The sequence below is a fragment of the Nicotiana attenuata genome, chromosome 2, assembly GCF_001879085.1.
Source record: "Nicotiana attenuata strain UT chromosome 2, NIATTr2, whole genome shotgun sequence".
Lineage (NCBI taxonomy): Eukaryota > Viridiplantae > Streptophyta > Magnoliopsida > Solanales > Solanaceae > Nicotiana > Nicotiana attenuata.
This window is the reverse complement of record NC_031990.1, coordinates 1,301,737-1,373,825: the sequence shown is the minus strand read 5'-3', so window position 1 is coordinate 1,373,825 and position 72,089 is coordinate 1,301,737. Positions and strand designations below refer to the sequence as shown.

Below are 72,089 nucleotides of genomic sequence, written 5' to 3'. Positions count from 1 at the left end.
CACATTTATCTCAACCACATCTTCAACAATCAAAGGATCCACATCTTCTTGGAGCTCAACATCATCATTCACCACTCGATTTTCATTTGAGGCTTGCACATCACCGCCTCTTCCGCTTCTCGTTGTGACTGCCATCACATGATTATTACCTCCCTTTGGGTTCACTACCGTATCACTTGGTAGTGCTCCCTTAGGTCGGGTATTCAACGCTTGAGAAATTTGCCCTATTTGCACTTCTAGGTTCCGGATAGATGTGTTGTGTGAAGCCAATTGTGCATCCGAGTCTTGGTTCTTTTTCATCATCTGCTCGAACATTATTTCTATCCGTCCCATATCACTTCCGGAAGAACTAGACCCTTGACATTGAAAGGGGGGTGGATTGTTTGGTTGTTGGAACATGGGAGGCCTTTGAAAGCCTTGCCCCCTACCACCATTATTCCACCCTCCTTGATTGTTATTGTTGTTGCTCCAATTATTGTTGTTCCCGTTCCAATTGCCTTGATTGTTACCTTGATTACCCCAATTGTTGTTCTGATTGTTGTTGTTCCAATTGTTACCGCCTTGTTGTTGGTTATTGTTATTCCAATTACCGCCGCCTTGTTGATTGCCCCAATTACTTTGGGGACGCCATTGTTGATTCCCTTGATTTCCTCTATTTCCTTAGTAGTTATTGACATATTGGCATTCCTCACTTTGATCATCATAGCACTCATTCGAATAACCACCACCATCATTGTTGTTGTCAAATTACTCACCATTACCTTGAGGTTGTTGTTGCCTTCTTTGCCTCCTTTTCAACATAAAGACACTCTCCATTGCATTGACTTGGCGCGGGTTTTGGACTTGTTGCAATTGCGNAAGTAGGGTAATTACTCTCTCGAGGTTTAACCCGTTAATTGGGACTACCATTTCTCATGTGTCCATCCCAATTCCTTGTTGGGTCAATTTTAGGGTCATAGACTCTCTTTCTCAAGAAGAGTTAAACCCACCAAGTTAGAATTAGTGTTTGCAACCACCAATCCTTAATTAAAACCTAAAATTAACCCAAATAGCAAACACTCAATATCAATCTATCCTTAGATGGCAACACCCACACTAGGGTTGAGCCACAACCCTAGCTAGTGAGTTTAGCTACTCATGCTAGATGCAGAAATTAAAGAAATAGATGAAGAAGCAAACATATTAATTGATTACTAAGGAAGAAATACAATATTGAAGGTCAAAAATGCCAAAAATGGCTAATCCCATTGTTCTCACGAGGCACGAGCTCAGCAGCTTCAGAAAAACAAAACTTAACCTAAAAATGGGAAAAGGATCTATTTACAGTGGCTAAAAAAACTGGACAAAAATACCCCTGCGGGGTCAGCGCGGGCCGCGCAAAAAGGTAGCGCGGCCGCGTTGGCTCTTGAACTCTTGAAATTTAACTCTCTGAAGTTGAGGGACGCGGACCGCACGAAAGTGTAGCGCGGCCGCGGCAGCTCTGGCGCGGACCGCGTAAGTGTGACCGCGACCGCGTGGCTTGCTCTAGTCCCAACTGGCATCTCTCTGAATCTCTTCAGGTGGGTCGCATGAAAAAGTGGCGTGGCCGCGTGAGCTGAACACGGGCCGCATAAATCCAACCGCGGACGCGTTGTGAGAGCCCTGAATATGCACTTCTCTGAATCTCCTAGTGCAGCCGCGTGCACTTTTGTGCGGTCCGCACTAGGCTCTTTTTTTCCATCACTTTACTTGGCCTTTGATACTTGAGCAGGTTTCACTCCATTTGAGCCGATCTTTGACATTTCAGTCACTTTGTCGCTCAAACCTGCAATCAAGCACAACCTGTGAGCATTTTGGGATTATTTCGTATCAAATTATACTCAAAGCATAGGCAAGTAGGGGAATAAAACACGTTAAAATCCTACTTATCAACTCCCCCAAACTTAAACCTTTGCTTGTCCTCAAGCAAACAAAATAGACTCACCTCTTAAAGGAACATCCAAGTAATTCCAGCTATCCTAAAGTAACCTCAACAAGCATCAATTGGGACTAACAATTGCCCTCAATACGAATGCATCATTAACACATTTTAAACTTCAAAAACTATGGTTCAAGTGTGACACAAGAGCATTAAGCGTTGACACATTTCATCAAAGAACTTTTCTCAAATACCTTGGTCATTGTGGAACCCAAACTCACGCATCCTCAACTCTCCCTAAGCGAACCTCACCTTTTAGAGTATTGACACACAAACTGAGGTTGATGGACTTTCACTCATCTCTCTCAAGAAGAAGGCCACAAGTCCGGCTCTAGGTACCATATGCTTCCCCTTATGTAAGTATCCACTAATGTAGGCTCCCTTCAACTCGAAATCAATAGGGCTTTTGCGGAGTCATTGTGAAGGCTTTTGGATAAGGGTAGGACATGTTTTTATTCAAATGGGTTCAATCTTTCCTTAAGCACTTCCTTTGATTCATTTTGGCACACTTTCTTGACTCATTTGAGTATTTCACTTCTTTTCAAGGGGTTAGAGGGACACATTGTCGCTCTTTCTTATGCAATTCAAATCATTTCTCCTTTTTCTACTTTTTCCACGCCTTTTTCACTTTTGTTTCCTTTGAATCCCCTTTTTATTCTTTTTCACATTGGTCTTTCTTTTTGTCTTTTTCTTTTCTTTCTTTTTCATTGCTTTCCTTTTCCTTTTGCTTTTGTACCTTTTACCACTTTGTTTCCTTTCTTGTCTCTCCTCCCCCAAACTTAGACATTTGCCATTACTTCAAGGGAAGATTTTGGGTGCCAAGATAGGGTATCTTTTAGAATGGGTATAGGCTTGTAACATCGGTTCTTGAAAGAAAAAGGTTCAAGGCTCGAAAGGGTTAACTAGGGATCATTTCATTGGTAGGCCATTGAATTGTTCAACTTAACATTGGGATCAAGGAGAACCTATAATCACTTCTCAAGTCAAATTTCACCTAGGATTTCGCCTCAACAAACATTCAGGGCAAGTTTTAGACCATTGGCTCTGGACTTGGACTCACAATTCGATTCCTCACCACACATGCTAGGGGATTGCTAAAGACATTTTGTCGAGGGCCCACAACGACCTCAGTTATGATTCCAGCGCACAATGGTCCAAAAAGACCACATGATGATTGTTTGGTCAACACAAGAGTCTGAAGGCCACCACTTTCACCATCCAAAACACAACATTATGTCTTTGGTCATGGGATCGAAGGCAAATGTGTTAGGCCCAAGTGAATCTTTGCCTGAGGTGCCCTTAACTACGAAATATCAAAAACGGACTCAAACCCATAAGAAGGTTGTCACGCCATCTATCATTGGGAAGAGCCACCCGGTTTGCACTATACTCCACCCTTGGAAAGAACCGTGGCATTAAGAAAACTAAGGGCTTATTGAAAATGCCAAAAACAAAATAAAAGGCTACGAGCCTATCTATGAAGCTAAAAAAACGAAAAATTTTGCGAAAATAGAAGAACAGAATAAATATGTACAATCGGGGAGTAGAATATACAATAAGGGATGCAAATATACCGAATGTAACTTTATATACAGACCAAAAGAGAATAAAAGTACAAGAAAAGTAGCAAAAAGTACGGGAAAAGTAGCTAAAATGTAAAGTTATATACAGACCAACTAGAAAATCAAATCAACAGAACATAAATGAGAATCTAATATGTACAATCATCCAGATAATCCAAAAAAATGTAGGGCGCACCCCCACGAATAAGAGCTGGCATTGTCCCCAATGCCAACTACACACATAAGCACAAAAGATCAATGAAAGGATATAGAAGAGCTCCCTAGGCCTTGTCCGTCTGCATGGGATCCTCAGTGGTCCCCTGATCCTCTGTATGAGCGGGAACCTCAGACTAGTTCCCGGCCTGCTGCTGCTCTGCTGCTGGAACAGTGGCCTGCTCCTGGACCGGCTGAATATCGGGTGCATCACTGGAGGGAATCGCCTGAGTCTCTGCAAGCTCAATCATTACACCCTCTGTACCGGGAAGCTTCCTCTTCTTCCTTGGAGGCCTGGGTGCCTGCTCCTGTTGTGGCTCTGGTGTTGCTGCTGGGGGAGCTGAATCCTCAAATAACAAGTCTAAAGGCATCTGATCTGCCAATAACTTGTCCACGTCCGCTCTAAGCACCTTCACCGACTCCTTAGACGCCCTTGACTTTCTCATCTTTTTGTGCTCCTTGGCAAGCTCCTTCAGAGCTTTGCCATGTGAATCTACCGCCTTAGTCAAGGCAGCCTGAGTCTCCATAATCTTCTCCTGGTTGGCNCCAATTAGACCAAGTAACTAGGGTTCAAGTAGGGTAATTACTCTCTCGAGGTTTAACCCGTTAATTGGGACTACCATTTCTCATGGGTCCATCCCAATTCCTTGTTGGGTCAATTTTGGGGTCATAGACTCTCTTTCTCAAGAAGAGTTAAACCCACCAAGTTAGAATTAGTGTTTGCAACCACCAATCCTTAATTAAAACCTAAAATTAACCCAAATAGCAAACACTCAATATCAATCTATCCTTAGATGGCAACACCCACACTAGGGTTGAGCCACAACCCTAGCTAGTGAGTTTAGCTACTCATGCTAGATGCAGAAATTAAAGAAATAGATGAAGAAGCAAACATATTAATTGATTACTAAGGAAGAAATACAATATTGAAGGTCAAAAATGCCAAAAATGGCTAATCCCATTGTTCTCACGAGGCACGAGCTCAGCAGCTTCAGAAAAACAAAACTTAACCTAAAAATGGGAAAAGGATCTATTTACAGTGGCTAAAAAAACTGGACAAAAATACCCCTGCGGGGTCAGCGCGGGCCGCGCAAAAAGGTAGCGCGGCCGCGTTGGCTCTTGAACTCTTGAAACTTAACTCTCTGAAGTTGAGGGACGCGGACCGCACGAAAGTGTATCCCTTAAATACTTCTTTTTAAAACAAAATTCTTCGTATACTCAGTTCTTCAACTGCTTATTATTAATTTCACCACTTTTATCCAAACACGTAACTGCTTATTTTTTAAATCAGCTTCAGCACTTTAAAGTGCTTTTCAGCACCTAGTGCTTATCAACTACTCTAAATCAGCTAATCCAAGCGCCCTCTAATAAAAGCGACCCCATACTAAGGGCTCGAACCTGAGATTTCTGGTTAAGACTGAAGTAGTACTTACCATTCCACTACAATCCTGATTAATATCATACTTTATACTTTGTCTTTCATGGATATTGGATACTTATCCAAGTTCATGGTATTTACTGTTGAGAGCTAGTAGATTTCTTTTTCACATGATTATGTGTTTTCTTATGTATTTCAGAGGTAGTTGATAAAACTTTTTAAGCGTTCAATTCATTCTACATATTTATATTCTTGTCTATATAAGTTTAGTTTCATCGGAGTGCAATTATGATGAGATCTGTCTTTTGTAAATAACTTGTCAAATATTGGCACTAAAGGTCCGTAAATAAATTTTATAAAGTATTATGTCATGTATAAAATATGAATGCCAAAAAAAGATTATTGAATTGTACAGAATCAGTACGTCAGCTCAATATATACGAGTGTTATTATGTGTATGAATGAACATTAGGTTTTCTTATGAGAGTTGTCTTGACCTAAAAAACAGGAATTTTCCAAGATTGGTGATAAAAGCAAAGCAAAACTTACATTTCTGCGCCATTAAACTTATTGGCATGCTAATGTAATCAATTGGTAACAGTAAACACAAAGAAAGTTTGGAATCATTTCTAGGATGAACCTCGAGCGAATTCGCTTGTACTAGAGAAAAATACAAAAAAATGGATGCTCAGATTTTCCATACAAACAATTAACATCTGAGCAATGATTAAATAACATAAGTTACTCTCAAATATTAGAATAAATCACTATAAAATTTGCAGCAAGAATTTATGAATAGGAAAACAAGTAAGGAGACACGAAGAAATGAACGTTAAAACCTACTAACTTCTAAGGGTCATTTGGTAGGGAAATAAGTTATCCCGAAATTATAATACAGGAATTAAATTGTGATCAGATTATTCAGTGAATATATTTTTATAGGAAGATGTTTAGTTCATTGGATTAAAATTGAGATATATGGGGTGTAACATAAATATATGTTTGTTATATAGTAGATAAGTTTGCATAAATTTTTATTTTTAATTTTAACCTTGAATTGTTTAAACGACTTTGGAGGAAGAGCCTTGGAGAAGGACGTTTTTATTATTTTAGTACTTATTTCGAAATTAATTAATCCCAAAATTATTATCCCACTCTCAATATGGGATAGAATCCAATTGTGTGGGATATAATAATACTACCAATTATAGGATTAACTGATCTCAGAATTGCTAATTTCAAATTAAAAAATTTAACCAAACACGAGATAAAATAACCTTGCATCTAATCTCGGGATTATTATCTCTTATCCTACGTACCAAACGAATCGTTAAAAAATTTACTTTGCAAATGTCTAATGTTAGTTTTTATGTAAAAAAAAATGACACCCTTGTGTTTGGTTTTAGGTTCAAAGTAGTCCTTTAAAAATAATTTTGAGCAATTTTAGTTGTTTAAATTTGCAAAAAAATGAATACTTTTGATCTCCGTTAGACCGTCACTATTTAAGAAACTATATATTTTTATTCCGAAAATTGAACCGAAAATTTGTAATTCAGGACCAACGGACTAATTCATACATAGCAGTCCTTAGAGTGGCTAACTGGTGTCATTAGCAGTAGAAATGGAGTGAGATAACTACTTTTTAACATGGTATTTAGTTTTTATCCATTTTTTTTAATGCTGAGCAAAAATAACCACTACACTATTAAAATTAATATGAAAAGACATTTTTACCCTTTTACATGAGTGCCGTGTAAATATTAAGGACATGATGTCCTTAACATTTACACTGCACACATGAAGTTAATGATGTCATGTCCTTAACATTTTCACTGCACATATAAAGTTAAGGACATGATGTCCTAAAGTTTAACAACGGAAGGTACAAATACATGACACTTTGTCCTTAATATTTGCACAGCATTCATGAAGTTACTATGTCCTTAATATTTACACAACACTCATAAAGTTAAGGATACTATGTCCTTAATATTTACACTGCACACATGAAGTTAAAGACACCATGTCCTTAACATTTACACTGCACATATGAAGTTAAAGACACGAGGTCCTAAAGTTTAACAACAGAAGGCGCAAATACAAGTTAAAGACATTATGTCCTTAACATTTACACTACACATATGAAGTTAATGATATGTTGTCCTAAAGTTTAACAACGGAAGGTGCAAATACAAGACACTTTGTCCTTAATATTTATTCAGTATTCACGAAGTTAAGAACACCATGTCCTTAATATTTACACAACACCCATGTCTAGCACAGGGGTATTTTCGTCCAGGTGGGTAAAAATTTATTATGCACCGACTAAAGAGTAAATACATTTTAAACACTGGTTAAAAAGTAAAGACATCTCTAATTAGTGGCTAAGTGTGCACTTAGCCCTCATTAGCAGCAATATGGGCCGGATCTATTAAACATAATCAAGCCGAAAAATTAGTCCTCCAGTTAGAGAAATGAACGGCTGCCATTTCAGTCACTAACCCTATTTTACTACTCTATATAACAATCTGCTCTTGCTACAGCTAACTTTCTCTTCCTTTCAAACCTTCTCCAATGGCGCCCAAGAAAACAATCCGCAACCCAGACCTAATCCTCGGCCTGGGAAAATTCTCACGTTCCAAAATGTACCACAAAAAAGGCATATGGGCAATCAAGAAAAAAAACAACGGAAAATTCCTTTAACACCCAAAAAAACCCACCCCTACACCACCCACCTCAAATCCCCCAAAATTTTACCCAGCAGATGATGTGGTAAAACCACTTGTAAACAAACAAAAGCCAAAACCCACAAAATTAAGATCAAGTATTACACCTGGAACTGTTCTCATTATCTTAGCCGGAAGATTTAAGGGTAAAAGAGCTGTGTTTTTGAAACAACTTAAATCTGGGCTTTTGCTCGTTACTGGTCCTTTTAAACTTAATGGGGTTCCGTTAAGACGTGTTAATCAAGCTTATGTTATTGCCACGTCAACTAAAGTTGATGTTAGTGAGGTAAATGTTGAGAAGATTGACGATAAGTATTTTGATAAGGTAGCTGAGAAGAAACAGAAGAAGGGTGAAGACGAGTTCTTTGAAGAGAAAAAAGAGGTTTGTTTCATTTGTTCATTTTCTGCTATAATTTTTTTTTAAGTTTAATTCATATTTTTGCATTTTTAGATATAAATGTGAAATGTAGTGAGTTTCTAATTCTAAAAGAGATTTTTTCCTTCCTATACCATATATGAAACTTTATTATCAAATATGTGCATAGTATCTAAATTACCCGCCTAGTCCACATTTTTCCTACAATTTCTGTAGCATTCGTTTATTAGGAATTAATAGGGCAGAATCTTCCCTTAATAACGCGCGAAAAATCAGGAAAGAATCTTGGGATTGATTTTGTTCTACATTAAATTCAAGTTTTGAAACGGAAAGGAGATTTCGCATCTGCGTAATTTACTCTTATACTACAATTCAAAAATTTTAAAAAAAAGTACGAACAGCTTCAACAAACTGAATTCAAGTTGTAGAATTCAAATCATCGAGATTCAACAACTCAAAATTACTATATTCTGTTCTTCGTCGTTTTCAGAAATCAAACTGGCGATCATATATCTGTTCTTCATCTTTTTTTCTCTCAATCTAGAAATCCAAAAAAACGAAAAAATTTAGATTAATACATCAGCACCAACACGCAATCATGTCCAAAATCGCAATCATGCTACAATTGAATGGGAATTGGGATAACTATGACAGATTTAGAGATTTTGAAGTTGATGCCATTGTGGTAGATGAGAATGCAAGCTACAGTATTCTGATTTCTACAATTGCAGAACAACTATCGATTGATACTTCAGAAAAAATTGTAGAAATCAAAGACATGGTGAACGACAATTGTCCCCCAATGGAGATTAGGAATGATATGGGGTTCGTGTGTATATGGAGACCAAAAAGGATAATAAAAACTTAGGTTCATATCCGTTATGTATAAGTGTACGAGATTTCAATATGGAATTGGCAATCACCAACGATAACACAAGTGTAGGTTTGTATAGTTCGAAATTGCATAGAATTATGGTATTATCTATGCAATTTCGAACTATACAAACCTGCACTTGTGTTATCGTTGGTGATTGCCAATTCCATATTGAAATCTCGTACACTTATACATAACGGATATGTGAACCTAAGTTTTTATTCTCCTTTTTGGTCTCAATATACACACGAACCCCCATATCATTCCTAATCTCCATTGGGGGACAATTGTTGTTCACCATGTATTTGATTTCTACAATTTTTTCTGAAGTATCAATCGATGGTTGTTTTACAATTGTAGAAATCAGAATAATGTAACTTGCATTCTCATATACCACAATGGCATCAACTTCAAAATCTCTAAATCTGCCATAGTTATTCCAATTCCCATTCAATTGTAGCATGATTGCGATTTTGGACATGATTGCGTGTTGTTGCTGATGTATTAATCTAAATTTTTTCGTTTTTTTGGATTTCTAGATTGAGAGAAAAAAAGATGAAGAACAGATATATGATCGCCAATTTGATTTCTGAAAACGACGAAGAACAAAATATAGCAATTTTGAGTTGTTAAATCTCGAAGATTTGAATTCTACAATTTGAATTCAGTTTGTTGAAGCTGTTCGTACTTTTTTTTTTTAAAATTTTTGAATTTTAGTTTGAGTAAATTACGCAGATGCGAAATCTACTTTCCGTTTCAAAACTTGAATTTAATGTAGAATAAATCAATCCCAAGATTCTTTCCTGATTTTTCGCGCATTATTAAGGGAAGATTCTATCTTATTAATTCCTAATAAACGAATGGTACAGAAATGTGGACTAGGCGGGTAATTTAGATACTATGCACATATTTGGTAATAAAGTTTCATATATGGCATAGGAAGGAAAAAATTCAGTTAAAAGTATAAGATGTCGGAAGGAGTGCCATTGCTTGTGTACGTTTAAACTGTAATGATTGATTGAACGCTACATGTACCAAGAGAAGGGTGAAATTGAGTATCTTTGATCTTGATGGCCAATGTGGCTGTAGCTACATGAATTCAATTTGAGAGGTTAACTGGGCGGTTGTCGTTCTGTTGTCTACATATATCTGCTTACCGAACTTCTTACATTTCAGATACTATTTGTATTTATGTTAACTGTAATGGAATGAAATGGACTCGGATAAAGTGGAATGGATATGGAGAATTCTATTAAAATTGATATGGAGCATTGTGTTCACATTATTTTCCTTGCAAGGAGAAAAATGTGCTTCCACAGGAAAAGAAAGATGACCGGAAAGCTGTTGATGCAGCATTGATCAAGGTTATTGAGGGTGTTCCTGATTTGAAGGATTATTTGTCAGCGCGGTTCTCACTCAAGTCAGGCATGAAACCACATGAGTTAGTCTTTTAGGCAAAGAAATTCTATAGTACTTTTACTTGAATTGGTTCTCGTTATCTCTATTTTTGTGTCCTGTTAACTAGCTTTTAGGGGTTCTTACTAAGGATTTTGTTGATGGGAATCATCTTAAGTTAGAACATGCAATTTGATATTTCCCCCGTTGGAACTGTATATTCTTTATTACTAGCTACGTTGACTGTAACGATCTAAGATGTTTCTTGCTCTACATTTTGTGCATGGATGATGGATTTGCCTCTGATATTAGAAATGATCAAATTGTAATGCTTGATCGAAAGCTATATGTACCTAGAGAAGGTGTGAAATTGAGTTCCAACTTGAGAGGTTTACTGGCCGGTTGTTGTTTTGCTATCGACATATCTGCTTACTGAAGTTCTTTCATTTCGAATACTATTTGTAAACTCGTAATTCATTAAAGATAATACTTATTATCATGTGACACAGGGCTGTAAGACATAATAGAAATGGTCAAGTTCTAATGCTTGATTGAGAGCTACATGTACCAAGAGAAGGGTGAACTTGAGTACCCTTGATCTTGATTGCCAATGTGGCTGTAGCTACATTAATTCATTGAGAAGTTTACTGGCCGGTTGTTGTTTTGCTGTCGACATATCTGCTTGCTGAACTTTTTACATTTTCAATACTAGTAATAATCATTTTAGAAAGGTCATACTTATGTGGTAATTTATGTCAAATTCTAATGCTTGTTGAAGCTACATGTACCAAGAGAAGGGTGGAATCGAGTACCCTTGATTTTGATTGCCAATGTGGCTGTAGCTACATGAATTCATATTGAGAAGTTTACTGGCCGGTTGTTGTTCTGCTGTCGACATATCTGCTTACCGAACTTCCTACATTTCCTATGCTAGTTGTGGTAGTTCACTTGTTCTATGTTCATGTTTATGTGATGAGAAGGGCAGAAGGAGAAATGGCATAGAATTTAGCCTTTTCAAGATGCCTTTCTCTAAAACCAATCATATCTGCACTTTCCAGGCTCACTGTTTTGACTTCCAGCAGTTTGCGTCTATAGGTGCATGCAGAAAAACACTATAGGATTCTCTTATTCAGTTGTTTTTTGCGCACTTTAGCAGACAGTTGAGTTGCTATTGTGATATCAGTATTACAAAACCAATTTGTTCAAGATCCAGTAAAGTGAGAAGCAAATAGTTCTCCAAGGAAGAAAAATGATGTTCCCCAAATTTGGTGTACTTATATTTTGTTACAATGCGTAATTCATCGGTAGCTCAATCCTGTTAATAGTCTCTTGTTATTTCCTTTAAAGTAACAAGTGCTCAAAACTTGTATTCTGATTCTTGATTGCCTTTTCTGATTAGTAAATAAAGATAATTGTTTTTAAGGATAAAAGAGTAAGGGGTTGTTTGGTTGGTATGAGAATAGTGCTGAATAAGGTGTATTAGTAATGCAAGCATTTGTTATGCAAAGATTATTTCTTTTCCATTGTTTGGTGTGGTGTATTAAAAATTAAGATGCATTGCATAATTTTTAAGGAAATTAGTTGCTTACAAAAATGCTCTCTATATCCTTTAGCTTTAATAGCTTGTTTGGATGGTTGTTACATATCGTTTCATAATGTATTGTATTGTATTGTACTGTATTGTATGTTTGACGAATACAATGTTTGGATAGATTATATCGTTTGACATCGTTTCATGATATCATGCACCAGCAATATCAAGAATTAACGTGCAATCTTATAAACAAAAATTATGATACGTGGTAAAATTACTATTTGAAAATATAAGATAAATGATAAAATAATTTTTTTTAATTATAATGAAAGGTGAGATTGAGAGAAAAAAGTAAGGTAACTGTGAGCACGTGATTTTTGTCTCGCTTGAATTTCTCCTATAAAATTCTTAGAATTAGGATTTTTCTTTTATTATTTGATTTTTAGGATTTAATTGCATAATTTTGTGTGTGTTTTTCATTTGTGTGTGCATGATAATTCATAAAAATATAAAAATATTGCATGGGCATTTAGGATTTAATTTGACATATTTTTGGACTAATTGGTAATTATGTTTGTACAAGAAATACAAAAAATCACAAAGAAAACTTTGATTTGTTTTGTTTGGTTTTAATTTTAGTTTTTAGGTTTATTAGTTTCCTTTAAATTGGTATTAGTTTAATTGTAGCTTAATTAGGTAGTTTGAATTAATTTTAGTTTAGTTTTAAAATTAAAAAAAAGAGAAAAACAAATAAAAGGAAAAGAATTAAATGAATTAAAAATATAAAACAAAGAAAACAAAACAGGCCAGCCTGTTAATAATTAAGCATTGGGCTAGTATTAAATTCCAGCCCAAATCATTAAATCCCTTCCAACTCGGTCCAAGCCCAAAAACCGCCCCTGGTCCGCTCCAGCTTCCCTTACCACCAAAACGACGTCGTTTTGTTTATGATTAATCCTAGTCGTCTATGTTTCTTGATCCAACGGACGGGAAGCTGGGATCAAATAATACATATATGTCCGAACGCACCCCACCCCCTTCGCACCATCTCTCAAACCCTAGAGACACCCCTCCCTGAGCCGCCGTCTGCCGCCGCCGGAAATCGCCCACGGCGGCGGCGAGTCTCCGATCTCGACCAATTTAACACCACAAACCCATCTTGGCTTTCTCATCTCAAATCCACCATTGTTTTCCCTCAAAATCCTCCCAAACCAGTCGAATAATCGAAACCCTAGTAGCCGCCTCCGCCGCCCACGGCGGCGCCACCACCTTTTCACCACCAAATCAACACCCTAAACCCGTCTCATCCCCCTCTTCCTAAACCCATAACTAGTTCCCTCCAAATCTCACTGAACCGCCTCAAATTTTAGATCGCAATTGGGGGTAGGAACCCTGATTCTTACAAATTGGGGATAAAGGGTTTCTGGGCTATAATAGCCCTTAATTAGGTATTTTCTCATGGAAATACCTAATTAGGGACGATTATAGTCCGAATTTTTCCAAGAAAGGGCCACCAGGTTCAAGTTTGGGTCAAATTATGAGGTATTTCATTTTTGTTTTGTTTTTTTTATTTTTATTTACTTTCTTTCCTGTTTTCTTTGGTTCATGATTTCTTTTCTTTTAGTTTTATTTTTTGTGATTAGGGTTCTGATTGTATGGTTTGCCCCATTTTTATTTTTGTTTGTGCGTTTAATTTCAATTGTATTTGCCACTGATTTTCTTTAGGTTTTTAGGGTTATAGTTTTAATTTTGTTCTTTATTAATTCCATGTTTGCTGCTAATTTCCTTTAGGTTTTATTTACTTTTATTGTTACAATATAGCTTCACTTTGAATTGTTGACTGTTTTATTAGTGCAGTAATAAAATTAGCTTTAGAACACAGTATTAATTAGAATTAATTTCAGCTCTGTTTAGAGTTAGCTAGATTGATTAATCCATTTTTAGGAATTGTTTGGATATAGCTGAATTAGAATTGTTTGGTTTAATTATAGTCAAATTCTAACTAGGGTAAAAGGGGCTGTGGTTTAGTACAATTCAGTAATTTTAGAATAAAATAAGGGTAGTATAGGTATTCCTACATAGAAAACATTGCTCTAGTTGAAACTAGAACACCCTAGAATCTTCTAGAATAGGGCCTTGATGTAAATTTCAGTAGTGTTAGTGCAGTGACTGGAGAAACAAGTCAAAACTTTAGGGACTATTGAATAAAATCTGAAATAAAAGAGGGGGAAAAGGTGTGAGTGAGATCTAGAAGCTTCCTCCTGAAGTTTGCCTATAAAAGGCAGCCTATCTGCCTTCTTTTCCAAGTTTGAACAATTTGAAAAAATTCCCAAAAAGTTTTTACATCTCTGAAAATTCCCCAAACTTCCAGCTTCTAATTTCCCCCCAAAAATCCACCTCTACAAGTCTGAATCTCGAATTTGGATTTCAAAATCCCAAGAGGTTCAAATTTGAAGTTCTATAGTTCTGAAACCTTCTTTTAGATCTTAAATTCTGTATAAAAACCAAAAAAAACAACAGAAAATTTTCAAAAAAATCCCAAAAATACTGTTCCTTTAGAAACCTTCGGTTACTTTTGATTTTCAGTAGTTGATTCACTTCGTCTAACTCAATATCTAGTTGCTGAAGTGTTCTGGACATTCCTGGGTGTTCGTTGATGTGTATTTGGGTTGTATCAAGCTGATTTTGGCTATTCTCATTGGTGTTTTTCCCTCTGGGGGTCGTTCTGGGTTTGCTGTGGCCTGTTTTGAGTTAGAAATTGACTACTGTTGGTCTATTGCTGCTGCTAACTCCTTCCTTTACTTTGCCCAATTCCAGGTACACTTATTGTCCCTAATGATATGAAGTCTCACTCATTGTACATGACAATCGTGAAATCAATGTGATGCAGCATTTCTACGATACGAATCTGTTTTTGTGTTCATTATTATTTTAATATGTTGCTGTAGTTTCATCTGAATAGATGTGTATTAATGTTAAATAGGACTATTTGTCTTAATTAGGACTGTTTGGACTTGTTTGGTGATTAAACTGGAAAGCTTTTGGGACTGTTGATCATAGGACTGTTAAACCAATTCGATTTCATTGCGAATCATCTGAGTTTTGTGTTTAGTAATGTTAGGTTGAGTTAGTTTGGGGCTGTTGTCCATGTCGTCAGATTTTACTTTAAAGTTGAGAGTCAAAAGCAGCCATTAGTATTGAGGCACGCTGGCCTATTAGAACTGCTGCAGTTAATGTGTAATTGTCTTAAAATGCCTCAATCTCTTCGGAATCAATTTGTAAGTATTGCTAGGTGTTAAATTGTTGAAAGGTTAGTCATGTTGAAATGTCACAATTGTTTTTTAAGATTAGATTATGATTGATATGTAACCTGTTTGTCAGTTTAAATTGTTAGTCATCATCAGTTCATTTTAGGTCCTTTTGTTACTCTACTCATGTTTAATCCCTGTTTAAGTGTTAACAAATGTGAATGAATTTATAGGTGAATCACCATTAACCGATATCATATTCTGAGTAAAATAGATGATCAGGTCTTCTCTCTTCGTTTCATTGATAATATTAATTGAGCTTCGGCTCATGTCAGCTGGACTGTAAAGACTGGGCTCAACGCAGGCCAGCGAAAACAGCCAGGCCCATTGTCCTTTTAATTCAATCATTTCAAGGCCTAGGCAGTATAATTTTGGGCCTGGGCCCAAGGGCAATATCAGAAGCCCAAAGCTGGGGAAGCTCTAAATAAAACACAGCAACATGTACCTACTTCTTGGGCCCAACTTTCAAGGCCCAAAAACGCTAGAAGCCAAATTCCTTTAAAATCATATTAGGAATATGGGGGATTAATTTGCAATATAAATTTAGGTTTTCGAGTTAGGTAGCGGGTTCAAATTAAGAGGGTCCACCCTTTTGTTTGAATTCGGACTTGAATTCGAGGCCCGAATTTATAAATGCAAATAAAATAGGCCCTTTTAGAGACAAAAGAAAAAATAGAAAATCTTAGTTTGCTTTAGGTTGGCCTTAAAATAATAAAATGAGATGAGCCTCGCCAAACAAAATGCATAATTTGCGGGGCCCTCATTAAATGCTTAATTAAAATACTTAGAATCCGGGGCGTGCCGTTTAGCGAATTTCATGCCCCCCCTCCCCCAAAGTAATAACACGTTAGTCGCTTTAGGCGCGCTTTTAATAATTTTACCTTCCTAAATACGGGTGTGCATTTCATGCAACCCAAATCCAAATGCCAAAACGTTGAATAAGAATGTGTCGAGGATCCGGGTGCATTTCATGTGACGTGATCCGAAAATACGTTTTTAAACGACGTTCAATTTCTTAAAATTTAACTAAAGCGGTAAATAATCTTAAAATTGCACTATAGGTTGGAGCATATGCAAAAATTAGATTTTAGCCATTTATAATAATTTAAGCGACCGTGCTAGAACCACGGGATCCGGGGGTGCCTAACACCTTCCCTCGGGTCAACAAAATTCCTTATTCAGAATTTCTAGTTCGCAGACTCCAATTGGGAAGTCTAAATTTTCCTCGATTTGGGATTCAAGTTAAACCGGTGACTTGGGACACCAAAAGCTAATCCTATCCCAAGCGGCGACTCTAAATAAATAAATAATCCCATTTCGAATAATGTCACTTTAAATGGAAAAACTCCCTTATACATTATCCTTCGGGGTAGGTGTGTAAAAAGGAGGTGTGACAGCTCTGGCGACTCTGCTGGGGACACGAACCCAGAATTTCGGTTCAGGGTTCAAGAATTCGAGCTTAGTATAATTGTTATATTTGGCTTTATTTGATTTTTCTACATGTTCCATGCTATATGTGCTAAATGTTTTACCGCTTTGATATTTGTTGAACTGTATATATAAACTGTCGCGAATCCCTTCCTCTTTCTGAGTCTTCTACATCATGGAGAAGGGTGCACTTCGTGTAGCTTCTCTTCTGTTTAGAGTCTTTCCCAATTTAAAACGAGGTTTGGATAAGTTGCTAAGCCGGCGGAGCTTCTGTATCTCCGGTACGCTTCCTCCCCCTCGGCTCGAGTTGTCCGCTCGGGTAAGCCAGGTCTAGACCAATAAACCTAGGGTTTAAACCTAGAAGAACAAAACCTCATGCCGGATCCCTACGTAGGACGTTTGTNAATATGGGGGACTAATTTGCAATATAAATTTAGGTTTCCGAGTTAGGTAGCGGGTTCAAATTAAGAGGGTCCACCCTTTTGTTTGAATTCGGACTTGAATTCTAGGCCCGAATTTATAAATGCAAATAAATTAGGCCCTTTTAGAGACAAAAGAAAAAATAGAAAATCTTAGTTTGCTTTAGGTTGGCCTTAAAATAATAAAATGAGATGAGCCTCGCCAAACAAAATGCATAATTTGCGGGTCCCTCATTAAATGCTAAATTAAAATACTTAGAATCCGGGGCGTGCCGTTTAGCGAATTTCATGGCCCCCCCGCAAAGTAATAACACGTTAGTCGCTTTAGGCGCGCTTTTAATAATTTTACCTTCCTAAATACGGGTGTGCATTTCATGCAACCCAAATCCAAATCCCAAAACGTTGAATAAGAATGTGTCGAGGATCCGGGTGCATTTCATGTTGTCCGAAAACATGTTTTTAAACGACGTTCAATTTCTTAAAATTTAACTAAAGCGGTAAATAATCTTAAAATTGCACTATAGGTTGGAGCATATGCAAAAATTGGATTTTAGCCATTTATAATAATTTAAGCGACCGTACTAGAACCACGGGATCCGGGGGTGCCTAACACCTTCCCTCGGGTCAACAGAATTCCTTATTCAGAATTTCTGGTTTGCAAACTCCGATTGGGAAGTCGAAATTTTCCTCGATTTGGGATTCAAGTTAAACCGGTGACTTGGGAAACCAAAAGCCAATCCTATCCCAAGTGGCGAATCTAAATAAATAAATAATCCCATTTCGAATAATGTCACTTTAAATGAAAAAACACCCTTATACATTATCCTTCGGGGTAGGTGTGTAAAAAGGAGGTGTGACAGTAACGACGTGACTGCACCAAAGCGGTTGTTACATAAAGTGGCACATTTTGTCATTATGTAACGACGGGTTTAAGATACAATAAAATTTAAGTAACAATCAAAACAAACATCGTATTTAAAGTAACAGTACGATACAATAGGTAACAACAATCCAAACAACTATTAAGGGGCTTAGAGGACGATTTTATCTTGGCCAAATACATAGGCAGACCCCTAAAGTTGTCCCATTTTTTCATTTAAACACTTAAACTCATCCTAGTACCTAGTGAACACATAAACTCCTAAAGAAGTGTACCAATTAGGCACATTTTGCTGACATGTCAGAATATGTGTTCTACACTCTCTTTGAGCGCGTACATATCTAAAAAATGGTTAATTAATTGTCTTTTCTCTTTCTCTTCTTCCGTTATTTTGTTTCCACTGGTTTTATTTTAAGTCGCATCCACCTTGCCGGAAAATTTCTTGACCAACAGCAAGTTCCATGGCTGACCTTCCAAACTCGATTCTCATTTCTCCAACAGAATCAAGATTATAGCATAAATAATCTAGTCATTTACTCCTTTTAAACAACTATAGACCCTTCACCACTGTCATGCCCGAGTATTACTCACTAACCATTTTTAGGGTCTCGATGAGGTATGGGGGTCTGGAATTGAGGTTTACCATATCCCCCTACCCCCCCCCCCGCCGAAAAAAAAGAAATTCTTCACATAAGTTTTCTTGTCTCGAACAATTTCTTAATACCAGTATTTATCAAGCAAGTCGAATATGATTTAGAAACAAGATCTGCAAGAGTAAGCAAAATGGGTCTGCGATGACTTTTTTCAGATATGATTTAGCCACCTAATAAGAAAGAATAACAATAAAACAAAAACCAGAACAAAAGAGGAAGAAAGAAACATTGAAAAGAAAAACAAAATAGAAAAGAAGAAGAAGAAGACGAATGGAGATGGTGAGGGGAGAATGAATTTTATCCGCTAGCCTTTTCTTTTTTGTTGATTTGACACGTGTCATTTACTAATTGGTTGGCCTACCACATCAGATGCATTTGAAATTCACGCACTTCACTTTGTTTGGAAATGTAAAATATGTGTTTAATACAGTGGCGGATCCAGAATTTTGTGCAAGCGGGTTCAGTCGGAGAAGTCCATAACTAACATAAGCGGGTTCAAAAATAATTTCTATACAAAATTTACCTTGCTTTAGCCATAATTTATACATATACACAGTATTATTTTTTGACGAAGCGGGTTTAGTTGAACCCACTTCTCACCACTTGGGTCCGCCCCTGGTTTAATAGACACACTTCTGTTGGAGTTGAAGTGTCTAATAGGAACTAGTTTTAGTTTAGGTGTCCAAATGAAAATTGAATCCAAGTTTAAGGGTCTGTATATGTATTCGGTCTTTTATCTTTAACCATGCTAATACATGCATTAATAGCCTTGTTTGCATTGCATAATATTTAAGAAAATTAGTTGCTTACAAAAGTGCCCTCCATATTCTTTAGCTTTAAGGGGCTTAAAGGATAATTTTGTCTTTAACCATGCTAATACATGCATTAATAACCTTGGTAATGACATTGTCTGCATTGCATAATTTTTAAGAAAATTAGTTGCTTACAAAAGTGCCATCCATATTCTTTAGTTTTAAGGGGCTTAAAAGGACAATTTTGTCTTTAACCATGCTAATATATGCATAATAGCCTTGGTATTGGTAATGACAGAGTTTGCTATGTATTATACATAGGATAATACCAAATAAGTTGTTTAACTAACATTAATAATACATAGGTTGAAAAAGAATACAAAAAAAAAAAGAAGATTAGAATACCAAAAGCTAATGCATGCATTACTTTGTCTAATGCATCTTACCAAACGACTTCTAAGTCATAAAACCTTTAGGGCTCGTTAGGTATCAGGGACAAGGAATAATTAGTCTCGGGACGAAATTTAAGAAGAGTTTATCCCATGTCTGGTCGGGAGAAAATTGCAATATAATTAATCCCGAGATTAAATATTCCGGGATTGTAGTATTTTTTTTATCCCACGGAAAGGTGGAATAACTAATCTCGAGATTAGTTATCCCGGAATAACTAATTACGGGATAACATCTTTCCAACCAAACTACCCCTTAGAGGTACAACCACCTCCACTCCTAATGACATCGCGGGAGGGAAGCTGGTAAAAATCAATGTTTTAAAAGGCGAGGGCGTGAGGCGAGGCATTTTACCTCTGACGAGGCGAGGCGTAAGCACTGAGACATGGGGCATAAGTCCCACGGATCTTTAAATATTACTAATTTCAAGAATTTTAAGATAGTATAAAATAAAAAATAATTATACAAATTACATTAAAATCACAAAATTATAATAAATAATTTATTTAAAATATTTATAAATTATAATTCAACTATGAGTAATGTGAAAAGTATAACATATATCATAATATGCAAATTAGGTGCAACGTTGTTACAACTCAAACATCAAAAGTTATGTATTCGATGCGAAATCTTATATGTCTCTTATGGAGTAATGAATCTTGAAAGAATTTCGATATTATAATTTGATATTTTTTAAAAAATACTTCTTTTATTTAATATGCTTTCTATTTGAAAGAGAATTTATATAAAAATATAATTCACAATTTAAATATGATTCTCTAGCATCATTTATTTTTAAGTTTCAACAAGTTAGTAAGTGAAACATAATTCATCATACTATACCATGATACCTAATTATTTGTAAATANATAAATTGACACATAATTCACCATACCATGATAACTAATTATTTGTAAATAGTTACTAGTTAATACTGAACTATTAATAAGTATTGTATTTCGTAAACGTGAAAAAAATAATATTTACAAAAATAATTATAAAAAAATTATGGACTATTATATAATAAAGTCATAACAAAAGTTAATAAATAAATACTTTTAAATAAAAGATTTATTTAAAATTTACTATTATAGCAGTTTTAGTGGATAACATGCAATAATTTTTATTTTAGTTATGACATAAAGTATTCTCAACTTAATGATTTATGATTAAGAAAAAAGTAATTTTGAATAGTCAACGATTTATTAAGAAAATTTGAGGACTTACAAGGTTAGTCGCACACAATTACATAAAGTTCTATTAGGCGAGCCCAGTACGTTGGGCGTTGGGCGTGTCCGGGGCGTAAGCCCCGGCGCCCGAGGCGTAAGTCTCACAGAACTAAGCCCCACACATAAGCCCAGGGGCGTTTTACGAGTGCTCCGTCCCATGGCGAGCTCCAGGCAAGTCCCAATTCTGCCTTTTAAAACAGAGGTAAAAATCACAAGATAATCTCCAAAATCAGAAAAATAAATAAGTAAATACGTGAAAGCTACCTCAAATGACAAAGGAATTCGAATAAATTCAAAAATGGGCACAAGGGATTTGAATTAATAACTCTCCAAAATTAATAGTAGAATTCAAAATTTTATCTATATAAAAAGGATTGGTTTTATGCCATATAAGTGGTGGGGGAAAAAGACTAGAAATTTTCTTTATATTATGCTCGACTCTCGAGTTATAGATATCGCCATTCTACGAAAATTTGTTCCCTAAATAGAGGCATTTGCAAAATTCATAGAAAGTACTTTCTGCGTTTTACTTTGTTTGGCAGTAGTTTTTTATTTGTTTGTTTAAAAAAAAACTGATATATTCCTATATTTTTTTAATAAGAAGCATTTTATAGCAACACAAGTAGAATAGTAGATGACAGATTTATAACCAAGGACTTTAAAATTTTTATAGCTATACAATATCACAGCTCACTTAAGATCACAAAATTTAAAAGTCTTATTTTTTTAATTAAAATTTGTACCAAGTGGAATACAACAAATAAAATGAAACGGAGGAGATAGTTAGCACTAACACAGAATAATGTTTATAATAAAGCTAGGAATATGTAATTTTCATCCGGATGAAAGAACATCATGCAACATCACAATCGAACTTTTTGTTTAGTGGTTAAGATTTATGTTCTGGATAAAAAGTATACTTATCTTTTGTACAAAAGAATTTATTCGTGTCCAAGACCTGCATCAAATCAATAAGTATATAATATGTTTATTTAAATAGGCTTTAATAATACTTAAATATTTAAATATTTTTATGTTCACCTAATCACAATTAGTTAACATTGTTTGATGCATCCATGATCCACCACATTGGATAGGTATTTTCTTTTCATATTACGACAGGGGTGAACGCAACCCTTATCATCAAATATAATATTTTTGGCACGAAATATAAATAATTATATAAATTAATTAAAAGTCCAAAAATTACTGAATTAAGAATCATAAACAGGAATACAAGAAAAAAGGATTCACTCTTATAAACATTCTTGAAAGATGAAAACATCTTGCACACTTTGAAGTTTAAATCTTAGTAAGCGTTTGGACATAAATTTGATTGAATTGTAAAAAAGAGTTTTTAAAGTTATTTAAAAAAAATTTGAATATTAAAGTTCTGTTTTCATTTTACTTGAAAAATAATTGAAAATTTGTGAGGTGCAAAAGAAATTTACCAAAAAACCAGCACAAACCAATTTTTTGGTACTTGAAAATTTTCTTCAATTTTTTTTCAAAAACTGATTAAGTATATTTTATGAACATATAATATTTTTAATATTTTTTGAAAAAAATAAAAAAAATTCTATGTCAATAACGAGAGCTTAAATTCGTTTTTCCATTAACATATGGTCGATGTTTATTTTTGAAAAAATGATACTGTATAGCCGCTGTATAAATAATAGTGAAAAAATGCATAAATTTTTTATATTTTTTTGTGTATATATACATTTTATATTTTATATACAATAATTATACAAGTTTTATATATTTTTTTAACTATTAAATATAAATAATTTCTGACGCGGGCTAAAATTAATAATACCCCTTTATTTTTCTCCTAAATTTTCCTTGTGCTAGACAGGTGTGACTCACTTACCGAGCTATTAAACTCTTTTATTGGATAGTGGAATAAGAAAAACTTCTTTAAAAAAAAAAAGGCATAACAATCGGAGAAGAATAATTAGCCGCGGAGTCAAGACCGGTCCGCCGTCGTAAATGGACGGAGTAGGGGCCAGACTAGGCCGGTCATCTAACAGGTATGCGCCGACGACAACTGTATTTACTGGGCCGGTTAGGAGGTGGAAGAAGAAATGGATCCACGGAACGCCGCCTAGCTCCGGCAACAGCAACCGTCCAACTGCTAACGGCGGCGTTAACGGCAGTAACGGCTCTCATCTCTTGCTTTTCAAATGGACACCCATTACTTCAAGCCAAAACAGTCACGGCGCTACTAACAGTTCTGCTAAAGATGACGGCTTCATAGCGGAGGAGCCACCTAAGCGCAAATTCAAGTACATTCCGGTACTAATCTGACTAATTACTTCTTTTAACCTACAAAATTTTGTGTGCGTTATCGGAGATGAACTTTATCTACTGTCTATTGTATATAGTACTAAATATAAGCACACTAAACAATGTTGAGCAATTTCAACGAGCTATTATTTTTCTGTTCTATTTTATTTTAGTGGGCTGTACTCTTTCTTATGCTCTTCTATCGGGAAAAGATCAGATTTTTCCAAGAAGTGGATTAGCTGGTGGATGATGGTTAGGGTTCTGGGTTTAAGTATGTTGCGTGTCTGTGTATATGGGTTTCCTTGGTGGGCGGAGTTACTTGGTACGTGTGTTGGTATGTTGGTGGGAGGTAGCTGTTACCTGATGGAATAGTCTGAGATGCGCATGCTGGTCTGTCCTAAACTTTTTTTTTATATGTAGTGGGGGTTTGGAAGAACTTGTAAGCTAAGGAGGATATAGTGTTACGCTTTGTACATAAAAGGCAAAGAAATTCAGTTCATGAGACCATAGTTCTCTGGAGTGGACAGCCTTAGCTAGATCTTGCTAGTGCCACCTAATAGGAAGGTGAGGGAGTGGATGTTTGGCATTTGGAGTTGTCTTGCACGTGCACACATTGGTTTCACCTCGACCTGATAAGTTCACACCCATTGTCATGAGAGAGTAGTTAGGTATAGTGGTACACTACAGTCAGCGACTTAAAATGCTTAATCTGCCTTACTATTGGTTAGATATTTGGGAAGAAGATGAAACTCCAGTTGAATTTTTGGGAAGTGAGGTTAAGGGATATGTCTAACCGCAGGACTGATATGTATAGTTTTTGATTAAAGATGAAGCGAGTGTTTAGCTATTATGTCCTGAAATGTGGGAAATTCAGAGTTCTTTATGGATCTTTAGTCGGTTGGGGAACAAACTGTGGCACAAGAACCATATAACTACTCTTCTATGGTGCAAGTTGTTAATATAAGAATTGGTGGTGGCCTGAATCTCTGATTGACTTTTATATGCTTTGAAGTTGTAGTACCATCTTTATCGGTAATGAAGTGCTAGTTTTTATAGACAACCATTTTCCCTCTCCATCCCACCAAAAAGATTCTGTTTTATCCCCTTGAGAAGTATAATTCTCCCTTTTCACCTAATTTAGCTTGACTCGTCTACGTATGACCGAATCGTTCGTTCTTTTACACCTATTTGTTCCTCCTTTTCCATCGTGCAGATCCAAACATGACAGAAGGCTGAGTACTCTTAAGACCTCATACTTATTAAATAGAAGTACTCTTAGACTCTTTTTTTTTTTTGACAAGGAAGAAGTACTCTTAGACTTCCTTATGTTATTCTCGTGTGCTGATTTATTTGGTGTGTAATGAGGAGATTAGCAAGATAGCGGCAGAGCCAGTGATTTAAAAAAAAAGTACTAGAATGTCATAGTTGGTTTTTGAATTTATGACCTAAAGCAACTTTGAACACCATTTACCACTACACTACAATATTCCCTTATTATTAAGGGCATTCAACAGTTTATATATGTAAAAAGAATAATTTTCACCCTATTTGTGCGCTATAATTTTTGACGAGAGGGATTCAATCGAACCCCCTTTCCTTCCCCTACCTCTGCCTCTGTAGCAAGATCTGGAAACAGAGAAAAATGTCAATGACATAAGTTGGCATAAATTTTTGAAACGTTAGGGGGGGGGGGCAGTTTTTTTTTTGGGGTGGGGGGGGGGGGTAAGTTTGATACCTTTGTTTTCAATTCTCTACTTATATCGTTAATCATCCTTATGTTTTCCGGTTGGATTTTTGAGCCCTGGAGAGCCAGTCAATTAAAGGATATCTTTTTAGATAGTTGAAGTCCATATTATGCGATTTGCTAGGTTGCCACCTACTGCCTAGGCAAGGTCCTTTCAGTAACTTCTTGAAAACCTTCACAGACATGCTGAGATGTTTGGGCACTTGTGCCATTAAAAGGGGCAAGACAATTTGCATTCAATAACTTTGTTTCATAATTATGGACATTCTCAGTGTGTCTCGTGGATACAAAGAGGCAATGCCAAATCTGATCTTCTCTAATTGTGTGTTATGCTATTTCTTATATTTCTTTCCTTCAATCAGATTGCTTCTTGTATGTCAACAAAGATAATCAGATTGGTTTGTGCTGTGTGAGTATACTTTTTCATTTCTTAAAATTGGTCGAGATAGATTAACTTGCTTGAAGAACAAAAGAATGACGCATCAGAACAAGCTGAAGATGATATTAAACCAATTGAGAGTGACACAAATAGTGAAGAGCCAACATCTCAGGCAGATGGTTATGATGAAAAACCTGACATCAACGACATGCCCATGGAAGAGATTCAGGTACTTTAATATCTTTGTGACTGCTGTATGAAAATTGTGGGAAAAGAGAGCCAAAGGAAAAAAGATTTAAAAAAAAAATTGGTATAGTTATTTGGTTGTTTGCATTTTCATTTGCTGTACGAATGGCTTGGAGCTTTTTCAAATGAGAATTGGAAGGTAAATGACAGTTGTAGGTTCTATCATTTTTTAAAGAAATTGAATTCACGCTATGACTTCATACAGCTAATATTTCATTCATTTGGTTCTATTTTTTTTGTTCTATTTGATCATTGTTTTTTATAGTGCTTCCCGATCTGCCAGATTTTAGATTTTTAACCTTTTCTCCTCTTTTTCTGTTTGATGCCTTTCTTAGCTTCTCAGGAAGTGTTTTTGAGAAAATAGGTCATGATTTCTCTCCCCTCACTCGTTTTTCTTGTGTTTGAACTTTCATTTGGTTATACACTCCTGTTTTCTGGCTCCAAACGCAATACAGATTTCATGAGTCTAACGATGAACACACGAGATAATGTGCATGAGTGTCTGAATTGTGTTTTTGTATTTCAGGCTCCGCAGAGAAAACCTCCACAACGACAAGACTTAAATGAAAGAACTTTAGACTTGTCTCTGGGTTAGACGTTTCACGACGAAAACAATTCTGACTCAAAAACAGATCAAGCAAAATTTATTCAGTCAGACAAGTGAACTCCAGGAGCACTAGGTCATAATGGGTTTTCCATGTAATATTGCCTTGTACCAGTTGAGTGACTAAACTGCCTTTGTCTTCCATCATGTTGGCTTAGGGTGATTGTATTCTGTAGACATTGTTTACTCTGTAGAGGATTCGATTTTTCCGGGGACTATATAGAGGAAATCTTTATGTTGTTGTATCACAGTGAAGTGCTAGAGCGCAGTCCATGACGTGTGTGCTGGACGCATGTCACCGGCTGAGGCAGACCCATGATTTTAACACGACGAGGGCACCACTATTCTGTTCAACCTTTGCCCCCAAAGACTTTGTGTTCAGGGTGCCAAGTGATTTAAATTAATCATTTTTAAGGTATTCACACACGCATATACGATTTATGCTGAAGTTTAGGGGCCGTTGACCCCTCAAGGTTACACATAGGTCCTTCTCGTGTCAACCAAGGCATAACCTGGTGGCTCAAAAGAATATCAATGCGATGAAGTCCTCCACGAGTACAAGTATGGAGTCTCACCAAAAAGTGTCAACATAAAATGTAGAGCCGTCCTATCCACATGGCCCAAACTGCTCAGTTCTAGTCCCTAAAAACAAAAATAGAAATGTGGCCAAAAGGCCTAAGCTCAACATGCCTAGTACGAATCATGAACCGTTCCCCAAAAAAAATAGGACAAGACTTAAGAAAATATAAGATATGCAATAACAATTGATATAAGAAAGAAGCAATTATATCAATTAATAATTTAGAAAATAAAATAAAATAATAAGGGAAAACATATTTCAAAATCTTCCTTTAGCATTAATCTTTACAAAATCATGTTAGATTTTTCGTTTACCGGGAGCACTATACCATCACCGACACAGAAGAAAGTCAACTAGGTTGTGTACCTAGCGGCAAGTATCATATCCCCTACTTGTTCAGGTTGTCTCATCGTTGTGCTGCACGAATCGACTCAGCCATGCTAATAAAGTAGCACAATAGTACCCCCTCATGGGAAGTACTCTGCCGTAGTTCCGAACCGTCAGGTAGGTTTTATGCCTACACCGGCACGTAGTTTCATGACCTAATGAGCAAAAGTATCCAAGATCAATCTCGGTGAACTTAAGTAACTCCCAAAATCATTACATTTATCAACGATGATGTTCATAGCCAAATCAACCATTTGAGAATTGTTAAATATAAGGTATTTCAAAACTCATGTATTTTCATTTCAAATAATATTACAAGTGCTATTCCTCCATCATTTAGGTTTAAAATTAAAATAAATATTTCAAGAAAAAAATTATTCATAACACTTAAAGTTTTTATGATGCAAGAAGTGGTACAATCCCAACTCGCTCGTCCCCACAAGCTAGGACTCACATTTGGAAATTTCTATTTAATCGTGTTTCGATATGATTTTGGAGAAAAGCTCCAACGGTAGTAAGTTTCAATGTACCTCAAATTGCTTCCAACCTTACCCCAAATGTTCCAATAATGCCAATAAGTCAAAATCTACATATACGAACTCACATAATTCAATAACGCGTCACAACATGTCACGACCCAATTTAGGATCGTGACCAGCGCTTAGGAGCAAGTGCTCCCAAGTAAGCCTTATCGGTGTTTTACAAAAAAAAAACGGACAGAATTTTTCCTGTTTTTGGACTATCCAAAAAATTTCCTGTCTTACAAACAAGTAACAACCAACAAATATTCACCTAAATCAGTCACAATCTTCATCAACTAACCACAAATGGGTTTCCACCAATATTACCAACCTCCTTAACATAATAAAACCAAAACCATCTCTAAAAATACGAAAAGAAAGTTTAATACTAGTAACTAGTCCATATCAACAAATGAATACTCACGATACTAGTAAGATAACGATGGAGAAACTCTAAGAGTTCAAAAGAAAAGACTATAGCAAATAAATAAAACTCTTCGCCCACCCGAACAAGTGCGAGGCTCACCAAGAGCTCTCAACCTGTGCGCTCTAATTAACGAAATCCTCGCCTGCGTCAACTGCTGTCTCTGAAAAAAATAGCGGGGAGTGAGTCGCTAGCTCAGCGAGTAATAATACTTAATCACAACCGTTTTTAATTGGGGGACAAGTCAGAAAACATGCTAGCATATTAAACTGAAATTATCATAAGAATGCCCTTTCAGAAATAATAAATAACTTTCAGTCTCATCATATTTTGCATGTAATATGATTCAATTGACAACTCTGTAATAAGCTCGGTAGACACTGTATAATATCAATATTCATATTTAGGAGGTTTCAATGAACGGATCATGTAATCGGTATAACTGTGGGCTTCTTCGCAAGAAGTAAAATATAACATATTCCCTACTCGAGGAAAATCAGTAACAATATGCTAGTTCTACCTTCCCACTAGCGAGGGCTGTAACGGTAAATCGGTAATTACAAGGTGCACCAGGTCTGACGAACCCGCCGTTAGCTACGGGATCCTTCAAATTCTACTCCCATTTATACTTGTCTCTGTAATCCATATATACTCATAGGAAAATATTTTAAAATACTATAGGGCATTTCGGTTCTTATCAAATCATGTAATTTCATTTCGATAACAGTAAATTTCAAGTACCGGTAAAACATATCTAGTGACATCAAGAATATTTAAAACAACGGTAATCATCTCAAATAACTATTTCGGTATTATATCGAGTAAAAGACTTGTCCTCGCATGCAACTCAAAATAATCGGTAACATATTCATATAAAAAATCATGTGTAAATCATGCAAGTTATGAAAACACAAATTGCGGTAAGATTACCACTCACAGTACTCGTATCGAAATACCAAACACTTCACCTCGAGCAATCCGTACTACTTCCTTCACTCGATATATAATCACATCATATCAACCTCGTGTCAAATTCTAGTTTAAACTAATTCATAACTAATTTAAAATGCCAAACAATCGGGGTTCATGTTGAGTCTTAATTTGTGGATCTATATTTACTCATAAAACTATTCCATTATCTATCAATTTCAAATTATTTAGTATAATTTATTCCTCTAAAATTAGACCTATCAGTGCTTAAACCAAACCTTTATAGCCTTACTGTCCGTATATTTTTTTTAAAAACAAATTGATATTGAATTCTTTTGTACTTCTTGAAATCGCATAGATATAGTAAAATAATTCAACAGACGATAAGAAGAAGGTTAACCTCTTGAGCCGAAGGAGAATTGCTACTTTCAGTTCCAACTGCAACATCTTCTTAAAGCCTCGGACCAAAGCTTTCTTCTTCTTCTCTTTTTCCTTTTTCCCAGTCAAGGCTTACTGTTAAAGCCCATCTTTCCAACCCCTAATTTGATTCCTTAAGAAACAGATAAGGTTTTAGACTTCCCCCTCCCCCCTTAATCAAATTCCCATCCCAGGTTTTCTCGGCACTTTAGCTTTTGTCTTCTTTTGTTTTACTTTTTGATACTTTTTAGCTAAGGGATTTTCTTGTTTTAAAACCCCTTTTATGGCTTCGTACTCGACCAGATGGGCTGAGGCCCACTAATTGCATTCACTCTTTATTTTATTATTATTTTTTTGTCTTATAGTATTTGATTGCTATATATATATATATATATATTATTTTTTTTTGCAAATTCCTTAACTAATTATTTAATAAGGGATATTACATTCTTCCCACCTTATTAAATTCGGTTCCTGAATTTAAATCGAGTGCATACCTGTGGACTGAAATAAGTGAGGATACTTGACTAGCATAGCCTCTTCCACTTCCCATGTAACTTCTTCAACTGTATGATTTCTCCATAGAACTTTTACGAACATAATTTCTTTTGAACGTATTTTTCTTACTTGCCTATCAACAATAGCCATCGGCTCCTCCTCGTAAGACAACTTCTCATCAAGCGATATAGTAGGTGCTTCAAGCACCTGAGATAAGTTTGATATACATTTTCTTAGCATTGAGACGTGAAACACTGGATGAATAAAAAACAACTCAGGAGGAAGTGCCAAACGATAAGCCACAGCTCCCACTCGGTCTAGTATCTCATACGGTCCTATAAACCTCGGGCTCAACTTGACTCTTTTCCCAAACCGCATCACACCTTTCATAGGAGAGACTCGTAGGAACACTTTGTCTCCAATTGCGAACACTAAGTCTCTTCTTCTCTTATCCGCATAAGATTTTTGTCTGCTTTGTGCTGTAAGCAATCTCTGTCTGGTCAACTGGACCTTGTCCATATCTTTTTGTACTAAGTCATGTCCCAATAAGTTAGTCTCACCAGCTTCAAAACCATCCGATTGGAGAACGACATCTTCTACCATATATTGCTTCGTACGGTGCCATCTGAATACTGGATTGGAAGCTATTATTGTAAGCAAATTCAGCTAAGGGTAGATAAGCGTCCAACTACCTCCAAACTCAAGAATACAGTCCCTCAACATATTCTCCAAGATCTTTATAATATGTTCTGACTGCCCGTCTGTCTGTGGATGAAATGCAGTACTAAGATCTACTTGTGTACCTAATGCTTCTTTGAAAGATTTCCAAAATCGTGAAGTAAATTGTGATCCTCTATCAGAGATGATGGTACTGGAACTCCATGAAGTCAGACAATTTCATTCATAAATATCTATGCATACCTCACTCCACCATATGTAGTCTTCACTGGCAAAAAGTGTGCTGATTTTGTCAATCGATCTACAATCACCCATACAGAGTCATAACCTCTAAGGGTTCGTGGTAGCCGCTAAAAAAATCCATAGTAATTCTTTCCCATTTCCACTCCGGAATCTCAATTTGTTGTATTAGTCTTGCTGGTCGTTGATGCTCAGCCTTGACCTGTTGACAAGTCAAATAACTAGAAACAAAGTTAACAACATCTTTCTTCATACCTTCCCACCAATAAAATTGCTTTAGGTCATGATACATTTTTGTGGATTCAGGATGTATAGTGTATCTAGAGTTGTGGTCTTCTTCAAGAATAGCATGTCTCAACCCATCTACGTCTACTACACATAGCATGTTACCCATTCAAAGAACACCATTACTTTCAATAATCATATCCTTGCTTTTACCAGCTAATGCCTCATCTCTGTATTTGCATAATCGCTCATCTTTATATTGGGTGGCCTTAATGCGCTCGACTAATGAAGACTGAGCCCGAACACAAGCCAACAATGCCTTTGAATTTCCGACACTAAATATGACGTATGTATCCTCTAGTCTATGCATATCTTCAACCAAAGCTCTCCTTGCAGGAACTATATGTGCCAAACTTCTCATAGATTTTCTGCTCAATGCGTCAGCCACCATATTGGCTTTTCCAGGATGATACAAAATAGAACAATCATATTCCTTGAGTAGTTCCATCCACCTACGCTGCCGAAGATTTATATCCCTCTGCTAAAAAATGTACTTCATACTCTTATGGTCAGTATAAATCTCACAAGTTTCACCATATAGGTAATGCCTCCAAATTTTTAAAGCAAATACCACAGCAACCATCTCCAAATCATGTGTAGGATAGTTTTGCTCGTGCTTTTTCAACTGTCTCGAAGCATAAGCTTAACGCGATCATTTTGCATGAGAACACATCCTAATCCCACCCTCGAGGCGTCATAGAACACCGTAAATCCTCCGAAACCTGATGGTAAGGCCAATATTGGTGCAGTTGTCAAACATGTTTTGAGTTTTTGAAAGCTCTACTCACATTAATTCCTTTGTCCACTGACACTTTACATTTTTCTGTGTTAGCTTGGTCAATGGCGCTGCTATTCTGGAGAAATCCTGCACAAAACGCCTGTAATAGCCTGCCAAGCATGAAAAGCTACGAATCTCTGTAGGAGAAGCAGGTCTGGGCCATTTCTGCACAACTTCTATCTTCTTAGGATCTACCATAATTCCATCTTTGGATACAACATGCCCCAGAAATGATACTGAGTCCAGCCAAAATTCACACTTTAAGAACTTAGCATAAAGCCGATGTTCTTGCAATGTCCGCAACACAATCCTCAAATGATTCTCGTGTTCACCTTGGCTACGAGAATATATCAGGATATCATCAATAAATACTATTACAAATCTATCCAGAAACGACTTGAGCACCTTATTCATTAAATCCATGAATGCAACTGGAGCATTAGTCAGTCCGAAAGGCATCACAAGAAACTCATAGTGCCCGTATCAAGTTCTGAAAGCACTCTTAAAAATATCTTCATATTTGATTATAAGCTGATGATAACCAGAACGGAGGTCAATCTTTGAAAAGTGGGCAGCTCCTTCTAACTGATCAAACATGTTATCTATACGAGGCAAAGGATATTTATTGTGTATTGTTATCTTGTTCAACTTCCTATAGTAAGTGACATCCTCAGAGATCCGTCTTTCTTCTTTACGAACAATACTAGTGCACCCCATGGTGATACACTAGGTCTGATAAAACCCTTATCTAACAAATCCTGCAATTGTTGCTTTAGCTCTCTCAACTCTACTGGTGCCATTCGATATGGGGGTATCGATATGGGTTGTGTGGTAGGTGGCAAATCAATACCAAAATCTATTTCTCGTACTGGAGGCAATCATGTTAAATCCTCAAGAAATACATCAGAAAATTCTCTCACTACTGGTACATTTTCTATACTAATTGTTTCCTTTCTTATGTCATTTACAATAGCTAAGATGCCCAAGCAACCTTTCTTCAGAAGTCGTTGAGCCTTCATAAAAGATACAACTTTGCAAATCTCTGGAACCTGACCCCCTTTTAGAATAAAACTGGGTTTGTTTGGTATCTCAAACTTAGCTATCTTTGTATGACAATCGAAGATAGCATAGCAAGAAGATAACCAATCCATTCCCATAAGTATGTCAAATTCAATCATATCAAGTACAATAAGTTCAGCCAGAGTATCTCTACCCTCAACCCGAATCTGACAAGCACGATACACGATTTCAGCTAATAGAGACTCTCCAACAGGAGTAACAACTAGAAAAGGATCATTCAATAGCTCAGGTTGTCTACCAAACCTCAAATCAAAGTACGAGGACACATAGGAGTGAGTATATCCCAGATCAATCAATGCAAGTGCATCAAATGTACAGACAGAAAGAATACTTGTAACCACAACATTCGAGGCCTGAGCATCCTGTCTAGTAAATGCAAAAACTTTCGCTTGACCTCTACCAGCATTCCCTTGTTCTTGATTCACAGTAGCACGATCTCCAGCACCTCGACCTCTGTTTCATGTACCTGCAGCACCTGAAGTATTGCGAGTAGTCTGAGTAGGTGCAGCTAACTGGATAGAAGCTTGGCTGAAATTCCTCGGAGGCTGAGGGCAATCCCTCAAGTGATGTCCCAACTGGCCACACCGAAAGCACTCTCTAGTCAGAACACGACACTGGCCCAAATGTGATCTACCACAGGCCTGGCACACTGGAGTAGTGGCATATGTCTGCCGAGAATTACGATATCCAAATGATGATGGTCCCCTAGTACCCTGTTTGTAATGTGGTCTGTATGTGGACTGTGAAGACAAGTGTGTCCCGGTATGAGAAACCTGGTGCTGTTGTCCCTGATTTCCTGCTCTGCGATTTTCACTAAAACCGCCATAGATCCTTCCGTCTTTGCCTTCTTACGTAAATCACTAGCTGCATACTCATCACGTCCCTTGTTTTCAATCTTTCTAGCAAGATCGCTGCATCAAAGTAGGACAGAGTCTTCATCTGTGGGGCTACTGCAGTGTATAGACGACCAACCAACCCATCAACAAACCTCTAAACTCGAGCTTTCTGAGTAGGCACTAAGTAAGGAGCATATCTAGCTAGATTACAAAACTTAGTGTTATATGTTGACACATCCATATCTGGAGTCTGAACCAATCTCTCAAGTCTCTAGCATATTTTTGCCTTAGGCTGTCTGGAAGGAAATGATACATGAACAACTTACTGAACTCGTCCCATGTCAGTGGTGCTGCTCCTGCTGGCCTTCCTAGCAATACAATTTCATACCAAGTGTTGGCCATATCCTCTAGTTTGTATGCTGCGAGCTCCACGACCCTCTCACTAGAACATCCTAGAGCACGTAATGCCTTGAGTGTCCCATCCAAGAAACTTTGAGGATCTGCTGAATTATCAGAACCTGTGAATTTTGGTGATTTTAATTTCAGGAACTCTTGCAGGGATACCTCCTTATTCTTGAAAGTTTGAGTCTGTATAGGTGCTTGTGTTTGTAAAGTAGCCTGAGGAGCTGAACTTCCACCCTGAGTAGGTGATCGGTGCCAACCCTACACCACTATAGAGCGGCGATAGCGGTCGATGCAGCTTTTACCCGAATAGGTCGGGATCGAATCCACAGGGAGCTAGATTTGGGAATTGGTTTCCTATCTAAACTAGCAGTGTGTAATGCTCTTAATTGCACTTCCAAATCATAGTTGGTGTTTTGATTACTTCTAATATTATGCTAACAAGATGCTAAATTAAGCTAGAGTGAAATACTTGAAAGGTTATCTAATTGGTTAAAGAGGCACTAGGGAAGTGACTTTCTCCTAGGTGGATATTTGACGGATTCTCAAGTCTAAGGCAAGATTTTTATGATGGGGATTACGATATAACCAATGCACGAAACTTCTCACTCTATACCTCTCGGTAGTTTGAGTAGTTTTGCCCGAATTGACTTTCTCAAGACCAATTGGGTATTATAATTGAGCAAGCAATTGAGGTTCAAGTCAGGTATTACTATCTCTAGGTTTAACCCTTTAATTGGGGCTATCAATCTCTTGAATACGCCCCAATTCCTTGTTGGACCAATTTTCCTAGACTCAAGCTCTCTTTCTCAAGAAGAGCCCAAGTCATAAAGGCATAAATTAGTGTTTGCAACCACTAATTCAACATGGAAAACATAAATTGGTCCAAATATCAAACACCCATAAACATTTAAGCCTTAAAACTCAAGACCCATCAAATACCCACACTAGGGTTGAGCCTCAACCCTAGCTAATGGGTCTAGCTACTCATAATAAGGGAAGAAAACAAGAAATTAGATGAAGAAATAACCATAATAATTAATTACAAACTAAGATAATGAAGATTCAGCGTAATGGTAGCCACAAATTACTCAAAAAGGAATAAAAGAGTCGTTCATGCGCTCAGCCCAAAGTCAGATTACAAAAGATGACCTAAAAATATGAAAAGAAAGTATTTATACTAGGCCGAATTTTCTGGACAAAAATACCCCTAACAAGGTAGTGCTGTCCGCACAAAATGCATCGCGGACCGTACTGAGGCTTTTTGGCTTGGCTCTGAAATCTCTGAATCTGGCCACCGCGGGCCGCATAAAATGCACCGTGGCCGCGGTGGCTTCAATGCGGTCCGCACAAAATGGCTTGCGGTCCGCGCTGGCTTCAATCCCTATTTTCCATAACTCTCTGAATCTCATCTCCGCGGACCGCACAAAATGAGTTGCGGCCGCGGTGAGGCTATTGCGGTCTGCACAAAGTGCTTTGCGGCCGCAGTGCTTGAGTTATCAAAAACTGCACCTCTCTGAATCTCATTACTGCGGACCGCACAAAATGGGGTGCGGACGCAGTGGATCTGTTTCAACTGTGCTTGGACTTGTCCTTGGTACTTGTGCATGTTTCACTCCTTTTTGAGCTGGTTTTGACTATTTGTCACCTTTTTGACCAAACCATGCAAACAAGTACGACATGTAAGCCTTTGGGACTATTTTGTATACATTTTTACTCAAAACTCAAGTAAAAAGGAGTGTAAAATGAACTAGAATCCCTAGTTATCAACTCCCCCAAACTTAAGCTTTTGCTTGTCCTCAAGCAAACAAAATAAGACCAACCTCCTAAAGAGTAATTCCAAGAAATTCAGCTGATCTAAAATGACCTCATCTAGCATCAATTGGGACTAACAATTTTTCCCTCACATCAAATGAATCATAGACAACATTCAACCTTTTAAACACCATGGTTTTAGTGCGACACATGAGCATCAAGGATTGACTCGACTCATCAAAGAAACTCTTTCTACTACTTTGGTCATTGTGGAACCCAAACTCATACATCCTCAACTCTCCCTAAGCAAACCTCACTTTTAGATTGTAGCACTCAGAACGAGGATCGTGGAATCACACTAATCTCTCTCAAAGAAAGGTCACAAGTCCGGCTCTAAGTACCATAAGCTTGCCCCTTATGTGAGTCACCACTAATGTAAGCTTCATTCAACTTAAGATCATATAGGGCTTTTGTGGAGTCATAGTGAAGGCTTTTGGTTTAGGGTAGGAAATATTTGGTCCAAGTAGGTTCCATATTCCCTTAAGCTCTTCATTTACAAATATTTGGTCCAAGTAGGTTCCATATTCCCTTAAGCTCTTCATTTACTTTATTTTGGCACACATTCTCTTGACTTTCTTTTGAGTCATTCACTATTTTTTTCGGGGTTAGAGTGACACACTGTCACTCTTTCTTGTTCATTTCAAACCTTTTTCTCCTTTTTAGGCTTTCCACGCCTTTCATCACTTTACTTTTATTCAATCCCTTCATTTTTTCTATATTGCTCATTCTTTTTGACTTTTTGATTTTCTTTCTTTTTCATTGCCTTTCCTTTTCTTTATTTTGTACCTTTTTACCACTTTGTTGCATTCCTCGTCTCTCCCCCCAAACTTATGCTTTTGCCATGTGCTAAGGAAAGATTGGGTGCCAAGAGAGGGTCATTTCAAAACGGGTAAAGGCTTATATCATGGTTTTTGAAGGAAAAAGGGCTATGGCTCAAAGGGGTTGACTAGGGACATTATCATTGGTAGGCTATGGGTGTTTTCAAGATATCATTTGGATCAAGGAGAGTCTATAATCACTTCTCAAGTCAAACTACACTTAGGATTTCGCCTAGACAAACATTCAGGGCAAGTTCTAGACTAATGGCATGGGACTTGGACTTGCAATTCAAATTCTCACCACACAAGCTATAGGATTGTTAAAGAGACAGTGTCGGGGGCCCACAACGACCTTAGCTAAGATTTGAGCAACATAATGGTCCCGATAAACCACTTGATGATTATCGGCCAACACAAGAGTCTCAAGGTCACAACTTTCACCATCATATACACAATAATTTGTTTTTGACCATAGGATCAAAGGCAAATGTGTTAGGCCCAAGTGAAGCTTTGCTTGAGGCAACACTACTCACTCTCTATTATTTACACAAAAAGAAAAAGAAAACAGACTCAAACCCTTAAGAAGGTTGTCATGCCATCCATTATTGGGAAGAGCCACCCAGTTCACACAACTTCCACCTTTGGAAAGAACCGTGGCATTAAGAAAACCAAAGGCTTATTGCACGCAAAAACTAAAAATAAGAAGCTAGTAAAGAAGAAAGAAAATGTGGAAAGTAAAATGAATATGTACAAGAGGGGATTTAGTCGAATATACATACGGGAGAATGAATATATACATCAGAAAGTAACTTTATATACAGACCAGAGTTGCAAAAGTACGAAAGGTGAACTAAAATAGTAACATTATGTACATACCAAAAGTGAAAATCAAAGCATAAAAAAAAGTAGTGTCATATATACAACCCAATGTCATCAAAATAGGGCTACCCTATCAAATGAAAGCTAGCATTGTCCTCAATGCTAACTAACCAAAATAAGCTCAATAAAAGATAGAGAGTAAAGAGAAAACTCCCTATTGGCCCTCCGTCTGCATCAGATCATGAGTATGGGTCCCCGGGTCCTCGGACTGCTGGGGAACCTGTGACTGGATCTCTTTCACCTGTGTCTGCACTGGGTCCTGGGTCTGCACTAGGGCCTGAGGCTGGCTAGAGGAACCTCCCTGCGGATCCTCCAACTCTATCACAGCATCATCAGCACGGGGAATCACCCTCCTCCTCTTTGCTGGCCTCTCTGTCTCCTGCTCTGGCTCAGGCTGGGCTGTTGGGGTTGGGTCCTGCAATAATAGCTCCAAAAGCAGGTTATCAGCTTTCAATTTCTCCACCTCCACCCTCAACTCTTTCACCGACTCCTTGGATGCCCTAGTCTTTCTCAATTTCTTTGTTTCTTTGGTGAGCTCCTTCAGTGCTTTTCCATGAGAACCCACAGCGTCCAATATTAATTGCTGGTTCTCCAGGAGCTTCTTCTGGTTGTCCAGAAGCTCCTTGAGAGTGTCCTCCACTGACTGTGGGACCTGTGGCTGAGGTGGTACAGAATGGGCTTCCACCGAGGTAGACAGCACAGACAGCTTCGAAGTGGCTGCCTGCATCCAGTTGTTGATACTGGCAAGGGTCTGGTTCAAGCGGTGGGCAGTCAACGGGTAGCCTGAAGATGAGGGGATATCTGGGGCAGTAGAGGGACCTGGGGGCATATCCGGGGTAGCTGAAATAGGCTGAGTAGGAGCTGCCACTACTACTGGCTCTTCAGACTGGCCAGTAGAAACGGTGGATTTGCTTTTCGGATCTTTGCCCTTGGTGTTGTCATCACTTTGTAGGCTGTACCAGGAGAAAGGTGCCTTTGGCTTTGTCTTCACATCAAACCTCCGCTTGTCCACCTCCAAGTCATTCAGGTACATAGTCAGGAAGTTTGGGAAGGGATACGACCTATCTCCTTCATTGACCACCCGAGTGATCACCCTAGACATCACATTCCCGACGTTGATCGGGTACCCAGCTATGATAGAAGCTACTAGAATTGCCCGGGAGATAGGAAGAGAGTTCTCATGAGTGGTGGGGTCTAGCCTGCTGCATACAAATGTCTCCCACCCTTTGGCTTCGAAGTTCAGGGTTCTCCTCAGAATTTTAACTCCTGCTGTCAACCATGCTGGGGTGGTACCTGGGATTGCCAAATACTCTGCTAACCACGGACGGGCATCCTCCCCCAATGCTACCTTCTCTAAGTACAATGTCTCATCCTCTTCTATGAAGCCCAGGTAGTCATTGATTGTCTTCCCATCAAATTTCACTGTCAGATTGCGCACCTTAGTCACTTTCGTGCCCTTTTGATGTGGGCAACATTAGTGTAGAACTCCTTGACTAGGTGCTCGTTTGCATCCTCAACATTGCTTATGAAGTAGTCCCAACCCACCCTCTCTCTGAACTGTCTCCTCACGTTGGGGTTGTGAGGCAAGAGGTCTCTATCAATGAAAGTCCGCTCAGGTATCAACTTCCTCTCGGGCCACCATTCTCTAAATTTGTGGTAGGACACTTCACTCACAAATCTATCTTGCCATACTTCTAGGTTTCTGGTTCTTGCCACCCCTCCTACTTGGGGTTCACCCCCTCCTTCTTCTTCTACGGGATCCTTACCGGGTGGTGAAGCTGTAGGTGAGGTAGAAGAGGCACTATCACCGCTCTCGGCTGAGCCCTCAGACGACACAGATGAAATTGGAATTGAAGCTTGAGCAGTGGGGGATCCCTGAGGTGTAAGGTCATCTCTCAATCTCATCCTCTTCGGAAAGTCATCCATATACTCCGGCACTGAGTCAGAATCAGACGCCTCCCGGGAGGGCTCACACTCACTTCCCTCTGAATGGAAAACAGCTCTATCAGTAGCCCTTATTGCCTTTCTTGTCGCCTTTATTGCTTGCCGAGCTTGGGGGGTCAACCTTATCTTTCCACGTCCCTACCACGGGAGGACTCAGCTTTTCCCTTTTGTTTGTCTCCACCGCCTCGTGATTTGACCATTTTCTGCAAGTGGAATTCATTCTGTATTTGTTAGTATCATGGCACCAGGTGAAGCAGTGAAATTATAATTGCAGACAATGAAATTGTAAAGTAGAATTGCAGACCGCGGACCGCACAAAATGAAGTGCGGCCGCAAAGAGGTCACCGCGGACCACACAAAAAGGCACTGCGGTCCGCACTGAGGTGGGGGTCAGACTATCCACCCTCTGAATCTAGGCACCGTGGACCGCAAGAAATGTAGTGCAGCCGCGGTGAGGCACCGCAGACCGCACAAAATCCATTGCGGCCGCGGTCCTCAATTTTCCAACTCTCTGAAGTTATACCATCGCGGTCCGCACAAAATGGTATTGCGGGCTGCGGAGAGCCAAGAACAGCAATCAACCTAGGGTTTCAAAAATTCGTCTTTAGCCTAAAATCACATATTATTGATTCCCTAGGTGTTTAATCAACTTTCTTCATTAACTAACCCTAATATAAGCAGTATCAAGTAAAACCTACGCTACAATTTAAGGAAAAGGGAAGAAAAAGGAAAAGAAGCTAATAAATTAAAATAAACTAAAACAAAATTAAAGATTAGGAAGAATTTGAAGTATCAGATATGAGATGCACACAGAAGATTTAGAAGCACAGTTTGAATTTTTGCACAGTTAGGGTTTGGATGAACAGTAGTTTTACTATTGAGTGTGCAAAGAGCGAAAAGGGTAAATGAAGCCCTGGGGTCCTATTTATAGAAAATGACCCTGGGACCCACTATACCTACCCACCGCGGACCGCACAAAATGGTACCGCGATCCGCGGTACTCAAACTCATGAAGCATTGAGGAGGCAACCACTGCGGACCGCAATAAATGCTCCGCAGCCGCAGTGGTCCACCGCGAACCGCACAAAATGCAATGCGGCCGCGGTGGCAAACTTCAGAGAACCATTGTTTTGCATCAATCATCATTGCGGACCGCATTGATTTGTTTCCCCCGCACTAAGGTCTTTGCAGCCGCACAAAATGCAATGCGGCCGCAGTGCAAACTTCAGAGAGTGCACATTTTCCCAACTTGGTCCTGCACTGCATCAAAATAATCCTACACACATCTCAAAACCAGTTAGTCCAAAAACAAATCCTACACTAAAAAGAAAATCAAAGAAAAACAAAAAGAAAGACACATGGGTTGCCTCCCAAGAAGCGCCTGATTTAACATCGCGGCACGATGCAGGTTACCATCAAATCACTTGAGATGGATCATTACCACCACATGGCTGTCATCAATCTTGCCAAGATAGTGCTTGACTCTGTGCCCATTTACTATGAAGATCTCACCATTTTTGTTTTTCAAGTCAAGTGCACCAAACGGAGTCACAAGCACCACTTCAAAAGGTCCACTCCATTTTGACTTAAGCTTTCTCGGAAATAGACGTAACTGAGAATTGAACAAGAGAACCAAATCACCCACTTTGAACTCCTTGCTACGAGCATACTTGTCATGAAGGTACTTCATCTTGTCCTTGTACAAGGACGAACTGGAGTAGGCATGGAATCGGAATTCATCAAGTTCATTAAGCTGCTCCACACGAAGATTTGCTGCCACATCCCATTCAAGATTCAGCTTCCTCAAAGCCCACATGGCCTTGTGCTCTAACTCAACCGGAAGATGGCAAGCTTTCTCAAACACCAACCGGTACGGAGAAATACCAATTGGAGTCTTGTAAGCAGTCCTATAAGCCCATAGAGCATCATCCAGTTTCTTTGACCAATCGGTCCTATTTGAATTGACCGTTTTTGACAGTATACTCTTGATTTCCCTGTTTGAGACTTCAACTTGGCCACTCGCCTGAGGATGATAAGGAGTAGAAACTTTGTGATTGACACCATACTTTGCAAGCAAAGTGTCAAAAGCTCTATTACAAAAATGCGATCCCCCATCACTTATGATTGCACGAGGAGTGCCAAACCTAGTAAAAATGCTCTTTTTGAGAAACGCAACCACACTTCGGGCCTCATTGTTGGGTAAAACCACGGCCTCAACCCATTTTGAAACATAGTCAACCGCCACTAGAATGTATGTGTTCCCACATGAACTTACAAATGGGCCCATGAAATCAATACACCACACATCAAAAATATCAACTTCTAGAATGGTGTTGAGAGGCATCTCATCTTTCTTTGAAATTCCACCCGCTCTTTGACATTCGTCACACCTCTTCACAAGTTCACTTGCATCTTTATACAAAGTTGGCCAGTAAAACTCACAACTAAGAACCTTCAAAGCTGTCCTCGCCCCGCCATGATGGCNTAGATCTTGTGGAGTCGGATGATGATGCCAGAGTGCACGAAATAACCTTTTGGGGAGGGGAATAAAACAAAAGTAAAAACAAAAAGGTAACAAGTCAGTAAGGATTATGAGAAGAAAACGTTGCAATATTTAAACACATAGTGCAAGAATATAAATCATGTCCTAATTTGGGTGCCTCGTTGTGCCCGAGGTAGGCCTAGCGACAAGTTGATTTGGAGAACTTATAATGACAAATGCCTCATTTTATTGATAACAAATAAGACGAATCCCAAAATGACACCAAAATAGCAGAAATAAAATGTCACTAATGGTCGTGGGCCTTATTACATTAAAGCAAAAGAAAGACTCCTAACTACTTGGTCCCAGAAGGACCTTCCCCAGACTCGACATCTTTAGCTCCATCGAAGAGCTTCACCAGCTCACGCAGTCCCAGCAGCAAGTAAGCTCAAGCCAAGTGTCCTCCTTCACTTCCCTCAGCACTCTGGCAGTCTTCGATCCTTTGGATGAACATCCTTTCCAATTCTACCAAACCTCGCTCCAAATACCCTAGTCGTTTGTTGGCGCTGATAGCCATATCCTTCCATTCCTCGATCAACTTTTGATGAGCTTCTTGAATTTCCTGGTGTTCATTCTCGTGCTCCCGAATCCTCTTACGCAATTGGTTGTACTTAAACCGCTCCTCAACCTTTTCATCGACGACCCTGTGACCTCGAGCAAACTCTGGTTGTCCCAAGCCTTCATGATCATCTTCCAGGCAACCTGAGTAGTATGGCGGACAACCGGCGTGGTATCTATCCGGCTCAATAGAGTCTCTTCCTAGTATGATTTTGCAGTGCCGCATGTGCTGAGCTTGGCACTTATTAGGGCTATCGTCATCCTGAAAGTCGGCCCTGAAATGACCCATTTTGTCGACCCTTGGTATAACCTGCTTCCTTCCTGCCTGTCTCATGACTCGGAGAGGGACATAAGGATAAGTTCCTCTCAGGCCGATGAGAATAAGAAACGGTGCATCCCGAGATCGGACAGTGAACTCTTCAGTAGGGAACCATTCGAACATCCACTGCACTTGGTCTTCTTTCAGATTTTTAAACAACCCTACCCATCCTTTAGCGTCTTCTGGTTGAGCGAAAATGTTAGGCATATAGTTCATTCGCCTTGGCTGATGGAAGGCGATATGATCATCCCAGTCCCTCCGTAGGATCTTTTGTCGATATTCACCCCTTTGGAGGTGCTCTATGAGCCAGAGTTGGAGTAGTAAGTTACAGCCCTCAAAGTGATTGGCCCCTTGCTGACATTTTTCTAAGGCTCGGTATATCTCTGCGACAATCATTGGTACTATGCTGAAAGGCTGCCCGCCAATCCCTTCCATTAGAGTCTTGGTAACCATGGCCAGTCTGGTATGGATCCTAGCCTTCTTCCTGGGAAATACTATCATCCCCAAAAAGCAGAATATGAAGATGAAGACTCTTCTGTGGATATGCCCCAATAAGGTAAGGGCAAATTCATCTGGGTAGGTGCGGTAGGACTTGCTATGGCCGTACCTCTCGTATAGATATTCGAACGGAATGTAAGAGTCCTTCAGACAAGTCAAGTCTGGGTTTTTCTTCAGCCCTATCATCTTGAGGAAACCCCTACCCTTGTGATTTTCTGGCATAAGCAAACCCGGAGTCTCCCAAGGAATACCAGCTAACCCTCCTATTTCTTCGAGCAAAGGGGTCATTTCAAGGTCCCCGAAGCGAAATACTGATCTATCACTGTCCCAGAATAAGGTTGCAGCCTCTATGATTTTGTTGTCGGGCTGGATTTCCAAAAAGGAAGGCAAATTTCCCAAGTATTTGCGGCGAGAGTCTGGTCACTGGAGTGATGGTCTTCCCACCAGCTTAGCAACCTTGGGTGAATGTTGGTTACCATGCCGAATCTGGGGACTTCGTGCCTCATTTTCTGCAAAACAAAGTGTTAGACCCTTACCCTACCGGACTCGACTATTTAAACCAATAATTAGCATAACGACATTTAGTTCTCCAAATAAATGCACATAATATGGTGGTGTCCGTTTGGGTTCCAAGGAAAGCCAGTGGACTTTGGACAAGGCTATCTTAAAGAGTCATTATGTGGACAGCATAACTGACTCGACTAGGTTTGACAGTGATGCATGCACAGTGAAAACAGAGTAAGGTTTCTATGGGGTATTAGACCGGTACGCTTGAGCGGACAACTCAAGAGAGAAAGGCACGGAACCGTCGACTGCACCGCTGATCGACTGGTTTTACTACAAATACGCCTTTACCAAATTTAGGGGGTGATATATTGGAAGGGCGCAACCACTCATTATAAGTGTTGCTATGGTATTTGTTAGGCACGAGTGAATATGATGTTGAAGATGCAGTTACAAGAATGAAACAAGTTGTCACGTATTTGCACGTTCATAAAATAATGATTACAATGATTGCTCATAATTACATGTATCAACAAAACCCTTGAGGTGCTTGTAGGCATTTTGATTGGGAGCACCCGTGAAATATCCTCGTTGCTCCAGCAAGGTCAACATCACAATGGTAATTTTGAAATTGCCCGCCCGGATCCGGGGTGGGACAGTTGCACTAGCATATCCTTGATTGGGAAGCACCCGAGGGGCCACTCTTGGAGGTGGTGGGGGAGGTTCTGGAATATTATCATTGGCATTAGCATTGGCCTGGCGGCCTCTTCGTTGTCCTTGAGGTACAAGAGGCACCTCATCCTTACCGATGTCATCAACCTCCTCTCTCCCGGGATCACATTTCCAAGAGGGTCATTGTTGTTGTTTGCCTCCATTTTGTACCTAGATCGGCGTCACTAAAAAGATAGTATCATAGAAGGAAATTAAAACAATACATAAAACTATTTAGACAGATATCCAAAACTGTTAGCTCTCCAGCAACGGCGCCAAAAAGGTGATCGGTGCCAACCCTGCACCACTATAGAGCGGCGAGAGCGGTCGATGCAGCTTTTACCCGAATAGGTCGGGATCGAATCCACAGGGATCTAGAAATTGGAGTTGGTTTCCTATCTAAACTAGCAATGTATAATGATCTTAATTGCACTTCCAATCATAGTTGATGTTTTGATTACTTCTAATATTATGCTAACAAGATGCTAAATTAAGCTAAGATTACTTGCTAAAGGGTTGTCTAATAGGTAACGAGGCACTAGGAAAGTGACTTCCCCCTAGGTGAATACTTGATGGGTTCCTAAGTCTAAAGCAAAGATGTTATGTTTGGGATCGCGATATAGCCGTTGCACGATACTACTCACTCTATGCCTCTCGGTAGCTTGAGTGACTTTGCCCGAATTGACTTTCTCAAGACCAATTGGTTGTCGAAATTAAGCAAGCAACATAGGCTCAAGTCTGGTATTATTATCTCTAGATTTAACCCTTTACTTGGGGCTATCAATCTCTTGAGTACGCCCCAATTTCTTGTTGGACTGATTTCCTAGACTTAAGCTCTCTTTCTCAAGAAGAGCCTATGTCACTTAGGCACAAATTAGTGTTTGCAANAGCTTTAGCAAAGTCTGCACTTCCAATAGTGTAAGGAATGGTGAAAGCACCGGGATCCTCCAACTTCGGAGCCATTGAATGCACTATAGCACTAACTTGGTGGGTCATCTTGATAGTTTCACAGTCCATGGATCTTTTCTTCGTCACCAAATCTTTCATAAATTTAGCATAGCCAGGCATTTGCTCCAAAACCTCCACCAAAGGCACATTAATGGATAAGCTCTTCATCATGTCAATGAATTTTTTAAACTGGTTCTCATTTTTCTGCTTTGCGAGCCTTTGCGGATAGGGTGGAGGTGGCCTTGGCACAGGAGCCTTGGCTTTAGGCACAACCGCTTCAGGCATGTCTATTACGTGTTCCCTAGACAGGTTCACGTCATTCTGAGTTTCCACCTCGGTATCTTTGATATCAATCCTCACTTCATTATTCACGTTCTCATAATCACATTCTCCACCACCAAAGGGATCTCATCCTCTTGCAACTCAACTTCATCACTCAAAATTTCTTTTTGTTTGGAGGCATTCACATCACCGCCTCGTCCACTTCTTGTAATTACTGCCATTGCTTGCCCGGTATGGTTCCCACCCTTCGGGTACCGTATCACTAGGTAGAGCCCCCTTAGGGCGACTATTCAAGGACTGTGAGATTTGGCCTAGTTGAACCTCCAAATTTCTGATTGAAGTATTGTGGGATGCTAACTGAGCATCTGTGTCAGCATTCTTTTTCATCATCTGTTCAAATATCATTTCAATTCTCCCCATGTTATTGTTGGATGAACTACGCCCTTGGGATGGAAATGGGGGTGGATTGCTCGGTTGCTGATACATTGGGGGCCTTTGAAAGCCTTGCCCCCGATTTTCTTGATTGTTATTGTTCCAACCACCCTGATTGTTGTTTCCACCTCAGTTGTTATTGTTGTTATTCCAGTTTCCTTGATTGTTCTGATTGTTGTTCTGGTTACCCCAATTAGGATTTTGATTGTTGTTGCCCCAATTATTGTTGCCTTGTTGTTGATTACTCCAATTATTGTTGCCTTGTTGTTGATTATCCCAATTGCCTTGGGATCTCCACTGTTGTTGTTGGTTGGAAGAATTGACCCTTTGGCCTTGATAATTGTTCACGTACTGCACTTCTTCATTCTGCTCTTCATACCCATCATCTTGGAACCCACCACTATCTTGGTTGTATTGATCCGAATTCCCTTGGTTTTGTTGCCCTCTTTGTCTTCTTTTGTTCACTAACATGTTGACACCCTCCATAGCATTAACTTGTCGTGGAGCTTGAACCTGTTGTAACTGTTCCTTTGCTAGCTGGTTCATGGTTGTTGTCAGTTCTGCTATTGCCTGCCCATGATCATGGAGCTCCTTGTGCAAATGAATGACCATGGGGTCACCCTGTGGCACATTGGCTCTACTTTGCCAAGAGGAAGAAGTGTCCGCCATGTCATCCAAAATTTCACAAGCTTGATCATACCGCGTGTTCATGAAGTTGCCCCCAGCTAATTGGTTCACTATGCACTGGTTTGTTGTATTAGTGCCTCGGTAGAAGGTCTGTTGTATCATTGCCTCAGTCATATCATTGTTAGGGCATTCCTTAACCATGGTCCGGTATCGCTCCCAAATTTCATGTAGTGGTTCGTTGGGCTCTTGTTTGAAAGCTAAGATTTCATCCCTCAAAGTTGCCATGTGCCCCGGTGAGAAGAAATTTGCAATAAATTTATTCGCCAACTCATCCCAGGTATGGATGGAATGGTTGGGGAGTCTCTCCAGCCAGTCTAGTGCCTTCCCCCGAAGAGAGAAAGGGAATAGTCTCAACCGCAAAGCATCCTCAGACACGTTGGTTTGCTTGCTCCCCTAGCATGTATCAACAAAACCCTTGAGGTGCTTGTAAGCATTTTGATCGGGAGCACCCGTGAAATATCCTCATTGCTCCAGCAAGGTCAACATCACATTGGTAATTTGGAAATTGTCCGCCCGGATCCGGGGTGGGACAATTGCACTGGCATATCCTTGATTGGGAAGCACCCGAGGGGCCACTCTTGGAGGTGGTGGGGGAGGTTCTGGAATATTATCATTGGCATTAGCTTGGCCTGGCGGCCTCTCCGTTGTCCTTGAGGTACAAGAGGCACCTCATCCTCACCGATGTCATCAACCTCCTCCTCCGGGATCACATTTCCAAGAGGGTCATTGTTGTTGTTTGCCGCCATTTAGTACCTGGATTGGCGTCACCAAAAAGATTAGTATCACAGAAGGAAAGAAAAACAATACACAAAACTATTTAGATAGATAGCCAAAACCGTTAGCTCCCCGGCAACGGCGCCAAAAAGGTGATCGGTGCCAACCTGCACCACTATAGAGCGGCGAGAGCAGTCGATGCAGCTTTTACCCGAATAGGTCGGGATCGAATCAACACGGAGCTAGATTTGGGAATTGGTTTCCTATCTAAACTAGCAATGTGTAATGCTCTTAATTGCACTTCCAATCATAGTTGGTGTTTTGATTACTTCTAATATTATGCTAACAAGATGCTAAATTAAGCTAGAGTGAAATACTTGAAAGGTTATCTAATTGGTTAAAGAGGCACTAGGGAAGTGACTTTCTCCTAGGTGGATATTTGACGGATTCTCAAGTCTAAGGCAAGATTGTTATGATGGGGATTACGATATAACCAATGCACGAAACTTCTCACTCTATACCTCTCGGTAGTTTGAGTGATTTTGCCCGAATTGACTTTCTCAAGACCAATTGGGTATTACAATTGAGCAAGCAATTGAGGTTCAAGTCGGGTATTACTATCTCTAGGTTTAACCCTTTAATTGGGGCTATAAATCTCTTGAATACGCCCCAATTCCTTGTTGGACCAATTTTCCTAGACTCAAGTTCTCTTTCTCAAGAAGAGCCCAAGTCATAAAGGCACAAATTAGTGTTTGCAACCACTAATTCAACATGAAAAACATAAATTGGTCCAAATATCAAACACCCATAAACATTCAAGCCTTAAAACTCAAGACCCATCAAATACCCACACTAGGGTTGAGCCTCAACCCTAGCTAATGAGTCTAGCTACTCATAATAAGGGAAGAAAATAAGAAATTAGATGAAGAAATAACCATAATAATTAATTACAAACTAAGATAATGAAGATTCAGCGTAATAGTAGCCACAAATTACTCAAAAAGGAATAAAAGCGTCGTTCACGTGCTCAGCCCAAAGTCAGATTACAAAAGATGACCTAAAAATGTGAAAAGAAAGTATTTATATTAGGCCGAATTTTCTAGACAAAAATACCCCTGACGAGGTAGTGCGGTCCGCACAAAATGCATCGCGGACCGCACTGAGGCTTTTTGGCTTGGCTCTGAATCTCTGAATCTGGCCACCGTGGGTCGCATAAAATGCACCGCGGCTGCGGTGACTTCAATGCGGTTCGCACAAAATGGCTTGCGGTTCGCACAAAATGGCTTGCGGTCCGCGCTGGCTTCAATCCCTATTTTCCACAACTCTTTGAATCTCATCTCCGCGGACCGCACAAAATGAGTTGCGGCCGCGGTGAGGCTACTGCGGTCTGCACAAAGTGCTTTGCGGCCGCAGTGCTTGAGTTATCAAATACTGCACCTCTCTGAATCTCATCACTGCGGACCACACAAAATGGGGTGCGGCCGCAGTGGATCTGTTTCAACTGTGCTTGGACTTGTCCTTGGTACTTGTGCATAATTCACTCCTTTTTGAGCTGGTTTTGACTATTTGTCACCTTTTTGACCAAACCCTGCAAACAAGTACGACATGTAAGCCTTTGGGACTATTTTGTATACATTTTTACTCAAAACTCAAGTAAAAAGGAGTGTAAAATGAACTAGAATCCCTAGTTATCAGTAGGCACCAATGTCTCCAACACATTCAATAACCTTTAAAACTATAATTTACCTCTTTAAAAGTAAATACACAATAAATTTTTCAAAAACTATAATTTAAAATATTACTCCTTCATGAGTAAATAAAATTATTTTAAATACTAATATAAAAAATTTATGATATTTTTGAGAGACATAGAACTAAGACATGAAGATCAATATAAATTTTGGTTATCTATTTTTAGAAGAAATATTCAAATGATATTCACCCTCACGATGGTCTCAATTAGTAAGTATGCAATAATATATTTCATTATTTGAATTATTCACAATTTTCATATTTGTATAGATAAAAAGAACTTTAATCATTCATTTGTTAAAATTTTTGGTAGTTAACAGTTCAAATGAGTAAATTCAACACATGATTTGCATAAGAACTGTTGGACGAGTCCTGAGCATTGAGCGCTAGGCGTATTTAGGGCGCACCGTCGGGCGCTTGGGGACGTAAGCCTCAGAGAACTAAGCCTCAACGCATGAGTCTCAAGGTGAGTCCTAGAAAAGCCTTTTAAAATAATGGTTTATATATAGCCTGGGGAGGGAAGCATGGGTACATGTACCCTACCCGTCCACATAAATCTGCCCCTGCTGCCAATGTAACCCATTTGATATCAAAGTTCCTTTCTCTCCTTTATCCATTTTCATTTTGACTCCTTGTCTTGGGAATTAACGTTAACTTCTTCTTTTTTTGTCTTATTTGTAATGTAACATCTTTGTTTGCAGGTTAGCCCGTAATTCATCTTTTAAGGTTTATTAATTTCCAAGTGTTCTTAACAACCATTTTAATCTCTATTAATTCAACACTTAAGTAGCGATAAATAATTATTTCAAAACATTCTAATACCTCTATTCCATTCAAGTAAATCTCATGTAACATCGCATCCCCAAAGCTCAAAATTAGTCCGAATAATTATAGAAATTTGCGAGGCTTTACATAACTAGAATAATATTGCAAGGGAGCAACAATTTTGATTTATAATGTGCTAGTATAAAATAGGAGTACAACGTTATTAAATAATGAAATCAAATATAACCACAAAGGCACATCAACGGTTTGTAATTTGGAGAAACAACCAAGGGAATGGGAGTTGTCGGTCCGAGCTTGCTTAGTGCTGCAGTTTGGGGGCGTATGTGGCCTTATCGCTATGGATTTATTTGGACACATAACTTTTGATACGAAATATAAATATATATGTAAAACCTACTATTATCTCAACAAATATTAGATCTGAACCTATAATTCTAATAGTAAAATGAGTTCAATGAAGAAAATCTTAAAAGCTGACCCATAAAATTTAAATTCTAAATACGTACTCTGTATATTCTGTGTGGTTTTCAAGCTATTGCACTGTGAACAAGTTACTAGTATGCACCCAAGGGATAACGACTATGAGTTTTCCCTGAGAATTTTCTAAATAATAATAATAACAATCTTTCTGCCTTGACTAAGCAATGGGGGAAATTGCAAATTTACATAGCTTTTAGCTGAGAATTGCAAATCGTAGTTAAACTAAATACATATGCTCATATAGTTTTTGGATGAGTTTCAAAAATATTCAAATCATATACTCTCAAACTTTTCTATAACATTCATATCTATAATGACACTTTAATATAACAGGCTAGTTTTTTTAAATCATTTTTTCATGTTGTGTTATAGGTTTACATTCATATTAAGCCAAATTTTTACCCCAAAAAGAGATTTTTAAGATAATCTCGACAAATAAAGAACTTGGCTGTTCTCTTGAATCAAAGCTAGAGCTATTCTCCATAACTTGTCTTCCCCGGCCTCACAAACAAGGTAATAGTAATCAAATTCCATGAGCTTTTGGTTAATGTAGTTGATGAGTAGGAAAATAACCTTATTATATTAACTGAGGTTATGTAGTTTCGTAGTTTTCTAAGTCAGTATTGAGATGCCCTTTACCTGTTTGACAAAATGCAAAGAAATTGTACCATTGTTTAGTTTCGTCTTCTCTAAAACTTTTCAATTGTTCTGAATAGTTGATTTTCATAAAATCACTTGTTTATTTTCCTTGCCAAATAGAAATTTATCAATGTGGCCTCATACTTGGTGGGTGGGTGGGAGTGGGAGCTGTATGACTTGTTTCAGAATTCTCTTTTGAAGAGCTCTTTTACTCTTTTAAGTCTCTGGAGCAATCACCTATTGTACATTCAATAAAGAAAGATAAGTTTTTTTTTTCAAAAGCCCAACATATAAAGTTTTATTGTCCACTCATGAAGGAATTTTTTTTTTTTTTTTTTTTTTTGTTAACAAAACTCGAAATAGGAGTAGTTTTGTTAGTCCTAAAGAATACAGGTGTGGTCAGTGTACAACAACAACATACTCAGTGTGATTCCACAAGTGAAGTCTGGGGATAGAGTATACGCAAACTTTACCCCTACAGGGGCGATTAGTGTAATTGACGTAAAACATATTGCAGGATGTTCTTTTTTTGTTTTTGTTTTGATGACTGAGAAATCCTCGAAGACTAGTAGTGCACTTATTAGAGGAAGTTTTCTCTTCTATTTCCCCATTGATTATGGAAGGTTCCTCTGATCGTCCCTTAATTACTGCACTGAACCGGGTTTTCTAGATCCTGTTTCATTTCTCCACATTTAGTTCGATCTCTGCTTTTAATTCAGTCATCTTTTCACCTATCTCAACAGCTCCACTCAGAACACCATGGATTCACAAAGCCAGAATACTTCGTTGTAGCGTCTGCAAAATGTTGAGAAGGTAAATGCTTTTGAGAACTATTGACTTAAAATGGGCTGATTTCAGTAACTGCTACATTTGTATCTTTGTCTTCAAAATACTTTGAGTTCTAATTTCAGTAACTGTTACATTATTGACATATTTCGGCTGATTTTGTATCTTCCACTGATGTTTGCAGAGGATAGTTAGAGTTCTGGAGCTAGCAGGAGGTGTAATGGATGAAATGGCAAATCCAAGCGGTCCAAGGAAGGAGCTTATTAACAACCATTGCAGTGAGTTTATGCAATTAATCAAGGTTTGAACATTCTTTACTAATTCGCACCTAGAAGTTCTAGAACCTCTTTATCTGTTAACAAAACCATTTTATGTGTAATAAGAAGCCGTAACCTTTCGTGCTGCTGCTCTTGGCATTTAATTGTATGACTCTTATGACACTCCTGCTTGGTTACTGTTTGTGGTTCCTTTTTTTTTATGTGCATTTATTTGCCATTTGGTATTGAATGCTAAATTTCTCTATGAGATAAATATGGAAACTTTTTGTGTAACTTTTACATTATGAACTAGTTTGCTGTTGTCATGGGCAAATTACCATTAGTTTTATCTGAAATAACTGAGTCTATACCTTGAGTTCTGATTGAACTAGATCAGTTTGAGAACTAAATGGATGATAATTTACCAATTACATCAGGACATCCAGGTCACACTGCGAGAAGAAATCAAAAGTGCATGTGAATATCGTCCTTTTGAGAAGTGTGACTATGTACCAAGAATATTAAACGAGATCCGTTGCAAGAAACTAGAGTATGTCCTTTCGCAGTTTGATGATATGAAGCGAACAATTGAGGGTTATCATGCTGCAGCGTTAGACCATATGGCCCTAGATTAGTGAGTAATTTATTAGTGTTTCTTCCTGTTCCTGTGGCAACATAAGTATCCTGGTCTAAAATTTCCTTAGGCTTACCCTGCTCTTGGTCGTTCAGTAAGCAATGATGAGTTCAAGTACTCTTAAATCCTGAATCAAGACTTGTCTTCAAAATAATGGTTAAATGTCTCTTACATACTGGATTTGTATCTTATTCTATCAATACTTCTTAAGTTATAAATATCCGCTATTGAATTGTACGCATGATACATTTGGTGCACGGTTGCTTATGTTATCAACTTTGCTTTGTTGCGAAATTGCTCTATAGTTGTTTGTGGGTGTAATATTTGTCCTTATTCCAGTTCAGCAAACGAAGTCGTTATTCACTATTGTCCACACGAGCTGAAGTCGTGGGTGCTCAACTGCCTTTAATCTAGATTATTACTGAGTTACTAGTAATCACATAATGAGTGTGCGATCTATGTATTTGTATGTTAATACTAGGTGCGTCTATCATTGCGTGGATGACGGTTAATTTAAGAGCCACATTAGCGAGAATGTGAAAATAATAATAAAAGAAAATTTAATCGCGTTTTTAAAGAATGAGAAAACTAAAAATTTACCAAATTGATAACTCAGGTCAAATTTAGACCTTCTTTGGGTTCTTGTCTTCTAACTGCAACTCTTCAACATTATTGAGAAGGGCATAGAGATTATTGAGATTAATCTTTAGATTCCAAAAAGTTGGGGTCCCATACTTCTCATCTGACTGTCTCTGTTTACTTTATACAATCAGAATTCAATAAGACCAATCAAAATTTTCCAACTCATCTTTAAGACTGATTCCTCAAACTTTCTCAAAAACCTTGAAATATTTGTCATCAACTTCTATGCACTTTCTCTCTCTTTCTCTTCTCAAATAGCAAGACCTCATCAACTCTTCAAACTTCAAAGTCCACCCCAATATTTATTTTCTCTCCTCCTTCCCTCATCCTCAAAACCACCAAAAATCTCTTATATTTCTCTTACTAAGTTATTTTCATTTCTTTGAATCAACTATGAAGAAGCTTTATAGTAAAGGTACAGTTCATCCAGTTACTTCTCCACCCTTGGTATTATCAGACCAGCTTTCTCTATTACCAGCTACAATCTTGACACTATTTTCAGCTTTATCTCAAGAAGATAGACAAGTCTTGGCTTATCTAATTGCTTGTAATAATTCTTCCACCAACTTCTCCAACAATCTTGGAAACTCTAGTACTCATAAGAATAACAACAACTGCTGCTACTGTTTCAACTGCTACATGAGTTACTGGGTAAAATGGGATTCTTCTCCTAATCGTCAACTTATTCATGAGATTATAGATGCTTTTGAAGATATGGGGTTGCAGAAGAAAAAAGGAAAGAGCAAGAAACATAGGAGGAATAAAAATAAAGGATCTTATGAGGTTAAGAAAAACTCTGAAATTTGTGAATCTGATTCTTTGGAGGAAAATTCTTGTAGCTATGATAATGGTGCTAGAGAAGAGGAATTAGGAGATGAGAAAGGGTCTGTGAGAAGGTTTGTGAGTTTTCTTGGGGAAAGCTTATGGAGTATTTGGAATATCTGAAAACAATAACATCAAACCTAGTGTACTCCCACGAATGGGGTCTGGGGAGGATAGTGTGTACGCAGCGTTACTCCTATCTTGTGAAGGCAGAAAGACTATTTACGATAGACTCTCGGCTCAGGGGAAGCATAGTCACGTCACTTTTTGGAGAAATACTTTTATAAGGTAATTTTGAGAATATTTAGGTCGGTTTTGTTACTTTTTTACTTCTACTTATCCCATAGAAGTTTTATTCAATTTTCTTGCTTTTCTTTGTCACTATGTTTTATTTTTCTCGTTTTTTGGGTTTTGTAAAATACCCTTAACGACAATGTAAGATATATGGTCTTTTTTGAATGTTGACTTTCAACTTTATGCTATATTTCCACTTTTTGTTGTCAATGCTTAGTTAGAACTTCCTTTTCCCCTTAAACACTGTGGAGTAGTTTATGAATAAACCAAGTCCAAAAAGAAGTGAGTTTGTTTCTTTCGAGGAAATATTTTGTAAAGGAGATACACTCTCTTGGACTTTTACTGCTAAAAATTGGAAAAAAAATGTTAAATCAATAGTTAAGTATAAGGTTTACATACTTGGGAAAATGGAACTTTAGGGAATTTGTTTCTTTATGACCAATGAAGGAGAGCCTTGACGTAACCGGCTGCCATGTGATCAGGAGGTCACGAGTTCGAGCCGTGAAAACCTTCTCTTGTAGAAATGCAGGGTAAGGCTGCGTACGATAGGCCCTTGTGGTCCGGCCTTTCCCTTGACCCCGCTCATAGGGGGAGCTTAGTGCGCCGGGTTTTTTTTTTGTGACCAATGAAAGAGGAGGGAAATTCTTGGTCATCCATAGACTGTTTAAAGACTTGATTAGAACAGGTCGGCCACTATTTTTCTTTTTTTCTTTTATTGGAAATTGAGAAAAGTGAATGGGAGCCTTGGAGCAATGATAAAGCTATCTTTGTGTGGCCCATAAGTCACAGGTCCGGACCGTGGAGACAGTCACTAATGCTTGTATTAGAGTAAGTTGCTTACATCATACTGCTTGGGGTGCGGCTCTTTCCTGGACCCCCTGCGCGAACGTAAGATACTTTGTGCACCGGGTTGTCCCGCTTATTGGAAATTGAGAAAAACAGTACTACTCCATTGGCCTTTTGTTGGACTGAGAAAATGACGGGGTCTAAAATTGTGTTCTACAAGTGATACGAATTTTTTGTGCATATTCAGAACTATTATTCCATCAGACCCAAAAAATTGATTCTTTCTGTCATTTGGCTCGAGAAAACTCAAAAGGGTACTTCTAGTTTTTGTCATGTTGACAGATATGGCTCAGACACTAGTGAGCTGGTTTATTTGTGTGTTTTCTCAACTATCTTTAATCTTTAACTCAAGATAAATGTCTACGCTCAGACAAAAAATACCAAATATCAATATGTGGTAGGTAATAGTTCAATACAAAAACGGTTGGGAAGTTAGCTGTTATTGATATTTTGCTGGTGAGAGATAGCAGTTCCCATAAGTTGAGGTGCACAAACTTATAATGCAGTCACTAGTCACTACCGGTGGCAGAGCCAGAATTCTCACTAAGGGTTATCAAAATATAAAAAATTAGATACATCGAAAAGTCAAGGGGAATCAACATATAGTAAATATACATAAAACAAAAAGAATTATCTAGCAATACATTGTAATTTTTTGAATATGGCTCCGCCACTGGTCACTACTATAAAAAAAAATACTAACTGTACCGGCAACACTATTGAGGTACTCGATCAGTTGCAACTTATGTGGCATATTTTCCTAATTTGTTCCAAAATGAATGATATTTTTTTATATTTAGAAATAATTTAATTTTATTTTTTTTATTTTATCCTTAATGATATGATTTATAGTCAAACAGTGAAAGCCAATTATAATGGCCTCATAGTTTCTTTTTTCTCTTCATTTTTCATTCGGTATTTGACACTCGTTTTGGGACGTCTTCTAATCTAATTTTCGACGTGTAAGATTAATTAAAGGGGAGTCTATTTTTTCCATTATTTAACATCATGCTATCTCAGGGTAGGGATAAGGTCTGCGTACACACTACCCTCCCCAGATCCCACACGTGGAATTATACTGGGTTGTTGTTATTGTTGATGTAACATCCTGCTTCCCATTTACAGCAACTCATAAACAGATTGGGTATATTAAACTCTAGTTATAATTTGGACAGTTCATGATTCCCTCTCTCCCTACCAGCAAACTAGCTCCTTGCATCAACACTATTTTAATTTTAATTATTTCTGTTAAAATAATTATAAGTTTATCAATAATATAATGATCAATTATTGTTACTTAATTAAAGCCCTTTTTTTTGGTTTGGTGAAGAATGATGGTCTCAACTCCTATTCCCTTCATCATCAAATTATTACCTGTAGAATATAAAAATATTCATAACCTAGTTTCTCATTTGTATTAAATTCCTTATGATATGTCCTTTTCTTTTTTGGGTAAAGGAACTTGGTCTCAACCCCTATTCCCCCGTCACCAAATTATTAGATATTGAATATAAATATTCAGATTCCAATCTTTAATTTATTGGTATTTTATTTCCTTGCCAATATCTCTTTTTTAAAATAAAAATTGGTAAGGACAATGATCTCAACTCCTATTCCCTTCATCATCAAATTATTCGATGTTGTACAAAAATAATCAAACCCAATCTTCAATTTAATGATAATTAATTCCTTACAATACGTCAATATTATAAACTATATATCGTGGATTCCCTTATCATTATTTACAACGCTTCGTATTATAATCTCTTTTCTGATGGAAATATCATAGTTTCTTATCATTACTAATTTACTATATACATTATTGATGGTTTTCTATATAATGTCACTTTCCTTTAGTTTGTTTAGCATCTTTTAATTGCAGAGCCGGCTTAACCCCCAAGCCACTAAAGCGGCCGCTTTAGGCCTCACAAAATTAGAGGCCCCAAATGATACTCTTTTTATATGTAATTTAAATATTAATTGTATTTATTAAATAGTAATAAGAAATTTTTTCAACCATCTTTTACTACCTTGTCACAAATCATTTTTTTTTAAAAATTTTTTTTGGGTAAGATCCACCGAAGTGGGAAGCCTTAACTAGATGTGTCTGATAACAGGTAAAGTCCGAAGACTGTTCCCGTCCCTGTCAGGGGAGATGCCAACCGTCTCTCCTTTATACAAACATTGTCACCAATCGTTAATAACATAGTTTTATATTTTATGTTGTCTTTTATCGGAGTTGGTTGAGAAAATTCAAATGAAAGTGAAAAACAATTAAATCTGTAGATACTTTCTAGTTCTTCTTACTACAACTTGAATAAACTTTATTTACAACTCTAGCTTTGTAAGATATTTTATTTCAAGATCTCTGCTGGCACGCTTCAAGCTAATTAGATCATAAAATATTTATCATCTTTGTAAATACAAATTTCTACTTGATTGTTACTTTGAGAGGCAATGCTATATAGTAAGTTATGTTGAGGGTCATGTGAAAAGAAAAAAATTAAAATTAAACTTAATAAAATCTTATCAAAGGTTAGTAATGTTTCAACAAAGATTAAAGGGGTTGGTTCAACAAAAATATCTAAAATTATTAAATAAGTTTAAGGAGTCTTATAACGTCTTGGCTTTAGGCCTCCAATATTATTGAGCTGCCTCTGTTTAATTGAGTTCCACTTTGGAGGTTAGGACCGTTAAACACTTGAGTTTTTATAATATCAAATACGACCACGTTCACAAGGCTTATAGTTATCTGCGATATAAGTCTTTTCTATAATCTTTTTACTTCTTTAAAACATTTGATATATGTGTCACATCAAATTTTAAGTGGACTCTTTCAGCCAACTCCTAGTGAGCACTAAATTAATTATTATTTTCTTATTATTTACCCGTAAAAGGGTATAGTTAAATTTGTATGTGTGATTTATAAACATGTGAATTAAGATGATCTGATTAGTGAAATAATCTATCTATATAGAATAGGAGAAGCAAAACCACTACATTAAGACAAGTGTCTTAACCACAAAAAGCCAAGTGGCATTTTTAAGACAAAATAAACTACTTTTCTAACTATTTTTTATTGAATTTTAAATTTTGAATTAATTGGTTACACTACTTGAATTAATAAATATAAATATCTTAATTATCAATAAAAAACGAAAAATACAAAAAAAATATTCTACTCATTCAAATTGGAGTTTTAAAATTATTTTACAATAAAAAAAAAAATAAAAAACTACCAATTTAAATTGGAGAGTAATTTCTTCCTAATATAGTTGTAGTAGTGTGTGTATATATATGGGAGTAGTTATTATACTAAATTGGTTTTTTATTAATAATATATATATATATTATTATATATTATTAATAATATTAATAATATATATATATATATATATATATATATATGTTTATTTAACAATATTAAGTAATGGATAATACAATTAGATAACCAAGGAACAAATATATATAATACTTATAAAAATAATTATAATTATTATGAGAAAAGTCTTACGTATACACACAACTAAAATTGTAATAAACAATTAGGCATAAATGAAGAATACTAAAAAAATAAATAAATCAAATGATATCGTAAAAATACATATACAAAATAAATTTCTCATGTAGGAAAATTTAGTTAATAAAATGAACTCATAATTTCATAATGAATTATGGGAGTAGTTACTATACAAAATTGGTTAATTTATTAATAATTCACATGTCAATTGAACAATAATAAGTAATGGATGGATATATATATATATATATATATATATATATATATATATACATACACACACACACACACACACACACACACACAAATATATATACACACACAAATATATATATATATATATATATATATATATATATATATATATATATATATATATATATATATATATATATATANCGGATAATCCGTTAACCCGTTGAGAATATATATATATATATATATATATATATATATATATATATATTATATAAAGAAAGTAGTAGACAAAAATATTAAACAGACTAATATGCTAATAAAAACTTCTATTAACAATGCAATTATACTAAATATTGGATAATATAATAAAGAAAAATACATAACAAAAAAATTATTCGATGACTATATAAGTCCCTTTAATTTAATAGATATTTTATTCATCAAAATTCAGATAATATTATCGAGAACAACAGAATAAAACTTAAATTGATTTTTTAAGATTAATAAAATATATATCTTCTCTCATATTACAAAAGAAAAAACGATCACACAAAAATATTAAACAAAGTAATATGCTAATAAATATTTTTATTAACAATGTATAATTACTAAACATTGGATAATATAATAAAGAAGAATATAAAATAAAAAAGTTCTTCAATAACTATATAAGTCTTTTTAGTTTAATAGAGATTTTATTATTGGGTATATTGTATTGACAAATAAGATGATAATTAAATTTATTAAAGTAATACGATCTAATATGTTCAAACAAGCCCGATTAGGATTTAATTTAACTAATATTATTTAATACTGACCGCGTATCGCGCGGGTAGGACTACTAGTAAAGAATAAAATAAATATAATAAAAATAATTTAGGAATGAACAGCCCGAAATTCAAATTGATCCCACCAGAATCAAGGATAACTAGAAAGTTTCTATAATGGCTTTTTATGTATAAAACTTAGAAAAATGAGAGAAAGAGAGATAGCAGTTGTAATCCTTGTAGCTCGCGTCCTTAGTACAAATGTTATTATTTATAGTGAAATATGAGGAGACAAGATTCTCAAATCTCGCTCTCTTAAAAATGAATAAAATTCCTTCTTGATGGTTGGGTAACGTTGAGAATTAATGCTGAGATTTTTCGTAATGGTTGTTTCTAGGGGTGTACAAATGAAACCGACAAATCGCACCAACACTATAATCCGAGTCAAACCGAGAGAAAACCCGATTATGGTTTGGTGTTGGAAAAAAAACTGATCATATTTGATTTGGTTTTAACTAAAAAAAGTCAAATCGAAACCAAACCAACCCGATGTTACATGTATAGAAGTTTTAAATATATTTAATACATATATTGTAGTGTAGTTTATAAATATTTCTTAAGCCTTTTCATAGTTTTATTTTTTAACGTATTATTTCAAGCTTGGACTAATAATTTTTGGATGCTCCAATAAGTTTTATAGTCCATAAATGTTAGCAACTCAAATAAATCCTAAACCAAAATCAAGTCAATACTAATGCTAATAAAACATTCAATTCAATTGTACTATGAATGAAAATAGTGTTGGATATCTAGTTTTTTAGTTTTTCCATGGTTTAGATAAAATGTATGGTTATTTTTCTTTTAGTGGTTAGTCAGGTAAATACTACTCTCTCCGTTCCAATTTATGTGAACTTGTTTGGTTGGGCACGAAGTTTAAGAAAAAATTAAGACTTTTGGAATTTGTGGTCCTAAACAAGTCAAAAAGGGGCCCAGAGTATTCGTGTGGTTATAAAAGCTTCTCATTAAGGGTAGAATTGTAAGTTTAAGCTAAATTGTTACCAAATTTAGAAAAGGGTCATTCTTTATGGAACGGTCCAAAAAGAAAATAGGTTCACATAAACTAGAACAGAGGGAGTAGTACTTATTAGTCGTAATTTTAAATTATGTTTGTTTTCATTATGGCTTATTAATAATATTTATTTTATGCAACTTTATTATCTTTATTGTTGAATATTTTAGTACAATGCCATGACTCATCTCATATTTATGTTATTTTATTGAAAAACACCTTATATAGTTTTGTCTTACTAGGATTAAAGAAATATTTGGACACAAATTTTACGTTTTGTGCTATGAAGACTTTATGGGAAAAAACCCGAAAACCCGAGAAAAACCGAGATTAAAAACCCGACTTTTATTGGTTTGGTTTGGTATTTAGATTTAATAATCCAATATAATTGGGTTGGGTTGGTAATTAGAAAATCCGAACTAACCCGACCTATGTACACCCATAGTTGTTCCTTTAATGCTATTTTCTCTAGCTTTTAAATTCTCTTTCACGATCTTCGTGTCCTTGGGATTCGCATAATATCGATCACATGTTTGTATCCGATATTAACTATCTCCTGAGTCACCTCCACCCTGTCATTATTGCCGCGTATTTGCTCAAGAGACGTCCACGTGTAAATTCTAAATTTGGGTGCAACTTAGTGTTGGTATGAGCTATAAAAGGGGACAACTTAGTGCGCTCATTAGTCAAAGTCTATGACTGACTACAAAATAATCAAATATACATAACTATCACAAAGACTTTTCTTTTCTTTCCTTGACTTATGAGTAGATTGTGAACTGTTTGACTGGTTATACTATGTACACCAAGTCCAAATTAAATCAAAGAGTAGTAGCTACGTGGAGCATTTCCTAAGAACAGTGAGTCAACTGGCTGTTGAATGAGTCTTACTACATCTGAAACAAGACAAAAAAAATGTTGAAAATGTCTCCTTTTTATTCTTTAGGAAAAAAAGAAAGGGAATACAAGAAATATTGTACGGATAAGTTTTTACATCAAACCAAACAATTTACTCTTAGCACTTTATGATATAGAATACAGGATGCCTAAGATTGGTGTGTTTGTAGCATCTCTGAAAGAGTCAATCCAATCACTATAACCCTTACGAATTAATGGTTAGTTCAAAAAGATTTTAAGTTTCGCGCATTCACAATATATAATTTTTTTTTCACGTCATCAAATTAAGTTGTCGACAAGAACATATAACTCTTCGTAGCAAACTTGATATGATAACCTGAAAAATAAAGTACTAATAACTACTTTAACCAAGTTTTTCCGCTTCTCACAACTGCTCTTTCGCCACCTCCAGATCCCCATATAAAAATTATTTACACTATCAGTTTATATGACTTAAATCCGTTCAAAAAGAGGAATATATGATCAAATCATTGACAATGGTACTAGAAATGCCACCTTTGAAGTCCATTCACAATAATGTTAGAATTTCTTCAACACATGTTACATCAGAAAAACAAGAACACATTGAATATATACAACTAGTAATTTACCAATTACCTGTTGAATTATAGAATGTTAATGACTATGATTATTATTGATATCAAGATTCAGACATGTACAGGTATAGATGAAGATCTCATGGATACACAGGCTTTCAAGCGTTCAATAATGGCGTTTCGACTAACTAGCCCTGAATGAAGTGTCAATGGAAGTCCTTCTTTGACACATTCATCATATTTTTCTAAAGCAGATACAATGTGTGTGAAATCTGGCCTTTTTGAAGGGTTAGCTGCCCAACAGCGCTTTATCAGATGTGCTAGTGCAGGTTGACAACTTGCTGGCAAGGGTGGTCGTTCGTTCTGTAAAATAACGAACGTTAATCAGTCAGTCAATCAATCAATCAACTATAGCTTTATCTCAAACTAGTTGGAACCAATACTAAATATTTTTGAGAAATAGGTAATTGTGAAGCAGAAGGGAAACCTTGGCGTAACTGATAAAGTTGCTGCCATCGGACCAGGAGGTCACGGGTTCAAGCCGTGGAAACAGCCACTTGCAAAAATGCAGGGTAAGACTGCATACAATAGACCCTTGGTCCGGCCCTTCCCCGAACCTCGCGCATAGCGGGAGCTTAGTGCACTGGGCTGCCCTTTTAGGTAATTGTGACACTATTAGGCCTTTCCAACTCTAACTGTATTGTGATGCCCATGGCGGAGGGCATGTTGATGAGGGCATGTCGAGCAAGACTAACAGACTTCTAGGCTGGCAAGCTTCTGAAGAAGGGGTGCACATGTCACCATAGACAAATCCCACATCAAAATGAGATAGGAAAATGAAGAGCTTTATAAGGCATGGCACAAGTTAGCATAGTACAGGTGCTTTTGGGGTTCAATGTGGCATAGCCCAAAAGACAAATTCGTGCGAGCCTAAGCTCAGAGTGGACAATACGTGTCATGGGCTTGGGTCGTGACATGTATATTGCTTGAACACAATAAGAAAACTGCAAATTTGATTATTCAGTACTACCAAAAAAATGAGTGTTAAATTAGGCAAACCTTTTCAGCAACAGCAAAAGCAGCCTGCACTGGTGTCATTCCTTGAAATGGCAACAAAGCTGTTGTGAGTTCCCACAGCACAATCCCAAAACTGTAAACATCAACTTTCCGAGTATAAGGTTTCTCTTTTATCATCTCTGGTGCCATCCATCGATACGTTCCCATATTACCTTTAGCCTCTCTGCACTGTGTTTCAAGACACGACGTGCCAAAATCAGCCACCTTAACGCGCATCGCATCATTTAGGAGTAAATTACTTGATTTCAAGTCTCTATGGATAACCCCTTGTGAATGAAGATACTCCATTCCTCTTGATATATCAAGTGCTAACCTTAGAACAGTTTCTGTTGAAAGTGAATATGGTTCTTTCTTGTTGAGGTACATCCTCAGAGTTCCTTGTGACATGTACTCTGTAATGATACAATATACAGGAGGTTTCTTACACGCGGCGATGAACTGTAGATAAACAAGAAATGTTTTTGTAAGAAAGCTTGAATCATAGGCTATGTATTAATTTGTTGAAACTGCAGCACATTGGTTAAATTGAATGTCAAAATCCAGCCAAAGAAAAAAGACTTAAAAGGGCATGGCTTTTGTCACATTTCATGTTGAATAAAACTACTTAGGGACAATGTTCTCTATAAACTTTCTACAAACAGACCGGAACAGGGGAGGATACACGTTACACTACGATTTTGAATCAGAAGAGAGGGATTCGAGGAACTTCTCTGAAGCTGAACAGGAAAAATGTAACAGGAAAATCATGCTCCTTAATACTTAGACACCAAAAATATGCTAGATGTGAATGTATTCAAGTACTACAAATAAACTTCAAATTAAAGAAAAATGTCTCAACTCAGATTCTTCGTTGGATAATCACCTAAAAACATTTACTTGTGAATTCATAAGTTCTCAATTATGCTTTCAACTAGAAGATCATACAAGTAAATATTATAGTCATTCCCTTTCATCTGTGTGTTGTTTGACTTGACACGGAGTATAAAAAAAGATATTTATAACAACAACAATAAATTCAGTAAAATCTCACAAGTGGGGTCTGGGAAGGGTAGTGTGTAGTCAGACTTTACCCCGACTTAGTAAAAATAGAAAGGATTTTTCCAATAGACTCTTGGCTCAAGATAAGCATAATCACAACAATAACAAAAAGAAATGTGGTTGTGGAGAAGCCATGAAAAGAAGCAGCAACAACATCAAGATAATAAGATAACTGAAGCCCAAGAAACAACCAATAGTAATTTAAAAAAAATATAAATATAAGATTCTAAAAATATGTCATAATATTTGTTTGATTATAAGATTCTTGAAATTTGTGGCTATATACAAGCCAAAACATTTGCGTGGTCATAAAAATTTATCATTAAGGTAAAATAGGACGGACCAAAGTTATCATTATTTTTTAAATAGACTAAAAAGTAAATATTGCCGCATAAACTGGAAGGGGGTATAAGTAGCATCATCTATCCTTTTTTCAAAGAAGACGAAACTTTAAACTTCGCATCTTACCCTTAACGAGAACTTTTATAACCATACAAATGTTATTACATGTTTAAGACCATAAGTTTTAAACGTTTACCGTCACACAAATATTATGATATGTTTAACACCACAAGTTTCAGAAGTCTTCATTTCTTTCATAAACTCTGTGTCGACTCAAACTAAGACACATAAATTGAAACAGATGGAGTATAAGTAACATCATTTTTCATTTTTTAATGAAGAGGAATTTTGACCTGCACTATATTGGGATGATAGAGGCGAGAAAGCAGAGCAACTTCAGACTTGAACTGTTGTTCAAGTTTAGCTCTAGTCTCCTCCTTATGAGTTGGAATCCTCACCATTTTCACAGCAACTGCTCTTTGCTTATAAATCCCTCTATAAATCCTGCTATGTGCTCCTGAGGCAAATTTATTACCAATAAAAAGCTGAGATAAATCAGCTGTCCAATCTTCTTTTTGATCTTCCTTTGATGTTTCCCAAGTTTCAACATTATCAGATTCTAATATCATTGACCATGACTCTAAACTATCAAATCTCTTCTTTTCCATTGTTGCCATATCTGCTGAATTCCACCGTGTTCTTGAGGATGATGGTACTGATAATGGTTTACTTTTCGATCTTCGTAGCTTAAACGGATTAAAACAAGAACTAGCCATTCTTTTTTCAGCTTAAAAAGATATTGAAAAATGTCAAGATTGGTACACTTTTAAAGGGTGTTTTTGATCTTCTGAATATGTGCATGGATTTCAAGAAATGCATGGAATGTAAAAGGCAAAGTCAAAATGGCCATATTTGCAAAATTATAACTGGTTACAAGAAACAGTAAGATTGATGAAGACAAGAGAGTTGAAGTTTCATGTAGAAAAAAAATGGAGAAAAGGGAAGAAAAAGAAGACTCATGAAAATGCAGTGTTTATAGAAAGAAAGAGAGTTGTTATTTGTGTAACTCATTGCCATAACTTTTTTTTTGGTCTAGAAATTAAAAAAGCAGATTAGATGAAATTTTAAAGCAGTGGTTTTTTCAGGGATGTCTCGTGAAGTTTTTTAAGATAGGAAAGGAAATTAAAGCTCTTTTGTGTTAAATCCTAACCTTTTTTCTTGTTTTACTTTGCGTTAATAAATGAATGTTAAAAGTGTGCAAGTGGTCACATTGTCATAGGATAAACACATTTACATCTTTTTCAAATATTTCTTGATTTTCAATTCCCAGATAAGTAATACTCCATAAATTAAGAACACCTTTAAATTAATAATTACTGCTAATAATATTTCATGTTACAACTTGTGAAAAAGTCTCCTCCGATCCATTCATGAGGCCAACACTTTCTTATAGCCATTTGACATCCCGTAACTACTGGTCTGACTAATTTGGATTCGCGTCTCCTAAGTCTCTATTAAAGGGGAAAGAGTGGTGGCAAAATGAAAAAAATAATAATTATTCATCCATATTATCCACTATAAAATGGGTTGGGTAAGATCCATATTACAACAACAAGAAGAAGCCCAGTGAAATATCACAAGTGGGATCCGAGGAGGGTAAAGTGTAAGCAGACCTTACCCCTACCTAGTGAAGGTAGAGAGAATGTTTCCGAAAGACTCTCGGCTCGGATAAGATCCATATTATCCACTTAAAAAATAAATAACCAACGGGTTTAACTTTTACATTTGCAAACACTCAATTAGGGGTTTCCTCAAGTTTGGAAGACTAGGAATTCTCTGGTGATCATATTCAAGAAGCCATATTTATTTTTTAACCGTATTACATAAGGATCGAGTCGAATATTCTATCAATTTTGCATTATTCGTTTTCGACCATCCGTATCTGACCCGACCCTCCCTAACGCTTCCTAACCCCTATGAGGAGTTTCTCTATTCTTGAGACGTAGTAGGTATTTGATCGTTGTTGATTATCAATTTAATATGGACTTGAGTTAAAAACACGAACGAGTATTAAGTAAGAGATTATAATAAAACTAGAAAAAATGCCTCACACTCTTTGGATTTATTTCTTTTTTACTTGAAAATATCCATATTGAAAAAGTCTTTACATTACAATCCCTATATTCCATAACTTATTCTGAATTTTTTAATTTTATTTTATATATCATACTTATTTTGAATTTCTCATAGAATGCTAGCATCCAATTCCTTTCTTTCCTTCATGTTTATATTACATCTCAATATTTTTGGTATTATAATACACTACTTGATGACTAAGGTTGGAATAATTTCAAGAAACTATTTCTAAATGGAAGCATTATCATTTCAACACATTTTATTTTTATTTTCTCTAGGCTAAAATAATTTAAACAAAATAAAGGACATTCTTTAGCCAAGAGAATCAAAGTATAGACTATTGTTACTCTGCTTGTAAGACAAGTCTTTTATTCCAAAGTATATAATTCCTATAATCTTGGAATTGTTTCAAGCTCGATACCCTCCTATTCATAATGAGAAAATATTCCTAAATGCTTTAGCAAATTGGTTCTTTACAAGTATAGCCACAAAATGAAGTTGTTGGGGCCAAAATGGGAGCTGCCAACTCTTTGTTTGTTTTTGAGAAATTTTTATAAAGCACTATTGTTTAGTGGTTATTAGTTATCTATAGATACCATTTACTATATTACTGCTTGTAGCTACGTTTTCTGTTGTTATAAGGTGTATTTGATGTATTTAAGCTACTGTAGTCATGAATACAGTAGCAAAAGTCGGCGTGAATCAGGGGAAGTCCAGCTAATCAGTTGTTGTATTCGACTGTATTCACGAGCTGTATTCATGAATACAGTAACGTAAGTTGCGTAAAAAAGGACCTTTCAACCGTTTTAAAACGGAAAGGGAATCAATTAACCAAATAGACTCCTAATATAACTCAACTAACACAATTATATCACCCATAATCTGTATTTCACGGTTCCAGAAAGATTCCCCATCCGAAAAATAGCAAAAACAGAGCAATCTCTGGATTTTCAATTCTCCCTTTTTTCTGTTGTTCCAGTTCGTGGAAGTTCTATTTTCAACCACAAAAAATCGAGATTCATACAATTGTATACAGAAATACGATATATTTCTATTTTACATATGGCAAGTTTAACCGTGCTATTGCGTGATTCTGGCAAGTGGAACAGTGAGAGTTCGATTATTCGATTGAGGGAATACTGAAAAAGGAGTATGCGTCGTGTAATGATTTGGTTGCTTCAATTTCGAATCAATTTGTCACGACCCTAAAACTGACCCGGTCGTGATGGCGCCTATCATGAAACTAGGCCAGCCGACACAAACTCAAATACAACCAGAATCCCATAAAAAGGTCATTTTAAGCCATTAATTCACAAAATATCTCATAATATAAGTTTAAATAACCAGTGCGGAAGAAAATAACACAAGCCTGACATCGGGGTGTCACCAGTCATGAGTAACTACAAAATCCGTCTAAGTATAAGAAGGTCTAACAAAGTCTGGAAGACAATACATTGTCTGCGAACGTCATGCAACTACCTTGTCTAAGGAAGATATGAGGGAGAAGAATAGGGCTGCGAACGTCATGCAACTACCTTGTCGACTCCAAAATCCTACTAAATGGACAGTCAATGCTCACTATCGCGACCCGCAACTCCTGGATCTGCATACAAGGTGCAGGGAGTAATGTGAGTACGCCAACTCAGTAAGTAATAAAAGTAAAAGCAGCTGAGCAATAAGAAACAGATAATTTCACGTCATAGCACTACAGGAAATACCATACATTTCCCAAACAGTACAGAAATCATTTAACTCGTAAAACAAACTCAGTTTCAGTAAAAGCCTTTTCTTTTAAACATCTTTCGATAGTTTCAAACAAATGATGAAAACAGTGAGTAAGAATGATTAAAAACGTAAACAGCCCCTCGGGCAAGACATGTACCATAAACCGCCCCTCGGGCAAAATATCAACAGAACCAGCCCCTCGGGCTACCTTACAATCACTCATAATCAGCCCCTCGGACAACAATATAATAAGATCAACCCCTCGGGCAACATCACATCACACACGCTGGGTACCCGTGCTCACTGGGGGTGTTCAGACTCCGAAGGGGCTCCTACAGCCCAAGCGCTATAACAAGCCATCTAGTGGCACAAATCAGTCAAGCCCTCGGCCTCATAATAACAAGCCACCTCGTGGCATAAATCAATCAGGCCCTCGGCCTCACAATATCATGAATCAGTAACAACCTGCTGCGGTGTGCAGCCTGATCCTATAATATCCTCACAACACAGGCCCTCGGCCTTACTCAGTTAGAAACTTCTCAAGCCACTTGGGCTAGCAATAAAACAGGATGCTCAGTAAAAATATCGTTTATGCATCAAATCAGAGTAAATAAGACTGAGTTATGAAATCAATAAAACATAGCATGACTAAGTATAATTATTAAATCAAAACAGTGAGGAATTTCAGTAAAGAAAGCCCCTAAGGGTCCAAACAGTTGGCACGAGGCCCAAATATGGCATCCAGCCCAAAACATAGTAATACTTTTCAAAACACAATAGTATCAAATAGTTTTCAATCAAATACGCGACTCAATAGTCGTACGGGACGGACCAAGTCACAATCCCTAACAGTGCACGACCCTACTCTCGTCATCTAGCGTGTGCGTCACCTCAAGTAGTGAAACGATGTGAAATTCGGGGTTTCATTCCCTCAGGACAACATTTACAATCACTACTTACCTCAAACCGGTCCAAACTCTAGCCCGCGATGCCTTTGTCTCTCGACTCGGCCTCGGAATGCTCCAAATCTAACCAAAATCAGTATCATACCATTAATACGCGCTAAAGGAACAAAGCCCAAGCGAAAATAATCAAATTAACCAAAAAATCCCGAAATTGGCCAAACCCGACCCCCGGGCCCACGTCTCGGAATTCGATAAGAATCACATCACTAAAATCCTTATCCTCCCACGAGTCTATACATACCAAGAACATCAAAATAGGACCTCAAATGGCCCCTCAAATCCCCAATGAAAACTCTCCAATTTCAAGCCCTAATCCCCCAATTTTAACCCTTAATTCCCATTAATTTCATGTCTAATCAGTAAGACAACGCCATAGAATCGAGTATTGAGTTCAAAAACCTTACCTCCAAGTGTTACCCCTTGATTCCCTCTTCACATCCTCTCAAAAAGCTCCAAGTCCGAACACAAATGATGGAAAAATGACCAAATTTCGCGAAGGCAAGAATTTATATGTTCTGCCAGGGGTTCCGCATCTGCGTCCAAATATCGCACTTGCGCCCCCCACACCTGCGACAAAACGTCCACATCTGCGGACTTCACTTAAAATCATCCATCCGCACCTGCGATCAGCCTACCGCACCTGAGAGCTCGCATGTGCGACTCTTCTTTCGCTTCTGCGATGCCAGAACCGCATCTGCGGTCTCTTACCGTTTCTGCGGTCATCGCACCTGCGGTCCCCAGTCCGCAGGTGCAGAAACAACAGAAACAGGACAAATTCTGCAACTCCAAATTCACTCAAACCTTCCGTCAACCACCCAAATCCATCCCGAGGCCCTCGGGACCTTAACCAAACATGCCAACAAGTCACATATCACCATTCAAACTTATTCCAACCTTCGGAACACTCAAAACAACATCAAAACATCAAATCACCCTCGAATTCAAGCCTAAGGATTTCAAAACTTCCGAATTTCGCAACCGATCCAAAATCCTATCAAACCTCATCCGAATGATCTGAAATTTTTCACACACGTCAAAAATGACACAATGGACCTACTCCAATTTTTGGAAACCCATTCCGACCCCGATATCAATATTTCCACTGCCGAACGGAAAATGCCAAAATTCCAATTTCGCCAATTCAAGCCTAAATCTACCACGTACCTCCAAATCACATTCCGGATGCGCTCCCAAGTCCAATATCACCTAACGGAGCTAACCAAATTATAAAAGTCCAAATTCAAGATCGAATACTAAAAAGTCAAAACTTGGTCAAACCTCTCAAATTTAAAGCTTCAAGTTGAGAATCATTCTTCCATATCTGCTTCGATTAACCTGAAAACCAAATCCGACGATCTACATAAGTCATAATACACCATACGGGACTAGTCCTGCCCGAGAACTGGCGTGCGAAGTGCAAATGCTCAAAACGACCGGTCGGGTCGTTACATCCTCCCCCTCTTAAACATACGTTCGTCCTCGAACGTGCCCAGAGTTGTTCCAAAAACCATCAAATCGCTGTGTAACCTTACCATGCACATACCCGGGGGTGATCCCACACCACCCTATCTCATATAGGTCCGATAGCACAATATATCTGAAATTTCACAATCCAACCTAGCCCATAAACCTTAGAACCAAATTTCCACTTCTGAACTTATCTATAAGATCGGAAGCTCTCATCTATATGCTGTATAAGTCTAAACAAGTTGTATCAAACCATATCCGTAACCCAAGATGTAATCACATGATAT

General features: G+C 37.4%; 3 protein-coding genes, 1 long non-coding RNA gene and 2 pseudogenes across 4 annotated transcripts; 4 read left to right on the top strand and 2 right to left on the bottom strand.

The window, feature by feature from the left end:
- Positions 7,580 to 10,876, top strand: LOC109242925 (annotated as a pseudogene).
- LOC109242915 lies at positions 22,995 to 26,647 on the top strand. The gene is made up of 3 exons (XM_019409792.1): positions 22,995 to 23,435; positions 25,620 to 25,778; positions 26,322 to 26,647. Exons 1-3 carry the CDS (start codon positions 23,130 to 23,132, stop codon positions 26,388 to 26,390), a joined length of 534 nt encoding a protein of 177 aa, XP_019265337.1. The 5' UTR covers positions 22,995 to 23,129; the 3' UTR covers positions 26,391 to 26,647.
- LOC109242921 lies at positions 28,082 to 29,905 on the bottom strand. Its single transcript, XR_002070463.1, has 2 exons — positions 29,642 to 29,905; positions 28,082 to 28,474 (listed from the first exon to the last, which is right to left on the bottom strand). It is a non-coding gene; the product is annotated as an uncharacterized LOC109242921 (long non-coding RNA).
- LOC109242905 lies at positions 52,508 to 53,790 on the top strand (annotated as a pseudogene).
- On the top strand, positions 54,070 to 55,386 carry LOC109242895. The gene has a single exon (XM_019409776.1). The coding sequence runs from the start codon at positions 54,476 to 54,478 to the stop codon at positions 55,025 to 55,027; it is 552 nt and encodes a 183-aa protein (XP_019265321.1). The 5' UTR covers positions 54,070 to 54,475; the 3' UTR covers positions 55,028 to 55,386.
- On the bottom strand, positions 63,000 to 66,560 carry LOC109242887 (serine/threonine-protein kinase HT1-like). Its single transcript, XM_019409767.1, has 3 exons — positions 65,863 to 66,560; positions 64,112 to 64,567; positions 63,000 to 63,415 (listed from the first exon to the last, which is right to left on the bottom strand). The coding sequence occupies exons 1-3, from the start codon at positions 66,283 to 66,285 to the stop codon at positions 63,164 to 63,166; spliced, it is 1,131 nt and encodes a 376-aa protein (XP_019265312.1). The 5' UTR covers positions 66,286 to 66,560; the 3' UTR covers positions 63,000 to 63,163.

Coding starts and splice junctions, on each gene's coding strand:
- LOC109242915 (XM_019409792.1), top strand. CDS start 23,130: ATGGACGGAGTAGGGGCCAGACTAGGCCGGTCATCTAACAGGTATGCG. Junction 23,436..25,619: donor GCAAATTCAAGTACATTCCG/GTACTAATCTGA, acceptor TGGTCGAGATAG/ATTAACTTGCTTGAAGAACA. Junction 25,779..26,321: donor TGCCCATGGAAGAGATTCAG/GTACTTTAATAT, acceptor TTTGTATTTCAG/GCTCCGCAGAGAAAACCTCC.
- LOC109242895 (XM_019409776.1), top strand. CDS start 54,476: ATGAAGAAGCTTTATAGTAAAGGTACAGTTCATCCAGTTACTTCTCCA.
- LOC109242887 (XM_019409767.1), bottom strand. CDS start 66,285: ATGGCTAGTTCTTGTTTTAATCCGTTTAAGCTACGAAGATCGAAAAGT. Junction 64,568..65,862: donor ATCATCCCAATATAGTGCAG/GTCAAAATTCCT, acceptor GTTTATCTACAG/TTCATCGCCGCGTGTAAGAA. Junction 63,416..64,111: donor CTTTTGCTGTTGCTGAAAAG/GTTTGCCTAATT, acceptor GTTATTTTACAG/AACGAACGACCACCCTTGCC.